This window comes from Rattus norvegicus, chromosome 14, assembly GCF_036323735.1.
Source record: "Rattus norvegicus strain BN/NHsdMcwi chromosome 14, GRCr8, whole genome shotgun sequence".
Classification (NCBI taxonomy): domain Eukaryota; kingdom Metazoa; phylum Chordata; class Mammalia; order Rodentia; family Muridae; genus Rattus; species Rattus norvegicus.
Window position 1 is genome coordinate 35108061 of NC_086032.1, and position 50774 is coordinate 35158834.

At 44.3% G+C, this 50774-nt stretch overlaps 1 protein-coding gene across 1 annotated transcript; it reads right to left on the reverse strand.

Moving 5' to 3' along the window:
• Positions 1 to 267: 267 nt before the first annotated feature.
• On the reverse strand, positions 268 to 46518 carry Cwh43 (cell wall biogenesis 43 C-terminal homolog). The gene is made up of 16 exons (NM_001191677.1): positions 46476 to 46518; positions 44718 to 44909; positions 41290 to 41410; positions 40112 to 40266; positions 38365 to 38566; positions 37180 to 37268; positions 35937 to 36194; positions 33017 to 33142; positions 29864 to 29943; positions 24466 to 24571; positions 22604 to 22739; positions 21095 to 21244; positions 18777 to 18921; positions 14725 to 14786; positions 11336 to 11491; positions 268 to 708 (listed from the first exon to the last, which is right to left on the reverse strand). Exons 1-16 carry the CDS (start codon positions 46516 to 46518, stop codon positions 630 to 632), a joined length of 2100 nt encoding a protein of 699 aa, NP_001178606.1. The 3' UTR covers positions 268 to 629.
• Positions 46519 to 50774: the final 4256 nt, after the last annotated feature.

A 50774-nucleotide genomic window follows, 5' to 3' on the forward strand; every position in this document is an offset into this window, starting at 1 on the left:
CACAGTCCACTTTATTTTTCGAGACAAGTCTGTCACTGAGCTTGGCACTCACTGACTGGTTAGATGAGCTGGTTACTGACCCCCAGGACCTGTTTCTGTCATCTCCCAACACTGGAGTTATGGAGGAATGCTGCCACAACTGGTATTTCACAGAGGTGCTGGTGACCCAAACTCAAGACAAGGTCTTGATGCTTGCACAGCAAGTTACTTACCCGAGGAACCATCTTCCCCAGCCCAAATGTTGTTGAAATAATCACAAGTCAGTGGTTTCTTTTTTCCTGTGTCCTCTCCGCTTTATTTCTGGCAGTGCTGGGAACTGAAACTAGGGCCCCACGCACACGAGGCAACCCCTTTACCACCAAGCTCCAGCTCCAGGCCTGAGCTCAGCTTTCTTATAGAATCGCACTTCTGTTTCTAAACAAAAGTACATCAGAGGGATGCCTTTATTAAGCAGCATAGCTTACAATTTATGGGAGTCTCATTGCATGATGTCATCTTTTTCTTTTTCTTTTGTTTCTTTTTTTTTTAACTCCTGAGATTCTTCACGTGTATTCTCCCATTTTCATTAAACTCTAATTTGGGCTGTTACATATTTCTCCATTCGATGATGACTTCTTGTCTAAAATGGTTCACACGAAGTACTTGGGTGTATTCATGTGAAAATGATGGTTGTTCTCGTGATTGTGTCCTTCTTTGTAGGAGCCAAATCTAAGAAAAGAAAAGAACAGACATGGAAAACTATTCAGAAAGGCGAATAAGGTGTTCTTATGGAACACGTCAATCATAAGCTACCGTACTTTTCAAATCTTATCACACATGAGTATTGGTTAAAGCCATGCATAAAATACCGAGTGAAGAATTTAGTGAAACAGAAATTACAAAGGGTTTATGGGAAAGGTGGGTGGAAATTTTCACTCCCAAGCTCCTTCCTGGTGACAGATCATTTCAAAAGCACAAGTGTTCAGGGATCATTAGTTGATAATCCTGCTGGGAAATGTGTGAGATTTCTCTCTAGGCTTTGAGTACTACCTACCTTACAGGCAAAGGGATCAAGGTGCCTGAAGGCTTATCCATGTTTATTTGCATCTATATAAAATCTGCCTCGGCTCAGAGCTTCCAACTTACCCTAAAGCGCTTATGTGTTGCAAATTCCCTTTGCTTCCCTGAAGATTACTAATCAATATGACTACAGGTCAATATGATGTAATACTCCAAGTACCAAGAGCTAGGAGCACAGCATATGAGACCATGGACTTGCTTTTCTTTATGGGCAGCCATGATGTGGTGTAGATGGCAGGAGTCTGTTTACTTCACTGTGTCAGGGTGATAGTGGAGAAACAGTAAAAATGTACAGGACCTTGATTCTGTTGCTCTTTATCTACAACTAAACCCTCACAAAGGAAGAAGGAACGTGTCCAAGGATGTAAGAAAGCGCTCCTGGGAGATTTTCCGTAATAATGAGAGAATCAATGTGCAAGATCAACTTAAACTGATGATCTAAAATGGAATGCATCCGTCAATGAATGCAATCATGAAAATTTCAAAAAAATTATTGTGGAAGGAAGTTCATGTCATACTAGGTGGATGAGTAACACCAGAGTCACAAATAGGATACGTGTGTGTGTGTGTGTGTGTGTGTGTGTGTGTGTAGAGATAGATCATTTTATACTTTTTTCCTTACATTCACTAGATTGGCATTATTGCATGGTATATAAATGCAATATATATTGTATATATTGTGTGTGAGGTCAGTGAGGTGACAAACTGAGGCTTTCCGTGCTCACACCCTCACAGAAACATCAGTTCACACAACTACCCACGTACAAAAATAACTTGACACAAGTTGAAGAATCCAGGTGCATGATAAAAGTACTAGAAAGACATATACCTCACCCAGTCATTTATTAACAGATGTACGAAACACAACATACAGGAATTGCTTCGTCAATAAAATGGTTGCTTCCATATCATTCACACACTACTGTACAAATGGTCAGACTAGTCATTATCATAGGTCACAGTGGTCACAGGCGTGTAAGATTACTGTGATATAAATAGAACCTCTGGCACAGTGACAGCTTGTCCGTAGAGATGAGGCTCCTAGGTCACTACATATCCCATGACTCGGGTATGTGATGTCTTACATCAGATTATTAACAGTAACCAAGAGCAATGGCAAAAGCCTGTGGCGTTTGGGCTAGGGTGGGCTACAGGACCACCAACTCTACTGACCAACCACTCAAAAGGATAAACCCATACCTGACGCTGGGCTTCTGATGTGATAGCCCATGGTGTCTCGGGGAGGTTTTATCCCATCATGGTCTGTTTAAACTCTATATTAGAAAGCTTCTACAGTAGTATGTTTCTGTGTAGTGTTTTCAAAGGTCTTTGGTGTTAGTTGATGGCTTCCGGGGGAGGGAAAATAAGTTCTCTTCAGGATTCCAATCCCTGAGAGGTTATCTTTCTTCATCTACCTACCCATACACATACAGACACCAAACGGGCTCAGTGAGGAGAGAGAGAGAGAGAACAAATTTGGAAATTTGGCAGGGGGGAGTGATGTAGGATAGAAGGGAGAGGAGGGCAGGGAGGGGGGAAGGGGGAGATATGATCTTCGTAGAGTTATGTAATGTTTTGTATAAGTCTCTTGTAACTACAAAGAAAATCCTCGAAGGATAAATCAAGTCAAAAAGGAAGACATCAGGAAAGGAAGAATACAATAAAAGAAACTCAAAGCCATCAAAAATGATTGTTTAATGGAAATTCTGTAAGGTCTTTTCTTCAACTACTTTAAGTATAAATGGATTAAATTCTCCACCCATGAAACAGGTCAAAGTTAAATGAATTTTGATTGTTTGTTTGTTTGATTGATTGTTTAGATCCAACTTTAGGCTGCCCATACAATTCAATTTAGTGTTAATAGCTTTCACAACCTGAAATCAAATGGCTGCAAAGATACTCCATTCAAATGGCAACTAAGAGAGAACAAGATGGCTATGTTCATAGCAGAGAAAATAGATGATAAGTCAAAAACTGTCACAGGAGACGAAGAAGGTCATTATATAATAATAAAGGACTCAGCTCATCAATGGAATGTAATTGTGATTATATGCACACTTTACATCAAAGCACATAAGTATCTAAGGGGAGACCCCAAAGGACGGCATCAATAGAAGAAGAAGTCAACAACACGTGCAGGATGGAGCTCACACAACTCTGCAAAATGAACTCGACAGATATACAGAATAGTACAGGAGCAGACTAAACACATTCCAATTCACACATGAAACATTCCCCAGAATGGATCCTTTGTTAGGCCACAGAGCAGTCTATCTAAATAAATTTAAGAACACTTGAACCATATCAACTATCTTTTCTAAACATAGTAGCATGAAACTGAAAATCGGTGTCCGGAGAAAAAATTGCATAATACACATAAATATATATATATATACATATATATATGAATTAAAACAACATACTCACAAATAACCAATGACTCAGAAAAGTAATAAAAAAAGAAAAAATAAATATTGATGTGCATTTAAAGAAAAATACAACATACCAAAACTAGTAAGACTGGTTTTAAGAGAGAAGTCTGTGGCAAAACCTGTCTGAATTCAGGAGGAAAGATGTAAAGAGCTAAACTTTATGCTGTAGTAATCAAGAGGAAAAAAAAACCAAAAACAAACAAACAAACAAACCAGAGATGATGTGAGAAATTAAAAAATATGGGAGCAAAATAGTGAAAAGATAGAAAAACAGAAGATCAAAGAGAGTGAGGGTCAGCCTCTTGAAAAAATTTTAAAACTGGTAAACCTTTAGCCACGCTTTATTATTAAATAAAGAGAAACCCCAATAAAACCATGAGTGAAAGGTATCACAGAAATGCAGACCACCAGAGTCTACCATGAGCAATTATACACCAGCAAACTGGATAACCTGGAAATGGATTCATTCACAGAAACATGCAACCACCAGGACTAGATTTTGAAGAAACATAAAGTGTAAACAGCTTAGCGATGAGGCAGAAGACAGAGTCAGTTGTCGACCCTGCCCCCAAAACTTAGTTCAAGACATGGTGGTGTTGGTGGCCTCTATGCAACATGTAAAGAAATGTTAATGCTGGCCTGCTTCAAACTCTACCAAGAACTTGGAAAAAGGAGGAGGAGAAGGAGGAAGGGGAGGAGGAGGGGGAGGAGGAGGAGGAGGAAGGGGAGGAAGAGGAGGAGAAGGAGAACCCTTAACATAAACACATTTTATTAGGTCAGAAATTTGTAGTAAGAAAACCTGACCAAAAAAAAAAAAAAACAAAAACAACAACAACAAAAAAAAAACCACATGAGCTAAGTAGACTTTTCTCAAAAAACAAACAAAAAGTGTTTAATTAACAGCTGACAGTTATATTGGGGAAATGCTACCGGTCATTAACCAAGGAAACACAGGTAGAATCACAAGGAAGAAGATGATCTTGTAAGATGGCCGACTGCTGCTGCCTCTCTATGACCTGGTAAAGGGAAGCGACAGCATAAGAAAGACTGTGCTCAGGCTGGGGCTGGGGCTGTAGCTCCATTGGTAGTGCCTGCCTTGCATACAGGAAGCCTCGAGTTCAGTACCAGCACTGCACACACTTAGCGTGGACCTGTGACTACAGCAATGAGGACGGGTGCAGAACAATCAGGGGGCCAAGGTCATCTTTGTCTATCGAGTGAAGCTGGGATATAGATCCCGAGAGAGGAAGGGAAGAGAATAGGGGAAGGAAAGAAAGAAAGGCTGGAGTGGGGGGTGGTGAGTATAGTTTACCAAAGAGAGGAAGAGCTTTGGAAATTCACAAGGGTACTGACAGAACAGCTAAAATGCAAGGAGAGAAAGATCGGTGGTGGCACCGGCAATAATAGGAAGCTAGCCTTGTGCAACCCAGTTCTGTGTGGCTTCCACTGGAGAGAGGAAAAACAGAAACTCCAAGCAGGAAGGAAGCAGGTGGTCCCAGTAAAAAGAGAATTAGTAATCTTCCCCTCGTGCTCACAAAAACCTCAAAACCAATTGGAGGTTTTGGTGAAACGGTGTCTCCTCTCAACATCTAGACGGTCAGCAGTGGAGAAGACTCCTACCGCCCTACCCTGTATGATCGGGAGGGGTGGAGGTTGGTGTCATCTGGCAAGGAACTTAGAGTTTAAAGTTAAGCCACCCTGACAACGAGGGACGACCACAGACAAAGCAGAAAGCTTGAATTTACCTGGGTGTAGCCTCAAAGTGAGGAGGGGTCTGTGTAGAAAGCGGGGAAGGAAACAGATGTGGGCAAGCCAAAGGTACATGTTACAGGAAGCCCTGTTCAAGCAGGGACATGCACTAAGAAAGGAAACTCCACCCCCAGAGGCTGGGAGCACTTCTACTGAAAAGCTTCTATAAGGCAAAGGACACCATCACTAAGACAAAGTGACAGCCTGCGGATTGGGAAAAGATCTTCAATAGGACAAAATGACAATGAAAAGAGCTTCACCAACCCTACATCTGACAGAGGACTAATATCTAAAACTTACAAAGAACTCAAAAGTTAGACACCCACAACCCAAGTATCCCGATTCTAAAAACGGGGCACAGAGCTAAACAGAGAATTCTCAAGACAGGAATCTCTAATGGCTGAGAAGCACTTAAAGAAATGACCTTAGTCATCAGGGAAATGCAAATCAAGACAACTCCGAGATTCTACCTCATACCCATCAGAATGGCTAAGATCAAGGGACAGCACATACTGGTTGTTGAAAGGTAGTTTCTTTAACGAGTGATTCAGAAAAACTGAATTTCCACATGTGGAAGAATGAGAAACTAGGGCCTCCTTCTGCTCCAGAAGCAATTCAGAACCGGCTGGAGACCAGGATGTAAGTCTGCACCTTTGAAACATAAGTAAAATCTAAGTGAAGCACTTGAAGAGGCAGGCAGGGAGAGGGCTTCCTGACAGGACTCCAGCAGCACAGAAAATAACCAGAACTGGCCAGCAGCACTGTATAAAACTCGACTGTTCTGTGAAGCCAACGAAACCATTGCTGGAATACAGAGGAAACCTCCAGAACTAAAAAAACAAAACAAAACAAAAAACCTTTGCCAGCTGTTCATCAGTCAGGTAATTAGTGTCTTGAATACATGGAAGAACTGCATCAAATAAATATCAAAAATCATCCAACCAATAAATTGAGCTAATTAAATGAATAGACGGTTCTCAAAAGAACACAGAAAGCCAATAAAATATTTGAAAAAAGTACTCAATACCCTTAATCATATGGGAAATGAAAGTTAAAACTGCTGGAGAGTCCAGCTTACTGCAAGCAGGATGATTCCTGTCAGGAAAGTAAATGCCTGTAGCTGCTGGTGAAGACGGGGGAGAGAAGGATACTTCTGCTCTGCGGGCGGTGCACATGTGTAGAGCCACCGTGGAGATCAGCCACCGTGGAGGCTTTCAGAGGCGAAACCTGGAACTGCCATTGACCCATCTACAGCTCTCCTGGGTACATACCCACAAGACTATATGTAAACGGACATGGCACCGCAGTCCCTGCAATGCATGCATGTTACCTCTCTAGTCACCTTAGTTAGGGAATGGAACCTCCCTCAGTGTCTGTCAACCTGTGGTCTATACACGCAATGGAGTTTTCCTCAGTCAGAGAAAAACTGAAATCATGCCTTCAAAAAGTAGACGCAACAGGAAATCGTTACATTAAACACAATAAGCCAGTTGCAGAAAGGACAGATACCCATGCTTTTTTTTTTTTTGCTTTTTTTTCTTTTTTTTTTTCTTTTTTTCGGAGTTGGGGACCGAACCCAGGGCCTTGCGCTTGCTAGGCAAGCGCTCTACCACTGAGCTAAATCCCCAACCCCTTACCCCATGCTTAATATGTGAAATACAGACTGAAATGTGCGTGTGCGAGCAGCGCGTCTATGTATGTGTGTGCATATTTGTGACTGTGCACATGCCGTGAGCACCTGTATGTGTGTGCATGTGTGTGTGTGTCTATATATGTATGTGTGTGTTCATCTGTGTGAGCACGCATGTTCCTGTGCATGCCCATGGCATGTGCATCTGTATGTGTGTGCATGCTTGTGCATGCGTGTGTGTACATGTGTGTGTGCATGTGTGTAATGAAAGTTATAAAGGGGAGCATGAGGGGGGAAGAGACATAAGGAGGGTGAAGAGGTAGGGAAGAGACAGTAATTAATAAGTCCGTGTGACAGAACTCTTATCACACTGTCCAGGGGAAGGAGAGTTGGAAGATGGCAGTGGGGGAAAGAATGAGTAAGAATATAATGATATATATGTTTTTAAATGCCATGATGAAACCTATCACTTTGTATGCTAACTTAAGAGTTGGATTTAAAAGGAGATAGCTTTTAAATGGGGAGATAGCTCAGTCAATAAAACGCTTGCTGAGTACCATGGAGATCTGAGTTTGATTCCTAGGACCCTCATTTTTAAAGTCAGGTGCGGTGGCATGCATGCTCTTGCCATCCGGCGCTGGAGAGACAAAGACAGGCAGATGGGAAAAGCGCTAACCAGGTTAGCCAGGTTAGCCTAGTGAACTCTAGGCTAGTGCAAAAATACCTAAAAAATCAAGGTCAGCTCCTGAGGAATTAGGAACAACATGCCCAAGGCTGACCTGGGTCCACACACTCAGGAATATTATTCAGCCCTCGAAACAAAGGAAAGGCTGTCTTCTGCTGCACCACGGATAAACTAGGACCAGTGAACTAATCAGAACACGTCACCTCACCACCTGGGAAACAGAGACAGGGGACTCGAGCTGTTCAAAACCAGCCTGAATTAGACAGTAAGTTCAAGGTCATTCTGAGCTACACAGTGTGGACCCTATTTCAAAGAAAAATTTCAAAACAAAACAAGGACCTGAGATGTGGCTTGTGACTGAGTGCTGGCTAAGTGCTAAGTCTGGATTGTGCCAAACCATGTTTGATTCTCAGGAGAAAGAAGCCGGGGGAGAGGGAGAGCCTGCAAGCGAGAGTGTGTTCTCTCAGGTAGAGCTTTTTAAACTTACACTTGCAGAAGCAGGGAGCAGAGTAACAGTGGTTGCCTGTGGCTGACTGGCAGGAGACGCCAGCCGAAGGATGCGATTTCAATTGTACGGGGCAAGTAATCTGCTCTTAGGCAGTGACTAAAGTTAATGATGATGCAGAGAATATTCAAGACTTCCGAGAGAGTATGCCTTAATCCTGAGCGGGCCTCCCCCATCACCTTCATCGTTCTTGTAACAGAACAGGAAAATGGACGTAGCTCGGCCTCAGCTGTCTTGCCTCAATCAGCAGTTGTGGTTCACTAAAAATAGCATTTTGGGCTCTTGCCACAGTCTTAGTATATGAAGAGTAAAAAAGGTAGAAAATCTTTTCTGCCCAAAAGTTTGCTTTTCCATTTAAGAAGTCATCCCATTCAGCAAAAAGGTGGTCTCTGTGCTGCCTAGTTTTATATCAACTTGATATGAACTAGAGTCATTTGAGAGAGGGGAGCCTCAATTGAGAAAATGCCTCCACAAGATTGGGTTGCAAGCAAGCCTTTAGGGCATTTTCTTAATTAGTAATTCAAGTGGGAGGACCCAACCCACTGTAGTGGGGGCCACTGCTGGACTGGTGGTCCTGGGTTCTATGAGAAAGCAGGCTTGGCTGTAGTCACCTACAGCAGTTAGGATTGCTGGCCCTGGGGTCACAAGAGCAGGTGAGCTGGCCCTGGCCCTTGGTGGCTGCAGCACAGAGGGGAGTGGACCCTGCATCTCTCCTGGGCAGCACAGCAGTGTTGGCCATGGTAGAGGGGGTGCAGGTGAGCCCTGGGGTGAGAGCATGGGAGAGCTGTCCCCCAGATGGCTTGGGAGCAGAAGAGCTGGCCCTGCCCCTTCACTAACTGTAGTTGGAGAGCAGGCCCTGCACCTCACCTGGGCAACACAGTGGAGCTGGCCCTGATGGCCAAGGCATAGGTGAGCGAGTCTGAGAGTGTGAGAACTGTAAGAATGGTAGAGCTGGTCCTGCCCCTCACAGGCGGCAGCACTTGGGAGAAGCGTGTGACCCAGCAGCTCTGGAGGTGTGTGAGTGAATGAACTGACCCAGAGAGCAGGAGAGCTGACCCTGCCTCCTTCTGATAGCAGCACTGGGTGGCCTAGCCGGATCAGTGCTGAAAACCTCACCCTGGTAGTGCATGTAAGGGACAGACACCACCTAGGCCCAGATCCAGCTCTGCGTTAGCCCACCCCAAAATCCATGTCATCTCTGAACAGTCTGGATGCATGGACGGGTCAGTCCTGCCAATCAAAACTACAGGATCTCCATGACACAGGGTATGGGCAGGATAACAAGGAGGAAGCTGGGTAGGAGGACCCAATATTGATAGCGTCACAGAAGACAGATATCTCTAACCAGACCAATGACTCACTGCAATGGACTTTTGTAAGTGAAGATGTGTGGACAGAGGGGTGCACTGTGGGACACACTGTGACATACTACAGCTTCCACAGTGAGATGTTTTCTTTCTTTTTTTTTTTTTCTTTCTGGAGCTGAGGACCAAACCCAAGTGAGATGTTTTCTATGCTTTGGTTTTTGGTTTTGGTTTTGGTGGTGGTGGTGGTGGTAGTGGTGGTGGGGTGTGTGTGTGTGTGTGTGTGTGTGTGTGTGTGTGTGTGTGTGTGTGTGTGTGTGTGTGTGTGCATGTGTGTTTGCAAAGGCAGGGAGACTGCAAAGGCCAAGAGAAGACATGAGAGGACAGGGAGATGAGCTGGACTGGGATGCATGCTGTGAAACTCACAAAGAATCAATAAAAAGTTAAAGAAAGAAAGAAGGAAAGGAAGGAAGGAAGAAGGAAGGAAGGAAGGAAGAAGGAAGAAGGAAAGGAAGAAAGGAAGCAAGCAAGGGAGGAAGGGAGGGAGGGAGGGAGGGAAGGAGAAAAGGAGGGAGGAAGCTAACTTAACAATGGATGGAGAGCAAGCCTCTGCCTCAGCTCCTGCCTCCCGGCTCCTGTTCTGCTTTGATTCCCTCTGATGATGAACAGTGATGTAGAAGCATAAGTCAGATAAACCCTTTCCTCCCCAACTTGATTTTGATTGTGGGTCTCATAGTAACAATTGAAACTCTAACATAGACTCATGTTCTGAACGTGATACATGTTCATGGGAATGATCAGGCTAATGATGTGCAGTCCCTCTTTTCTCTGGCAAGAATACAGAGGCTGACCCCACCACCCCATGTATACCTAGCAGGTGAGAAACACAGCAACAAAGGCTGGGTTTTCCCTTGTATTAATCACTACACTGTGGTCCAGTTGTCTCCAGGAAATACAAGGAAGTACTTTTATCCCTGACGAAAAGGATTGAAGTGTACTTCTATCCCTGACAAAGTGAAACCTGTTGCAGCTATGAGCTAGTAAAGTAGAAATGGCGAGTGATGGTAATGTCTAGGACTCGCTCAGCATCGGGGTTGACATGGAAGTCCTGTCTCACCAGCCACTGTGGCAGAGAAAAGAGCACAAGCGTCAAATCATATGCTTGGCTACAAACAGATGTCTTAGACAACCACCGTTAAAAACTAAGCAAAATGAAACTCAATAGCTCTTTTCCTGGGAGGACACCTGCGCGTTAGAGAACCGCCCACACTTCACAGTCTCGGTGAGAATTGCCTGGGAAGAACTTTTTTTAAGTCCCCAAACCAAGCATCATCACAGGGAGTCCCAATGAGCGGATTTGGGGCAAGACTTAGCAGTGCCATTTTCAAACGCTCTCGGGCTGAATGGAAGGTTCAGCCAGCGAGAAATCGCAGCATCCCTGTGGTGCTAATGGGCTTCCTTCCTCCTCAGTAGCTCTGTCACTGACTAGTCACTCAGGCCTAATGCAATCATATCCCTCAGCCCGAACTTCCTCCTCAATAAAATATTGGTTACAGCAGTTAACAACCCCGTGAATTAATCTGAGGTAACACATAAAGAGTCTAGCACAGAGCTGAGACAAGAGAGCACTCAAAATGCCGTGGTCGTGTTAATGATGGTGGTGATGATGATGATAGTGGTGATGTTGATGGTGATAGCAGTTGAGGTGATGGTGACAATGATGGTGGTGGTAGTTAGTGGGTGACATTTTTTCCCTGTGGCTAGGGCTATAATACATTTTATTACAGAAAGCCAAAACCATAACTTCAACCCATGGGTTATAGTCTTCACCATGGCTTCCTTCTCTTGAAATGAGCCTCCAGAGTCCACCACAATCTTGAGCACGTATGAGGGGATACCTGGTCTCCATGAGGACATATGGTAGCTTGTATCTGCTGTCTATAGTAAACAGGCACTCACGCACCCACTCACCTCGGGTTGAAATGAATGTTCTTGGGAACTCCTCTGTGGTCTATGACGACTCTCTGGTTGTCTCTGTAATTGAAGGGATCATCTGGAATCCTGAATTTGGCCATCTGAATCTCAGAGTCACTCAGTTCAGCATGAGAAATCCTTGCATAACCCAACCTGCAGTAGAATTAGAAATGGTTTCTAAAATGTCTCATTACAAAAATATTCTAATAAATACAGCAAAGGCCCAACCAAATCCCAGTGAATGCTAATGGCTGGCACCTTCTAAGTTAAGCTAGTTCCCCATTTCTAACTTGACTCCGAGTATTAGGACTAGAATTAACTTGATTTATTACCCTAAATATTAACAGAAATACTATTTTCATAACATGATAAATGAATAAGGAATGTGTACATAGATTTAATTAACTCCACTTAGCAACCTTGCTTTACTTCTGTACTTGGATGAACGTTTCGTCTACACAAACTGCTTCCCATATAATTATGCTTTGAGTTAATAACAGGATCTCTTCAGACTGACAAGTGTGCGTGCTTACATTTTTTTCCCTTCTCCTTTTCAAAATCCAAATACCTCGTGCATATTTCTAGGCACATTTCCTAGTCTAAAATCAAAGACTTTGTATGTCTGCAAAAAAAATTTCCACATCCTGTTTGGCTTACAGTGTCCGGCTCTCTGGAAAAGTCAAAGTACTTTGTAGACACTATCCGAAGAGTTCTTAGTGAAGTTCTCACATGGGAAAATGAATGACCCACTTTTCATTTTCATTCGTTTACATCCTGCCTCTTCCAGAAAGGGCATTTGCATTGTGTTCAATTGCTTATGGATTTGATGAACTTTCCACGGCAGCATTTTAGGTTGTGGGGGTGGCCAGGAGGTAAGATGAAGTCCTTGCTCCCAGTGACCATTTGTTCTGGTTGGAGGGCAAATTAAACAAGTGTGTATGTAGAACATCCATCAGACGGTGATAGATACATCCCGTGGGAAAGGATGGGGAGTAAGGAGTCCAATGTACTGGAAAGGCCAAGAAAGGTAAAGGCTCGGAGGTAGACGTGTGTGGGGTTTGGGGACTCAACCAGGACTGAAGGAAGAAAGGCAATGGACTTGGGATAGAAGGGAAGTGGGTAACAGAACCCTCCCTCCAACACACCTGTGAGGATGGATCCCAGAGGAAGAGGGGGGAATAGAATCCATCAGAGGGGGTGAGGCAGAGATCTGTGGTGGCTGCTGGGTAGAGCACATGCCATGGGAAGGTGGAAGTGGAGAAGCTAGGGAAAAGGTAAAAGAAAGGGGGGCTTCAGCCAGAGTGGGGGGACCTGCGAGAGAGAAACAGAAACAAAGAATCAGGGTGGGTGGAGGTAGCCTACATTACCACTGACAAAGGGACGAAGGGAGGGACAAGAGCTGGGGCCCTGTCAGATGGGGGATCTGAGCTGTCACAGGTTAAGGCTTTGGGCTAAGCTTGGGGCACTGTGGCTCTGGGTCACTCCAAAGCACTATCTCCAGCAAATCTGGGCTGTTTATTTCGCGAATCTCCAAGATCAAAGTGTTAACCTGTTTCACAGATGCGACCTTCAAGGCTATTCCTGAAGCCCTTGAAGATAAGAAATTGCGACTACATAAATTGTTCCCTGAAGAGGAAGGCTCCCATTGTCGTTAAAGTATGAAACCTACTAAGTGCAAGGGTAAGGAGCTGGGTGATTGAGAGCCAACACTCAGAAGGCACATGCCAAGGAATGGCCATGTGAGCCCTGGACAAGAAGTCAGCCATGAGCTCACCCAAAGGGAGAGCCCTCACCAGACCCCAACCCTGCTGGCTTGTTTGTACAGGTTCTAGACCTTTGAGAATATGACTGGCTTTTATTTAAACCACCCACTCACTCTGTATTATCTTGCAGGGCAACCAGGGTAGGACAATGGACACACTGTAACACATGCACACAGGCATGCAAGCATGCCTGTATGCACACAGAGAAGCACCACTTATCATAAACATACTGTGTCCTGATGGCTAGTCACTTTGTGCAACTTGGAACTGTTATATCTAGCTCAGTCTACACCAAAGCTTGTTTTCTAGAATTCTGATATCCTGTGACAAACTAACACTTGAACACAATCTTCTCAATGACAATGTTCTCAATGTTCTCAATCTTAGGTATGAAATGATTTATGAAGCAGTATGATCTTCTACCATAGCTCTTTGGAAACTGAAGCAGTAGTTAGCCTAGCTCTTGGGCAGCTGTCTGAGAGCAATGGCTGGGCCTCTTAGAGTCTTCGAACCAGTGTTGTAACCAGAATGAACTTTATAGCCCCTAAGTGGTTTCCTGAACTTCCTTCAGTAAGTACAGGAGCCAACCAGGTGAGCCATCCAGGGACCAGTAAGGTCCCTAATCAAAGTCCTTAATACAGGTCCATAAATCCTTGCAAGATCTACTCCCTTCGCAGTGTGACAGTGTTCACCTGCTACTCATCCACCTTTCAAGCCCAACACATACTGCAGCATCCCTAGTGTCACCCTCTTCAAACAGAATGCTCTTGTGTTAGGGTCTCTTTCCCTATATCTGGAAGGGTCGTCTCCCAATGGTACCTTTCTTACAGTGCCTGAGTTATACGTCATTGTGTTTAATACTTTACAGGGTGCAGGTGAAGGCAGACAAAATAAAAAGAGGCTGTCATTGGATGAGAAGGAAGGGAGGCAGGAACGGAGATTTTAGAAGGAGAGGGAGAAGCTGGAGAGAAAGAACTGGGAGAACATGGCGGTAGATGTTAAGATACTTCTCTGCACATAGATGAAGGTTCTAAGGGATGGGTGTGTACAGGATTTTGTGCTATCTAGATGGGCACATTATATCTTATCAATTGGATCAGAGGATATTGTGTGGTGCGTTCTTTCATGTGGCGACTTAATTGAGTTCAAAAGAAGGTGTGGTGGTCGGACACACCAAGCCCGCCATGGAATTGGGATGTGTATGCCTGGCGTGGTAACAACCCACTAAGGGAGCTGTGAGTGAAAACAAAGGAGCGTGGCAAAGTGCCACACTGGAACAGCTCATGGACCGCCCAGGTTAGAGAGTACCATGGGGGCCAGCATGGAGCCGCTGAGATTAGTGCTAGTTCCTATGGCCACAGAGCCATAGGAACTAGCAAGAGAGTGACCGCCTGGGTCAGAGGGAGCCCAGGAGAAAAGTCGTGCCTCTCCCCCTCCCCCCAACAGCAAGGCCCTTATGATACCTCTAACTTAGCTTAGCTAGTTCTGTCTTCTTAGACTATTAAGGGCCAACATTGTTAAATCGTGTAACCAACAAAATCAACATCTATAAAGAGCAGTGAAAAATAATTGCATCCATGACACTTTGCCTTCACAGATTTTTTTTTTAATGCCAGTGCTCACCTGATCAGGCCCCGATACATGATATATTCACACCATCTGTCTCGATCTGAGCTGTCAATATCCTATTCAAGGGCAGAGAGGAGAATGCTTAAAAGATAGAAAACAATGCTTGAAATTGAATTGCTCAAAAAAGAGAAGAAAGAAAGAAAAAAAAAAGATGAACCCATGCCCCTCTCCGTCGCTGCACTGGATGCTGGGAACTAGAAAGATGGGTAAATCTGCAGTTGCACCCCAGTCTCACCTCCCGCAGCTCTCCAAATCCATCAGCCCCAGCAGAACTGAGAGCCCTGACATCAGACCCCAGTCCTCACCAGGCTCTGCACCCCAGCTGCACCCCAATGCCTCAGTAGCTTGTTTGGAAAAAGCACAAAGGATGAGAAACGCCCTGACTTCTTTCTTTGCTCTCCCTTGCCTCTCTGTGCAAAGGGAATCCCATCAATAGATCTCCAGCTGCCTGGTACTTAACTTGATGCCTGGTGTTCTGTGGGTGCTTGCTCTGTGTTTGCTAAATCAGAGCATAGACAGAAACTCATCCAGGAGCAATCAAGACTCTTTTGATGTTGAAGGCTTGAAACCAGACTCATTTTTCATCGGAGAAGGAGAAAGGGTTTTTTTTTTTTCTATAATGTACTGGAAAAACTATAAATATGGAGATTTGTGGATGAAAGAAGAAATCGCCACTTTCTTCTCTTTAAATAGCCTATAAATAATATATTTGTATTTGACTTTTTACCACCTCTAAATTTTAACTATTAAAATCTAACTTAAAATACATTTTATATCACTACAAATATGACACACGATTTATGATTTTTGTTCGCTACATGATGTGTACCCGGATGCTAATCTTACGTATTATTTACATTCTATGCTCCATTTGTATACAAAAGAGAGTGTAAATAAATCTCAGAAATTAAACTTAAATGCTTAATAACTGTAAAAGCAAATAAATAAGAGAAGAAGTGTTCAGCTTGCCTTGGGAAAGAGCAATCTAGTCATTTAGCCATAGATACTAAAGCTAATCAGCTATACATCTGTTAAACTGTTACTTTACTTCATTAGAATTTTATACAGTGTTGTAAAATTTTAAGACTAGAGAAGTTAATTACTCATTTCTTAAGGAGAAAAATCTATTCATCCAAGCATATACGATTAAAATTCCTCTACATGTCAATGAACATCCTCAAAGAAAAGTAATATTAGAGTCCATTACCAATCAAAACAGCCTTTAACCATTATACGGGGAAACCAACAGAGGGCAAATGAAAAGCCAACTTGGAGGCTGCGTCTCACAGAGAACTGACAAACCTGTGATTTCAAGCCCTAGGTTGCCCTTTGATTCTCCTGACCCTTCCCTGAGAATTAGTGCATTCTCTTTTCTGTCTGTCTGTCTGTCTGTCTCTGTGTTTCTGTCTCTCTCTGTCTCTCCTTGTCTCTCCCTCTCTTTCACCAACCCATAATAGCTATCAGTCGAATGTGATTTGAACACACACCCCACGCCCCATGGGTTTCACGGAATGGAAGCCTGGACTCCATTATGGCCATGTTAAGGTGTGGAAATTCTGTAGGTCAGCACCTTGTCAAAACTGGCTAAGTCAAGGGGTCACCTCCTTCAGAGGGGTTAATGCTGGTCTCACAGAGCCAGTTGCAGCTAGATGAGCCAGCTGTCATAAAATGAAGCTGCTCCCTGTACTTGCCCCTCTCTTCCTGGGGCCATTTCCAGTACCTTTCATCTGATGCAGTGGGACGGCCTGAATAGATTAGGGCTGCCTAATCTTATAATGCCAGTCTCCAAAACAATAAGGCAGGCAAATGTCTTCTTCACAGACTACCCAGAACCAGGTACGCTGTGGTGATACAACCCAGAGCAACAGAGTGCAGTGTCCTCCCAAACTTCTTAAAGGTCTCTAGCAAGGTTGCCCACACCAGTGGCTTGAAGGACTGCCTGGATACTGATTCCTCTCTGTAATCCTGATTAAGCTCCTGGATTCTAGATCTCTATATCCTGCCCTCTGGATAGACCACACACATGCTTTAAACGCAGCTGAATTCCTCCTCTTTGCAATACTGTTTTTCTTCTCTGCAATAAACGTCACCATCCCAACGAAAACGAGGCCATACTTCTATCTCGTCCATGAATACTGAGCCCAACTCATCTCCCCATGTTTCCCTTTTCCCAGAGATCCATCTCCCTCTGTACATAGCCATCAGATTGGATTGCTCTACCTCCAGTCCTTGTCCACTGAAGCACGAGCACGGCTGAAATCCAGTCAGAGAAATGAAAAGCAAAGATCACTCTTCTGGGGTGTGCGTGCAGAGGTGATCTGCCTTCACCCTTGGCCTCCCTCTAGCTCTTTCTCTATCTTCCCCAATAGAACACAGATGCTGTTTTACATGATCGGACCATAGGACTGGAGACCAGGGGAGAGGAGGCCATGTTGGGGGATAGGGGGAGGCGGGGCAACAACAGAGGCCATGGCAGACGACACAGAGTGAGTGTCATATCAGGACTGATTCTCCACCAAGGCTTCGAGACCGAGAACCATGCTTCTCTTTCTTACTGCTGCCAGCTGAGCGTCTGTCCCCTGCCAAAACCCTCATTATGGCATGCTCTCTGTCAACTTTCCGATGCTGTGCTCTAAGGACAGAGCTCTCTACTGAGCCCTAATCAAACACAACAACTGCGTTCTCGCTATACATTAATCTGTGTCATATTCTGGTGCATGGATCAGTCTCTTGGGGGTTTGGTTTGTATATTATTTCCTAAGAGCTGGATTTCATCGGGTTATCCTGAAGAATTGAAATGTTTTAGACCTAGAGAGGTAAGTGCTAATCTGGGATCATTGGTAAGGCCCTATGTGACTGGACGCCCCTCTTCCTGATTCTCCATTTCAGCTTTTACTCACAGCCATAGAGCTAACTTTCCCCACGTGGCGGTTTCCATTTTCTAAGTACAGTTACAATCACAGCTGAAGGCCCGTGGTGTCCTTCCTAGGTGTCTTTGATGTTTCCCATATCAAGGAGTGAGGTTGATGATCCTTCAGGTGAATGTGACAAGAATTATGATTAAAGCAGAGGTCACACTGTGCCACTTAGAAGGGCAAGTCCTAGAGGACAGTGCAGGCTCTCCCCTTGTTTACTCACTCCAGAACCCAGCCACCATAAGGGAGGAAGTCAAATAGCCCAGGAGTAGGAGTGATGGTCTTGAGCCAAAAGCATCTCCTGTGAGTCCTCCACACAGGAAACCGTGTAGTACCCAAGACACCACTCACTGGCCCTGTATGGAGCACAACTGAGCTGCCCCACTGAGCCCGGCCCACAGCACAGATGGGTGAGCACGCTGATGTGTGTGTCCTGCTGTTTTGAAGCAGTAGGCTGTGTAGTGCTTTTTGTACTCACAAAGCAGAGAATACATGAAGTTGTCCGGGTGCTGGGAGGGTTACTCAGTTGGAAAGGGGCTTGCCACACAGACCTGGGTTCAGATCCCCAGCACACATATAAAAATCTGGGCACAGTTGGTATACACTTGCAATTCTTGCCCTGGGAAAGCAGATGCAAGCAGATCCCAGGGTCTATTCCATGAGCTCCAGGTTCAGTGAGAGACCCGATCTCAAATTAATGTGAAAAAGAATGGAGGTCACATGATGTCAAACTCAAATCTCCAACTACACACACACATAAATACACCCACTCGTGCACACACACACATACACATATATGCATGCACACACATGTGCATGCAAGTACACACAAACACACACATGCATGTGCATACATACATGCACACATACAAACACACATGCACACATACATGTGCGGGTAAGTGCACAAAATACACACATGCACACACAAACATACACATGTATATACACATGCACATACATGTGCTTGCACATGCACAAACACATACATGTGCATACACATGTGCATGGGCAAGATACACACATGTACACAAACACATACAAGGTTTTAGGGTTGGATTTTTTTTAACTGTGTAGGAATAAAGAAGCAGTTAACTTAGTAGATCAGAAGTCATATTAAACTTGTGTTACCTTCACATGGCCATGTTTTGTGAGTTGTGTGTAGTCTCTGGAACCAGGCTCTGAAGTGATGTAGCCCAAAAATATCACTTGATTTGAACAATTTTTCAGCAGTTTTGAAACTGCAATAGCCTGTAGCTTCCTGTCAAGGTCATCTCTAAAAAAAATGCAAAAGGAGTCTCTTCATGACATGTGTAAAACAAAAGAAAGGCAGGTAACCAAATTCCCTCAAAATATCCTCAAACGGTAAAAACCAGAGCTATTTCTATTGGGAAAGGGTCTGAATTTTTACAATGAACAAGACATAGAACCACACTTCAAACTGGGCTTGACAAACGCTTGACTAAGAAGAACCTTTCTCTAGAAACCAGTGAGTCAAGTTCATTCAAAAATCCTTCTTAGGGCCGAAGAGATAGCTTAGCACTTAAGAGGACTTGCTGTTCTTGGAATGGAATTTGGTCATGTCACGCATCCCTGTCGGCTAGCTACAACTACCTGTGACGTCAGCATCAAAGCATTTGTTACATTCTTCTGGCCTCCTCAGGCACCCACACTCATGTGCACATCCCCACTCACAGGGACACACAGGCACATGGTTATAAATAAATCAAACCTTTAAGTTTCTCTTCCAAACACAGAATCTGTTCAACCTTTTTTCAGTATTAAATCATGGCAGGTGCGGAGACGCGGCTCAGTGGCAGAACACTTCCTTCACACACAAAGGCTCTACGTTTACTCTCAACATTGTGAGTGAATTTAATACACAAGTAAATGGAGAAAGTGTGGCAGTGATGTGAGACCGGGTCACCAGGATCACAGCTAAAGAATGGATATCAAAGCAAAAGACCCAGGGACACTCGTAAGAGGGAGAGTTGTAACCTTCATAAAACAGCCCAGGCTTGTGGAACTACATTGTTACTTCAATGGAAGATTTTCTGAATGTCTCCTCTGCTCTCTTGCCCAAATACTGGCTGTGTATCTTGCCTTTAATATACTAATTACTGTAGGCATGAAACAGATAAATAGGCAAGCTTTCTTTCAAGGGACTTCCAGTTCCAGAAAAAAGAACATCATGTTTGATATGACCTAGAGACACCTTGGGAACTTCAAACAACATGAATTTAATATAGGGGATTGGTTACTTGTGTGATGAAAAGCCAATCGGGGAGCAGAGATACAATCTGAGGTTGGCAGCAATGAGACACTAGCACTGTCTCTACCACTGGAAGTAGAACTGACAGAAGTGACCCTACAGGGTCAGTTGGAAGCCAGCACTGGCTAGAGGGGGATGGGCTAATGCAGGGACTTCCATGAAAGTGATCTAGGTACTGCAGCCACAGAAGAGGCTCAACTGCTGCCAGCGATACCAGAAAAAAGCCCAGAGAAGGGATAAGAAATTCTCAGGTGTCTTCCTTTTATTGCCTTCCAACTTTGTGCCTCTTGTTGACTAAATCCATCTAGAAAGCAGAAGGCAAAGGACTCTGGGATATCTCATTCCTTGCACTATATAGACACGAGTGGGTCCAAAGGATAGACCCATGAGTAAATGAGTAGTTGGCAAATAAAGGCATTTTCCTAGAAAGAAGGGTGAGTGTTACAGGGACAAAAGGAGATGGGGAAGATCGATGGGAACTGAGAGCACTGGAGAGATCTTGAAGAAGATTGGAAGACAGGACCTAGCAGAGTGTACGTGTTGGACGGCCAGTGCTACCTATCACTGTGAAAATGTGAGGAAAGAAGGGAATGTCACATAGTGCCCTTGAATCCCAGCAGTACAGCTATTTATGCCAATGGCCCTGTAAGGACAGGGAGTGTGTTGTTGTTGTTGTTGCTGCTGCTGCTGTTGTTTTCTGTAGTCTGGTTTCATGTGTAGATCCAGGCATGTCTGAGCGCCCGTTTTGTTCTGAATTCTTCCTAGTTGTGTGACCTGATGGTGGACATCATCTAACTTCTCTCCACCTAGTGTCTCTACAAAAAGGATGACAATGTGGCACTTTGCCCATACAACATGAAGATTAAACATGGCCGCCACGAATGTATGGAGAGCTACCACTCAAGACACAGTCACGACCTTGTATGGCCATCAAGGCTCAAACGTACAAACCACAAGCAATAGGGACAATAATCTAAAGGGGTTTTTGTTTGTTTTGTTTTGTTGTTTTTGTTTTTTGTTTTTTTGTTTTGTTTTGTTTTTTGTTTTTTTTGTTTTGTTTTGTTTTTTGTTTTTTTGAGATAGGAAGAAAGGTTATTTCATTTTTAAAAAATCAAAGTAATAGGTTACTAGTACTTCTTGGCTTCTGTAAACTATTAAGTAATCCAAAGAAACCCACTCATGATTCCCGAAGTGTGTCACCACAAAATCCACCAGTCTGTCGGAGATGTTAACTGTCATGGTTATGGCTGGTGCGATCTCGCCCTCTGGTGACGGAAGAAGGTGATGTTCCGATCTCACAATCGGGTACCGAGACAGAACCATAATCCTGTAGGAGAAAGAGAAAAAGCAGAGCAGTCTGGTTCTCAGCCTGTCTAGGAGATGAGACGAAGGAAGCGCATTAAAAAGTCAGGTCACATGACAGGTATCCACCGAGGGGCGCTCAGAGCAGGAGTGTGGTGAAGACGTCTATGGAAGTCTGTATGCTAGTCCATTGCCTCTTCCTAGTCAGCCCATCCTGCTGTGTTAATCACAGTACCAGGTGCTTTGCAGCAAATGCCATTGGAGACATAAAAACAGCAGTGTTGATATAATGAAAAGCCCACCTGACTTCTTGTGTTGTTACTGTAACAATATCCCAAGCCACTTCTCTCTCTCTCTCTCCCTCTCCCTCTCCCTCTAGCTTGTTTTCTTCACGCATAGCATACTATCCCACTACCTGTGCGCGCTCTCTCTCTCTCTCTCTCTCTCTCTCTCTCTCTCTCTCTCTCTCTCTCTCTCTCTCTCTCTCTGCAGCTTGTTTTCTTCACCCATAGCACATAACACAGTCTCAGACTGTCTGGTTTATTTCTTTGTGAACATGTTTCTAGTTGTCCTTCAGTCTTTGCAGAGGACAGATTCCAGGATTCCCATAAAAACACACAAGTTCAGATGAGTGTCCTATGCAAAATCATGTTACATTTACATACAATCTTCCTGAGTGTGTTAATTCATCTCTGGGCTATCTTATAGTATCTAAATTAAGGCCCATACATTAGTTCATTTACTTGAACTCAATAGAGTCCATAATCAGTGGCGAATTCAAGTTTTACCTTTTTTTGAAACTTTCTACTTTTTAAAGACTCATTTATTTATTTATTGGGGTGGGGGTGCACCTGTCTGTGCTCACAGAGGTCAAAAAAGGGAGTCAGATCCCTCAGAACTGGAGTTCTGGTATTTACAGAGTTTGCTGTGTATAGTGGGATCTTAACTCTGGTCTTCATGATTGTGTAGCAAGTGCCTGTAGGTGCCTTAGCCATCTCTCTAGCCCTGCTCTTTGAAACACTGTAGACTTTTTCAAATATGTTTAGTTTCAAATTGTTTGAATTCAGGAGTAAAGAAGCTGCTATGGAAGGCCAGCTGTGTTCTTGTCTTTTACACTATACTATAACTTACCTGAAAATATCAGACAGGATCAGCATTGTGACCCCCCCCCCCGCCCCCAGCCTTGAGGAGCTGATCTGGGTGAAGAAGCAGTAATGTCCAGCCCTCAGGATCCACTGTGAAAATTCATGGCTATGCATAATGTTAGCACTTCCCTTCCTCCCTGTCACTGGGTCACTGAGACATAGTCACAGGACAGTGCCAACTTCCCAGCCCAAGCCATAGCTTATCCTCTGCTTAGCATTAATCCCCAAGCTCCACTCACCCCCATGTGTGATCCCTGGTGCTTGGCCCAAAGTCTGTATAGAAACCCAACTTCTCCCCCAGCCACATGGTTAAGTCATTGTTCCCCATATAGGGCTTAGAAGCGTCACTCTCCAAAATGGTAATAAAATCTGCACCTGTTTGGAGGAAAGGGGACCAAAAAGCAGCCGGTAAGGAAGCAACAGTATAAAAAGCAATTAACAGAAACTTTATGGGTTTATTACTGTTTTGTTTGGTTGAGGCAAGGGCTCGTTTGGTAGTCAGGGCTGGCCTCTTAACTCATGATTTTCCTACCTCTACCTCCCAAGTGCTGGGGCTACAGATGTATACCGCCATACTCAGCAGAATGTTATTCTCGACCCTCACCTCATGAACCCCAAAACTAATCATTCTTATGCATCCTAAGAATATGGCTCAGATCTGTGCTGGGTGCTTATAACTTAATTAAAGCGTAAGACATTTTAAGGAAGGAGAAAAGTACGACTTCGCTACACTTTCTACTATTTTATGTTTTTTTTACTTGCTTTTTTGTTTTGTTTTCATTTGTTTGTTTGTTTGTTTGTTTGTTTGAGACAAGGTTTCTCTGTGTATCCCTGGCTGTCCTGGAACTCAGTCTGTAGACCAAGCTGGCTTCGAACTCAGAGATCTACCTACCTCTGCCTCCCAAGTCCTGGGATCAAAGGCGTCTGTCACCACTGCCTGACTTGTTTTTAAAATAGTCTTGACACTTTCCCCAGAAGTTCAAATAATCTTCATGTCATTTACAAATTTGCAGCTTATGTGCAGAAACAGTAGAATACTGTACACTTGGCTTTTTATGTTTTTGAGACAGGCTGTTATGTAGCCCAGGCTGGCCTTGTAATGTAGCCCAGGCTGGCCTCATAACGTAGCCCAGGATGACCTCGAACTTCTGTCTTATCTCTACTCGCAGAGTGCTGGGGTTCACAGGTATGTGTCACTGTGCCTACTTTATTCAGTAGTAGGGGCTGAACCCAGGCTTTGCATATATTAGGCCAGCACTCTACCCACTAAGTCACATCTCCAACCCCACAATGACATTCTAGTCCAAGGCAAAAAGCCCCATGGTACTGGTATAGAAATGAGTTTGTCAGCTTTTCTTAGACTCTGCACTGACGTGTCTGTGAGCCTTCTAAGCAGGACCGAAGCACTTCTCAGAGGCTGTGCTTCACGTGGAGAACAGCCAGAACCTTACTCCTTTACTGTCGTGCTGCATACACCGTGAAGTGTTCAGACCTGGATCCCCACATGCTGCGGGATGCTTCATGAAGAGAAAACTCCTCAAGGGCACAGAGACAAGATTGGCCTTGGGGCTTTAGGAAAACAATTTTCTTTTCCTTTTCTTCTTTTTTATGTGTGTTAGTGTTTTGCCCCCGTGTATCCCTGTGTGCAGATGTCAGATCCCCTGTAAGTGGAGTTACAAACAGATGTAAGTCATGTGAGCGTTGGGAATTGAACCTGGGTCCTCTGGAAAAGCAGTCAGTGCTCCTAACCACTGAGCCATCTCTCTAGCCCCTGAAAACAGTTTTCACCATACATTCAACTCTTTCTGCTTGACAGTCCATTAGGTTCTTAGATCCCCAGGTGACAAGCGCAGGAGCATCTCTGACAGCAAAGGCAGAAGATGAACCTCCTGTAGCCACCCAGTACGATAGGCTGTTCAGGATCAATGAATTGATTGCTCCAAAGGACAGCTGAGGTGCGAGATTATAGACCTGACCACGAAGTGAAGCCTCATTAGGGACTTAGCACATACAAAGCAATCTTAAGACTCGGGGACTTGGGGAGAATAAAAGGAAGCACGGTGGTTTCTCAGAACCTGGAGCCAGTTTCAGCAGGACTCACCCGTCTGCTTGAGCAGCTGAGCAGACCGCTCTAGATTGGACCATCCTTCATTGTCGTATCCAAACCTAAAAGGCCAGATGGCAGCCGAGACCACGTCCGCTGGTGCCTGAGGAATTGTTGAAGTGATAATTTTGTATAACTATGAACAGTGGAAGTTTGGGGTCCCACCCTTCTCTACCTCTCTCCTATTAAAATTCACATTTCAGAAAAGAAAATCCCATAGGCATTTACCCAGATTTAAAATATAAAAATAAGGACCTTACCTTATGGTCCTCTCAAAGCAAATTTGTGAACTTCTAGCTTAAACTTGGCTGCTCAGACAAATGTTTGGAAAGTGTTTCTAATAACCATTGCTTATAGTGTGTGTGTGTGTGTGTGTGTGTGTGTGTGTGTGTGTGTGTGTGTGGTGATGATGATGATGATGGTGATGCATAGAACACTACCTATCCCCATTAAATTAGTCCCACCACAGAAAAATCATAAACAAATGAAGTCACACACTTAACAGAACCCTAGCCTTAACAGATGAAGTTGAGTAACACATTTCCATGGGAATGAATCACATGAAGACGGTTTTAAGTTTTTTAAAAAGTGTTAATGTAAAACAACAGAGTGGCACACTCCTTCAGTCCCAGAACTTGGAAGTCAGAGGCAGGCAGATCTCTGTGAGTTCCAGACCAGTCCCAGTCTACAGTGCAAGTTCCAGGACAGCCAAGGCTACATTAAAAGAACAAACAATCAAACAAACAAACAAACAAAAATCCTGTCTCAAAAACTCAAAAAAAAAAAAGGTGTTAAAGTTGCAAGCAATGTAGCTGGAATTAAAAACACAGACACAACAATATTGACAATATTGTTTGGGCTTCTATAATATGCCTTAACACTGTGGAAAAATGCATGGGGATTGATTTTTAAAAATGCTTTGGGATGGAGAACTGGCTTAATAGTTTAGAATGTACTGGTATTGCTGAGGACCTGAGTTCAGATCCCAGCACCCATGTTCTTTGGTTCACAGCCCCTTGGAACTCCAGCTCCAAGTGGATCCAAGGCCTCTGGCCTGTAAAGGCCCTTGTATTCAATTACATGTGCCTATGCACGTGGGTACATGCACAATCACGTAATTAACAATAAGAGAAATCTCAAATAAACAAGCAAATAAGGAAAAACCACCTTCCTCAATGTTGTGGCTTAATCGTCAAGTTTATCCAATGCTCATTTGCTCAAGCTACTCTCTCGGGAGACCGTAGTGCTGATCTGGGACGTTTCGGAACATTTTGCACATGTAACCACACTGACAGGTGAAGGGCTGTAAGGGCAGGGCTTATGAGTTTATGTCCTTGATGTGCCAGATGCAACAGGGCACCAAGCAAGCTCCCACCACCACAGAGAGTCCCAGCCACTATGCCTCCCTCCCCTGAAACTGAGCTGGAAAATATCCTTCTCCCAGGCTGTTCTAACAGACATTTTGTCCCAGCAAGAACCTTCAATGCCAGCCCTTGGCAGAGGCAGGAGGATCTCTGTAAGTTACAGGGTAGCCAAGGCTACCCAGAAAGACTATTTCTTAAACGTGCGTGTATGTATATATGTACATGCACGTATTTAAATATGTATATGCACGTGTGTGTGTGTATATATATATGTATGCATGTGAGTGAAAGTATTTGCATGAGTGTGTGTGTACATGTTTGTATGATATTTGTGTTCATGCCTGCATGTGAGTGTGTGTGCATGTGTGTATATGTGTGTATCATGTGTGTGTGAGAGCGAAAGTATGTGCATGAGAGTATTGTGTGTGCGCATGTTCATATGATACTTGCGTGCATGTGTGAACATGTATGCATGTGTGTGTGTGTGTGTGTGTGTGTTTGTATGTATGTATTCTAAATCCCTGCACTTCCTCTGTACTGCTCCGCTCAGAAAGCCTCTTTCTTGGAGCACTGAAAGACCCCTACATTTTTTCTTGGCTTTAGCACCCATGTTTACGTCTATTAGTCCTTCATTCTTCACAGGTGTCTCACCTCGGCTAGTGAAACCCTGTGTGATGAGGCCCTCCTCAGCCTTTGCACCTACATCAGCCTCCACTCCATAACAGTTCAGCCCTGCAGGCCACTCGGATGCATCTCAAACACTCTGAGCTGGCTCTCCCTCGATCCTTCATACAAATTTCCTAGCTGAATCACAGCTGGATTACATCTAAATAATTGGATTTTTTAAAAAATCAACTTTCAAGTCTCGTCGCAAATGTCAGAGAAGCCTTCCCTAACTGCCCGACACTAACTTTCCATTCTACAGTTTCCTGAGAAGCCACTGGGCCTACAGCCAGTCTGTCTTCATTTTTTCTCCTGAACACCGTCTTTTTTTTTTTTTTTTCTTTTTTTCGGAGCTGGGAACCAAACCCAGGGCCTTGTGCTTGCTAGGCAAGCGCTCTATCACTGAACTAAATCCCCAGCCCCCTGAACACCAATTTTATCCACTAGAATGCACAGTGGGGGAGCGCAGAGATCTTGTCCCTCCAGCCCTGGGCATAGCAAGAGGCAGTGGGTAAACATTTGCCAAATGAGTAAGTGGACGAATGAACAAGCAAATGAATCAAATCCAAACAATTCCTTCCCTAAGAACTTCTGGCTGACACCAGCATCCTCTTCATCCGGAGAGCATATTGTAACAATAAAAACTAACACGGAAAGGGCAAGCAAAAGTGCCCGTATTGGTGGTTTATTACTCTCTCCTTACTAGGAAATAGTTGCTGGGTGGGCCCTGGGTTTAGTATTGAGCATAACTTGAGGAGAAGGAGCGGGAGGAGAGGGGAGCCAGAGAAACATGGAAACAGTCTCCTTCCTTAGGATCGCTTTCTACTGAATATGAAAGCATTTTTTCCTGGTAGTACAGATTGCTAGGATTCAGCAATAACTCTCAAATTCTATTTTATCTCAAACCGTAACTCTGGCTGCACCGTGAAATACAATTGTCTCTTTACCAGAACAGATGGGAAACATAGCTTCGCAATGGCTTCTTCTTCTTCTGTCTCTCTATAGGAGTGGGCACACGTCTAAATGTTTAAAATGACAAAAAGCGAAGGACAAAATAATGTCCACGCCATGGCAACGTACAAGACATATATCGTTTACAAAACCGAGGATTCTTTCCTCATACTCTCCTTGAATAGAAGATGTTCATATTCACATCCTCAGCAATCTCTATCAAGTACAAAATACTCTGTCTTTTACAGTTTATATTGATTAAATCATGAATGAAAACTAAGTGCAGACGAAAGGCACGAGCAAGTTGCCATTATCATTTCCTTAATTGTTCCGTCCTATGACTACGAGTAAAGGTAATGGGACCCAGTGTCTTAAAGTCACTGTACCCAGGTCTAGCATTGAGTCAAACAGTGATATAGAAATAGCAACAGAAGAGGGCTGGAGAGATGGCTCAGTGGTTAAGAGCACTGACTGCCCTTCCAGAGGTCCTGAGTTCAATTCCCAACAACCACATGGTGGCTCGCAACCATCTGTAATGGGATCCGATGCCCTCTTCCTGTAGGTGTAACAGTGACTCACATATATAAAATAAATAAATAAACTACTTAAACAGCCAAAACCCGAATTGCCCCAGCAATAGATGGGTTAATGAAGCAAACAAATCATTCTCTTCAAATGAATAAATGTAAATGGCTAATAAGTAGAAGGAAAAACATCCCTTCAGGAAAATACAGATTCATGCTATAGTGCGAGATGACTACCGTCCAGAAAACACACGAGAACACACGTGGAGAATGAGGAACCTTTCATCTCTGTGCATTGGAACATGGAGTAGTACACCCACTCCGGAAGTCAGTATAAAGGTTCCTCCAGACGCTGAGACCACCAGGCTGCCGTGATGGCTCAGCAGTTAAGAACACTAACTGTTCATACAGAGGACCTGAGTTTGATTCCCAGTGCCTACATGTAGGCTCACGACCACCTGCAACTCGTTCTGAAGCCCTCTTCTGACCTCTTCAGACCTCTGAGGGCACCAGGTACACACATGGTGTACAGACATACATGCAGGCAAAATATACACACAAAATAAAAGTAAACCATCTACATCAACTAAACCACAAGTACCATATAGTCAGCTTATACAATTCTTGGGTAGACACCTAATGGGGTCTAAGTTAACACAGCACAGAGATGTTTGCACGTCCACATTGGTTGCTGTAGTAGTCACAATAGCCAATACTTGGAACCAACCAAGCTGCCCATGAATAAAGAAAATGTACACAATGGAGTTTTACTGAACCAAAAAGAGTGAAATCGTGTCATTTGCCTGAAAAAGGATACAACTAGAGACCATCATGTTAAGTGAAACAAGCTGGACTCAGAAAAATAAATATTGTAGGATGATGTGTTTGTGCGCTGTGCAAACTTTACCCTTGCGCTATTCAACTGCTGATTTCTTACATCTTCTTCCAACCTGGACACAGCATTGCAATGCTTAGACCAAGACCCTCCTGTCTCACGTTTGTGTAAACACTCCTTACCATTTATTCTCTGCCTTGTCAATAAATGCAGTCACCCAATGACTGAGTAGAATAGAGAATAAGGCGGGACATCTGCCAACCGGAGAAAGGAGAGAGGGAGAGAGAGGGAAGGAGAAGGAGGAAGAGGGAAGGGAAGGAGGGAGAGGGAAGGGAAGGAGGGAGAGAGTGGGGAGGGGGAGGGGGAGGAAAGAGGGGGGAGAGAGGGAAAGAGGGTGATTCGGGTCAGCTGGCAGGATGGAGGAATTGGAGCCATGAAGAAGGGATCCAAAAGGCCAGTTCAACATTAAAATGCAAGCATCATGGGATGGGGTTGGGACGTAGCCAGATTAGAAAGCAATGGTCGATCATTTAATTGCTCAGCTATTGAGGTGGAGATTTAAGTAAATATTGGTTTATCTGTGTACTTTTTGGGGACAAACATAAAGAAATACAGTCATGATCAGTTTATTGTTTACATTTATATTAAGAATAGCTCATTTACAAAATATCACATATTTTCCCTCATATTTGTAATTGAAATAAATACATATATACTATAAAAGTAGAAGGGAGGGCTGTGGACTGTAGGGAGAAAAAGTTATTCATGGAAGAGACAGATAAAAAACTGTTAAAAAACAGATAAAAGAGGCCAGGTGTCAAAACATTGTCAAATAAAAGTTTAAGATCATATATAAATCAGATAGATAGATAGATAGATAGATAGATAGATAGATAGATAGATAGATAGATAGAAAGATAGAGAATAAAACTTCATTTCAAAATGTTAATTACTAGGGTTGGGGATTTAGCTCAGTGGTAGAGCGCTTGCCTAGCAAGCGCAAGGCCCTGGGTTCGGTCCCCAGCTCCGAAAAAAAGAAAAAAAGGTTAATTACTTACCCCGTGGCCTAATTTTCTCTCATAGGTTCTGTGCCGCAGTCCTAATCCCAGTAACCCCACACCAACAAGCAGCCACAAAACTAAACAAAAAGAAGAAAGAATCATTAGAAAGAAACTAAACATTTTAAATAACCTTTTCAAAATTATATCTATTGACCGAGGAGTCTGTGCAGGACATATACACATACCCCACACTTTCAAACCAGGCCTTTAAAGACTATTCCCTGAGAGCACTCCAAGAGCAGTAACATAAAATAAAAATAAATTATAGACCACACAAGAAAAATATTTCTGTAGGCCAAAAGAGCAGGAAAAGATGTCCTTATGAACCAAGCACATAAAAGCCTTAGATGTCAAAAGTTAAAAATTAGAACATAAGGCGAGTGTGTTTACAAAGAAGACAGTGGGCTGGAGAGATGGCTCAGTGGTTAAGAGCACTGACTGCTCTCCCAGAGGTCCTGAGTTCAATTCCCAGCAACCACATGGTGGCTCACAACCATCTGTAATGAGATCTGGTTCCCTCTTCTGGTGTGTCTGAAGACAGCATCAGTGTACTCATATAGACATAACAAATAAATCTTTTTAAAAGAAGGAAGAGGAGGAGGAGGGGAAGGAGGAGGAAGAGAAGGAGGGGAGAGGGGGAGAGAGAGGGGGGTGGAGGGGAGACTGCATGCCAAAGAATGGCTGGATACTGTAAGGCTAAAGACAAAATAATCATGACATTTCATCTGTAACTTACCACCTCATATATTTTAGATTTTTATTTGCAAATTTGCCAAAGAATAGTTTCAGTAAATTAAAAAACAACAGCAGCAGATGGGCTGGAGAGATGGCTCAGTGGTTAAGAGCACTGACTGCTCTTCCAGAGATCCTGAGTTCAAATCCCAGCAACCACATGGTGGCTCACAGCCATCTGTAATGAGATCTGATGCCCTCTTCTGGTGTGTCTGAAGACAACTACAGTGTACTTATATATAATAAATAAATCTTAAAAAAAAAAACCAGCAGCAACAACAACAACAAAGACAAAATAATCGTGGAAGTTTGTAAAGACATAAACCAGACTTTTAGAGATGAAAATATAAAGGTAGAAAGATGGCTCAGTCAAGAGCACTGGACCCAAGTTTAATTCACAGCTTGTGGCAGCTTACAACTGTCTATCACCCTGGTTCCAGAGGATCTGACAGCCTTTTCTGGCCTCCATGGGCACCGGGCATGCCTGTGGTACACAGACATGCATGCTGGTGGACACACACACACACGCATGCACACACATGCACACACACACACGCACACACACACTAAAATAAATTTTTAAAATAGAAATAAAAATATGTAATTTAATGAGTGAGAAAAGGTCAACGGGCAAGATTTAGACCACGTTAGACAAAGCTTACAGGAGAATTAAGACAAAAGGCAGCACAGAGGTCAGGGCCAGCAAGATGGCTCAGCAGGTAAAGGCTGAGCTGCCAAGACAGAAGACCTGAGTTCCGTCCCCAAGACCCACATGGTGGAGGAGAGAACAGACCCTCTTAAGTTGTCCTCTGGCCTCCATACACATGCCCCGCCCTCTCATTGAATAAATAAGTAAATACATATTTTTCAATTTAAAAAAAAAAACAGAGGCAGGAAAAATGAAAGCACTTAAAAAACACAAAGAACAGAAGAAGGTGGGATCCAACTAGTTGACATGAAAAAGGACGGAAGGAAAGAGAACAAGAAAAATAATGGCAAGGGTTTCCCAGATCTAAGCAACTCGGGAATCTTCGGAGTGGAAGAGTCCACAGACTCCCGAGCAGGGTGAGGACAAACTCCATCTGCAGATGTGTCACCGTGAAGCAGCGGTCACCAACACACCGAGAAAAATCCCATTTTAAATGCAATCTTCCCACGCTAGGATAAGACATATTTAGAAATATTTTGAAGACCTATATAGCTTCAATTGCTGCCTATCTCTGTTTACTATAATACTTTGTATCCCTTGGTAAGGTTTCAAACTTTTTTTTAAGATTTATTCATTTATTTTATATAAGTACACTGTAGCTGTCCTCAGACACACCAGAAAAGGGCATCAGATCTCTTTACAGATGGTTGTGAGCCACCATGTGGTTGCTGGGAATTGAACTCAGGACCTCTGGAAGAGCAGTGAGTGCTCTTAACCACTGAGCCATCTCTCCAGCCCATGTTTCAGACTTTTAAGGGCAGAAACCAGTATTCACATGTCCTTGTATCCTACATAATTGGCACATTGCACACATTCACTAAATATTTGTGTGTAATCCAGTTCATTTAAAATGAGTCAGAGATGATTTAATGTCACGTGTGAGTCTATCGTTTATCAACATACTAATGTTAACATGTTTAATCCTCAAGAGAATAAGAATGAAATGCATGGTCTTGACTGCCTAAAGAAAGCATCTTGGAAATTCTGCCTGCTAAACTGTCTATGTTAGAAATGAAATAAAACCATACAGGATATTTAGGGTTGAAATGCCACAGAATTGGGGATTTGCTTAAATGTGTCTCAACAAACCAAAAAAAGGCAAGAAAACATCAAAGATAACCAGCAGGAAAATATGGCTTCGTGGTACTCTTAGATTCCATGATGGAAAATATATACAACCTTTAATCCCAGCACTGGGAAGTCAGAGGTAGAAGGAGCTCTGTGAGTTCATGGCCAGCCTGGGCTACATAGTGAGTTTCAGCACAGCCAAGGCTACATAGCGATCCTGTGTAGCAAAGGAAGAAAAGGGGGTGGGGGGAGCTGGGAGGACGGAAGGAAGGAAGGAAGGAAGGAAGGAAGGAAGGAAGGGGAGGGAGAAGGGGAGGAAGAAAGGAGGAAGAAGGAAGGAGGAAGGAAGGAAGAAGGAAAGAGGAAGGAAGGAGGAAAGAGGAAGGAAGGAGGAAGGAAGGAAAAAGGAAGGAGGAAGGAGGGAGGAAGGAAGGAAGGAGGAAGGAAGGAAGGAAGGAAGGAGAAGGGGAGGAAGAAAGGAGGAAGAAGAAAGGAGGAAGGGAGGAAGAAGGAAAGAGGAAGGAAGGAGGAAAGAAGAAGGAAGGAGGAAGGAAGGAAGGAAGGAAGGAAGGAAGGAAGGAAGGAAGGAAGGGAAAAAGTATATACCAAACTTTCTTAAAAGCAAATAAAACTATACTTACTAAGTTTCATGTATTTTTCAGTGCTTCTTAAAAGCATTTTAGAGCTGTTTTTTGTTTGAAGAAGAAAGTCAAGGTTTTTCTTAGGTCTAAACAGCATGCTCAATCCAATAATTACCATTATGATCCCTGTTAAAAGAGATGAGAGAGAGAATAGAAGGATGGGGCATAGCTCTGTGTGGCAGGGCATTTCCTTAGCATGCATGAGGTCCTACGTTCAATGCTCAGTATCATAAAAATTAATTCTTTAAAAAAATGGGGAGATTGGGGCTGGAAAGACCCAGTGGCTAAGGGCACTTAGTGCTTCTGCAGAGGATAAGGTAGAGAAATGGAGCTGCTATTCAGCTGCAAGGCATGCCCACTGGTCTATAGCGGTGGGGATGGAGTAACCAACCAGAAGAGGGGACAGAAATATTGGAACAGGATGACTGTAAGGAAACAGCCCTCCCCAGACTCAATACAGAGACAGTGACAGCAGGCACAAGACCTGCACAGGTTCAAGTTAGGTGAAATGCCAGCACAGAGACAGGGAAGTGGGCACAAAGTCCCTCCACTAACCAAGAAGTCATTTGCCACTGATGTCTGTTGGGAGAGGGTAAATCAGTTTTTCTCAGTGGAATGACACTGGGATTATCAACCACACCCCAAGGCAGGCCACAGGCTTACAAGTGGTTGGCTAACATAAATCAGACTCGGTGCCTTTGTGAGCACTTTCTGTTGGTCTTTTTTATTATTATGTTTGTTTTCATAAAGAGAAAAATGTGGAGTTGGGTCGGTAGAGAGGTGGGAGATGATCTTGGAGGACTTGGAGAAGGGGAAAGAATACAATCAACATGTATTGTGTGAAATTCTCTGAGAACGAGTAAAGATATTTTGTAGAAACCCACTCAGTAATGTAACCCTATTCCCACGCCACTCTCACTAAAGAAGGTTCTCGTTTGCATGAAGCTGAGATCAAGCATGGTTTCCAGCCCTATGAGTAGGGAGAATGAACTAGCAAAGGTCATCATTCACAGAGCTCCAAAGAAACAAAGGTAGGCACAACACAGCTCTTACTTACTCCCGTCCTCCACCCGGCAGCGCCCTGAGCAAGCTGGAGTAAGAAAAGTGCAGAACGCCAGAGAGAGCAGAGCCTGACAGAGTAGACCCACCTGAAAGAAACCATAAGAATTACAAAGTTTGCAAAGCCAGGCACCTGCCAAGAAAATTCGGGAAATTGGGCATAAAGTTCTACCCCTTACCAAGAAGCTAATTCTAACTGAGATCTACTGGGAGAGGGAGAAATCAATTTTCCTCAACAGTGGCACTGGGTATATCAGCCACACTTGGGGTAGGTCACATGCCAACACACATCAGACCCCATGACTTTTTATGTTGTGTGTGTGTGTCTGTGTGTGTGTGTGTATGTGTCTGTGTGTATGCGTGCGTGCATGTGTGTGTGTGCGTGTGCATGCGTGTGTTTTAATAAAGAGAAATAATGTGAAGTTGGATGGGTTGGGAGGTGCAGAGGGGTCTGGGAAGAATTGAGGTCATGGCTGTGAGTTTTTCTAAAGAGGTGAGAGCTCCAGTCGAGGCTGGAAATAGGGAATTCTCCAAGGCCTTTTCTCAAGGATCCTGTTTCTCTTAACAGTAAGTCTTCCAGAGCAACCTGCCCTGGCAGATGTCTAGGTTGGTTAATGAGAGCTGTAGGGACTGGGAGAACTGTGGTGGAGTGTGTGTGGAAGCCACACCTCTCCCATCAGGTACCCATGCCCTGGAAATGCCCTAAGGATTTGTTTATTGTTTTACCTTTGTATGGTCCCGTCCCCCATCCCAGCAAAGTTCCGGGTAGTGAGGAACACGGTGCTTTTCATCTCCAGCACCTGACACTGTGCCAGGAGCACAGTGCATGCTCAATGAATGATATTGTGAGAATAAATGGACAAGTATAAAACCGGAAGCATGGGCAAGCCAGACCCGAATCCCTATCAGTATGGATGCCTCCCCACTTTCTAAGGTTCTACTGTGGAAGGACTTGCTGTGCTTTCCTTGGATATTAAAGAGCTAGGCAGTGCTAATGGTTCACATCTATAAGCCCAGCACTTTGGAGGCCAAAGCAGAAGAATTTGCATAAGTTCAAGGGTAGCTTGATCAATAGAGTGAACTCCAGGCCAGCCTAGGCTACAAAGTAAGACTCTGTCACAAAAAGAAGAAAGAGAGGGAGATATTGACAGTGTTGGTTTTCTATACACCTGCTATAAATAAGTATCTCCATTTTTTTCAGAAAAATAACTTTTAACATATTGATTACTGTAACATTTATAATAATTAAATAATATAATAAATTATATTTACTATATAGTAAATATGTAATTATATATAAAATAAATTAAATATAATGAATGTATTTATATAAAAATAAATGAAAATAAAACACTAAAATAAGAATCATTGATTAATAATTAATCACTTAGCATATTAATTATGATTAATTATAATTAAATAACATTAATTAGTGTGATCTAAGCTTATGAACATTGAATTTTGGTGAGTTTCTAATACAAGCTCTACTATGACAAGCTCTACTTAGACATTTTTTTCTCAACTAGTTTATTTTATTTGCTTGTTTATTTGAGGCACAGCCTTCCTATGTAGCCCTAACCAAGCTGGAACTTGACATATAAACTGAGCCAGACTAGAACTCACAGAGATCCCCCTGCCTCTGCAGCTGAGTAATAAATATTGTAGAAGTGCACTTAATTGGAGCAACATTCCGATGTTGACATCCTCCTGGGTTTTCTTTACCTAGAGTCTATCTTACCAAGAACATGGACTGTCCTGGTCCTTGTACTTCTTTCCAGCCATCATAGAAGATGCTGAGTCCTGGCCAGTGTTAGAGAACTTGTGTCTGTTTCCTTATTGAGATCTGTAAGCGTGTACTCACCCAAAAGCACATCAGACCTTTCTCTAGCGTAGACACCTCCAGGAACAAACTTAAAAGCTGTGCACCAGGCACAGAAAAACACTTGTAGAACATAAAGGCTCATGCCAGTGGTCATGGCTCCTCCAGGGTTTGTCCCTGAGTTCATAAGATGTCCAAGTACTTGAGGCCACATGGACCCTGTGAAGACTGCCAGTGCGCATCCAGAAACAGCGGCTGCCCAAGTGCGCAGATAAAGGAGACCCATGGCTGAAGTTGCTCCTGTTTGTAAGAAACAAAGCCAAAAATGGGAGAGGATATGTCAGGCAAGAGAAGGGCAAAGTGCCTGGCATGGCCAGTTCATAGCACATGAGAACCCGAAAGGCCTGAGGAGGCCACTGGTTCAGTCTCAGCTCCCCAGCAAGACAAGGTGCAGCAACTTAAGGCAGTCTCCTCTGGGTCACAGCCTGGCGCTGGCCCTCCTAAAAGTCGAACCGTCCAGCAAACCTCAGGCCAATGCTCATTGTTTGGGAAGGGGTAGGAATGGGCATCACAGTAGCTAGCCTTACAGTCTTCGAGGTAGTAGACACTGAAGTTATTTGAAAAATTAGAAATATGTTCATTAAGTACAACCATCCAGATGCAAGAAAGTAGGAAACATGGGGTCTGTGTGGTTTCTAGAGCTTTTCCGCTAAGACACTTTCTAAGTAACTGTTGCCCATTTGTGTGCTGTCTGGCAATATATACACTGGTTCTTCAACCACACAGACCCAAGAGAGGACACCATTAAGACTCCAGAGACATTTGCTGCTGGAGCAAGTCTACACTCTGTCCACTGCTTTCCCAGAGCCTGCCGGGTCAGGACTATGCCTTCTCCCTGGTCCATGACAGGCAACAACTTAACCAATGTTGAGCCAACACTGAAGTCATGTAGCATTCCTCCAATTCCTGTGAAATCAGCTTTAATGTATCCATATTGGGCCTTACATAAAATATTATGTACATATGTATGCATGTATATAGGTTTTTTTGAGACAGAGTTTCTCTGTGTAGCCTTTTCTGTCCTAGAACTCACTATGTAGACCAGTCTAGCCTCCATCTCATAGAGATTCACCTGTCTTTGTTGCCCAAGTACTAGGATTAAAGTCATGTTCTGCACCAGCCCAGCAATAGTATATACATTTCGTTAGTGTTCCTCAAGATATCTATAGCAGACACCTCACTGTTTGGGGCAATAACAATGTATTTGCAGGTCAGTTCCACATACCTGTCATCCACCAGGCTAACCCAGTGTCACAAAGCCATGATGAGCCCGATAGCATCAGTCCACTTGCGAAGCCCAGCAGAACCGCACCTCTGCAAATAAGTGAAAATAAAAAGCAAAATAAATGATCAAGCAAGCATAATCAGAAATAGATCTACTATCCCTAGCTACATTCATTTGCATCCCACCGTGGATATGAAACTGTTGAGGTAATGAGAGCCCTTGTCCACCGAACACACAAGAAGAGCTGATGGCGTCGCTCAGAGGAAGGGCACTTGCTTAGCATGCAGGAGACTCTGGAGTCAGCATCAGTGCCAAAACCGAAATAAAGCAAAACAGAACGTTCGAGTAGCCAAACATCTAACAAATGGCTCCTATAGACTTTCTCGGTCGATGTAGATGCGGCAATTCTTAAGTTATAGCCCGTTGCAGCCCCCTGACACTTCAAACGACTCTGCCAAAGCCTAAAGGAAAAGTCCTTGGCAGAGTTTGTTGTGGCGTTTTCCTCTTCCTCTGTCTCCATTCTATCTCAGTACTGCTTTTCTCTAATGTCTACATTGCTAAAACTAGTGACAGTCTGGTTTATTTTTAGCTACCACAAGCTATTCCATTATTTTATAATTTTCAAAGACTTAACAGGAGGAGAACTTAAAATGGGCTGGAGAGATGCAGTGAACAGCACCTGTTGCTCTTGCAGAGGACCTGGGTTTGGCTCCCAGCACCCACATGGTGGCTCACGAACAGATATGACTGCAGTTCCAAGGGATCAGACACCCTCTTCTGGCCTACACGAGCATTGGGCAAATACACAGTGCACAGACAGACATGGAGGCAAAACACACACTATCTATAAAATTAAACTGCAGTGGAAATCCAATAGCAATGGGAGCTAAAACAAAGCATTGCTTAGGTAACTGAAATCTAATCTCAAACAGCTCTTACGACACACCAGGCACTGTTTTAGGACTGTCACCTGGGTTATTATCCACTAATCCTCTTAAGTTTATGAGGAAAACAATACCCTTCTGCCATCTGCAGAGAGCACAGGAAAGAGTCTAGTGATAATGTAATCGGTCTAATGACCACCCAGTACCAGCACCAGAGGGGCTGAAAGGAATGACCAGCTGGTGTCAGGCCTTCCCCTCCACCCTTCTGATTCCTCCTCTTAGGTAACAGAGCCGAACTCACCCAAAAGGATTCGGATCAGGCCCTGGGTGGGGATGACCGCTCACTGCCCATCTGGAAACAATGGAGACCTCTCCAAAGATCCAGTGCGTGAGGAACACGAGGCTCCCGAAGGCGGCACCTGGCAACAGCCAACTGGATAGAGAGGTCCTGCGCGTGGCGGCCTCATCCGGTTTCTTCCCCTCAGGGTTTCTGTAGTCACCATCTAGAATTTAAAAAACAAACAAAAGGGGAAAGAAAGAGAGAAGGATGAAGGGCTCCCGGTTGTGAGAAATGGACTGAGCCTTCAAGAAGTCTGTTTTAGGAAAGGGGATATTGCGCCGTAAGAAGCTGAGCGCACCTGAGGTATTTGATGGAGGGATCTTTTCTGGCTAGCCCTGGGGTGGTGGTCTAAGGGAAAGCAGGTAAACCTGACAAGTAAACCTGCAGAAAGCTATCGACTTCTTATGAAGCTAACAGAGTGAGAGAAGGACGGGCAGGAAGAAGAGGGCGTGGTCTCGAGAGAACAAGCGTTATCCAACTTGAGTGCCACATCCTCACACAAAAACCTGCTTTCTCATGGAAGAAGAGGATCTCACGGAACACTCCGGGTACCCAGGATCCTAACTGCGTGTTGGTGAGCCTAAGATGTGTGAGCCCCTACCCCTTAACACGACTCCACTCACCTTTACTGCCTTCCGAGGTCTGCTCTGTTTCTAATCCCAGTTTACAGGTTAGAATCCACGCCCACAGAGACCAACTAACTGGTCCAAAATCACACGGCTAATAAAGTGAGGCTGACATTGATGGTGTCCTGCTGGCCTGATCCTGAGCACTGTTTAACTAGAGACTCTCATCAAAGCCACAACTTCACACACTAAGTTGAGGTCCTGGGAGGAAATGTTGGCCAGAGAATTTCTTTGTACCCACATAAGAACCTACTGCAATTCCATGAAGGCTTCTACAGACCGAAGGGAGCCCTGGGGCCTGACTGTGGGACAGGCAGCCCAATTTTTACTTGGAAAAAGAAAATTATTATGACAAGAGCGGGACCAGCGAAAGGAGATAACTGAAAGCCAAGGGAAAGGGAAGGAGCAGGAGTGGGTAGTGAGGACAGAGAAGGGGTCAAGGATCGGAGGATCAAGCTGAGAGTGAGAGAGGAGGGGCCATCTGAGCTGTATTCATTGAGTAAGAGACAATTGGCTGTGACAAGGGTCTCTAGCCCCTAGAACCCAACACATCTTCAAACAGGAAGGCGAAGAACACTGACCGCTGTGTTCACACCACTGTATTCACACACCCAGAGGGTCTGGGTTTGGAGCTCAGGGCACAGGACAGACGGACGCTGGGAATGGAGACTCAAATCCTGTGCTGGGAAGTGGGAAGAGGACAGAGACCACCCAAGCTGAAGAACAGGATCTGGTTGAGTCCACCATGAAAGCATGGACACACCCAGCCATGGTTTCCCCTTCACTTTCCGCCAGTCATGTGTGCACTGGAAAGGAGCCTGAGCCTTCTGTCTCCATAACAGCCCATTGGCTGTGTCTCTTACTGTTCATCAGGAGGGAAAGCTGAAATGAGGTTATATTGCAAGAAAGCTAATTTTACCACTTGTCTTGGGCTGGGGGCTTAAGATAGTCGGCAGTGCTCTCTCTGCACGCTTGCGGTCCTTGTTCGATTCCCAGCACCACCACAGAGGAAAGTTCTTTCTCAGGAAAGAGACAGAAGCCACCAGAGAGAAGCTCCCCGAACAAACTGAGTCTATCCTTACCTGTGCTAATTCGGTCGAACACAGCTATGGCACTCAGTGACAGAATGACTCTGTTGGACATCTGATAGCTCCAAATTGGGTTTAACGATGTGTACCATATTCGGAGGACAAGAAGAAGAATGTGTCCCAGAATGAATCCCCAGATTTTGAGGTACCTGGAAGTGAAAGTCGTTTGTGAAAGACTGTAAGCGTGGATTCAATGCTCCATCCACCGTGGATTTCACAGAGTTTCACAGAGTGTGGATCTACAGTCCTGTTGCCAGTGATCGTCAGTGATGTATGTCCCTGACTTAGCCTTTCTCCAGTCCAGTACAAACCTATGCATAAGTCTAGGCAGCTTACAATAATTTTCCCAGCAAAATATTTTTATTAATTATTTGGGAATTTCATAAATGCACCCTGATCACACTCACTTTGCAATCTTCGCAGGTCTATCCTCACGCCGTTGTGCCCGCCCCCCCCCCCACAAAAAAAAAAAAACCACCAAGTACAATTTGTGTTGCCATGGGACCTGCTACCAAACCTAGCTACCTGAGTTTGATTCCCTGGGATCCACATGGTAAAAGAAGAGAATCCATGGGTCTGGAGAGATGTCTCAGTGGTTAAGAGCACTGACTGCTCTTCCAGAGGTCCTGAGTTCAATTCCCAGCAACCACATGGTGGCTCACAACTATCTGTAATGGGATCTGATGCCCTCTTCTGATGTGTCTGAAGATAGCCACAGTGTACTCAAATACATAAAATAAACCTTTTTTTTTAAAGCTTTAAGGAAAAGAATCCACTACTGAATGCTGTCCTTGAGCTCCACACACATATCTACACTGTACACACACACACACACACACACACACACACACATTAAATATTTTTAAGTAAATAAATCTAAATTTTAAAGTGTGTATACTTTATTAAATCTTTTTTAAGATTTATTGGGGCTGGAAGCATAGCAATACAGCAGGGAGAATACTGAATACATGCAATGCCTGGGTTCAGTCCCTAGTACTGAGAGCAAAATGAGATTGGTAGCAAGTGTTTGAACCTTTGCTCTTTTGAAAAGGAAGGGGGAACTTTTACAAAGCCCCATGAATGGGAAAACTGTCCTGAAACTAATGGCCAGAACTTCCTCCAGGGAACTGGTCACACCAGTTTGTCTGTAGTACAGAAGACTTGAGTCGTACCTTTGCAGTCCACTTCCTGACCACCAGGTCACAGTCTGCACGATCAGGGAAGAAGACACACCAAGGGCAAGGACTATCAGTCGAAGTTTGGCATTCGGAGCCTCAAAGGAGGCTACGCTGCCTACAAACAGGGAGAGGAGGAGAGGTGAGCTGGCAAGTGTGCCCTGACACCTGACAGACTGCATTTGACAAACACTGTGTCTGGTGCAGCCTTTACCCTGAAGAAGATAGAATTCACACGTACCTGTGCATATCTTTAATCTGTACTCATTCAGGTAGGAGTCTCCTCACATAAGGTTCACAGTGTGAGCATTTACAACTTAATAGGTTTGGAGCACATTCAAAGTTGTAAACTGTCACCAATAACTTTAGAACATTCTCTCCACCACCAAAAAGTTCCCCTCTCTTTTCTCCCACCCCGACCCTAGCAATTGCCAACCTTTCTGTCTCCATGGAGCTTTCCTATCTGGGGGATTTTACATTAAGTCGAATCTTACCCTTAGTGGTTGACTTCTTGCCCTCAGAATAATTCTTTCAGGGTCTATCCATATTGTAGTCTAGATTAGTCCTTCACTCTTCTATGACTAAATAATATTCCATTGTATAAATAAACTGTATTTTGTTTACTCATTTATCAGCTGATAGGCGCTTGCTTGCTTCTATGTCTCGACTTTCACGAATATCGCTGCCTTGAACACTTGTACACAATTTCTGTGCAAACATACGCTTGCTTGTCATAGACTACATAACAAGGTTTAGAGCTCTGCTTACTATCCAAGGCTCTGCCGAACAGTTTCCCAGAGCAGCCACACACCACTTTACACTGCTTGCTTTTCCATTAACAATACGTGAAAATTCAGTTGTTCCACACCTTGTCAGCACTTGGTATTGTCTGGTTTTTTTAGCCATCCAAATGAGTCAAAGTATTTATGGTCAAAAAAATAATCCAGGCCAATGCGTGTAAATTAATTTCATAGTTCGTTGCATGGTGATTAATTTAGATATCTGAGATGTCAAAAGTGAGAGTGTATAGAACAGTCAGGGGGTGAATACAGGGGTGGGGACCTCAAAGCAAGTCATGGACCAGTGCATCCTCTGTAGAGCACCTTCTGAGCCCAGCAATCACCAGTGTCATCGTTGGCAGAGATGGCCTCTTCATCCTCCATCCTCATCTCTGACTTCCCTACCTACCCGATTTCATTTCTTTTCTTTTTTAAGATTTTCTAAATCTTATGTGCATTGGTGTTCTGAGTGCATGTCTGTGCAAGGGCGCCAGATCCTCTGGATTTGGAGTTACAGACAGTTGTGGGCTGCCTTGTGGGTGCTGGGAATTGAACTTGGGTCCTCTGGAAGAGCAGCCAGTGGCTATTCACTGCTGAGCCATGTCTCCAGCCCCCTGCCTATCTATTGCTATAGGTCTTCCACTCATAGAGCTGGTTTTCAGGAAGCAACTCAGGGAATGTCCTAACTAGCTGCCACGATGGGCAATACTGGTTGTCAACGTCAGGATGTACCGCCACCTAAGAGACAAACTCCAGAGTGTGCCTTCAAGGGGATTTCTAGGGCGGATTGATTGTGTTGGAAAGACTCGTGTGACCAGGTGTCTCGCCTTCCTATCCAGACGGGTTGAATCCCCACACTGAAAGCCAAAACAACCCTTCCATCCCTTAGGCTGCTTTTGTTAGGGTACTTTGACATCGCAATAAGAAAGGCTATACAAAGGCTATACCCAGACTTACCGTGCCACGCATGATGTCATAGAGAAAACCCTGCCATAGAAGCCAGTTTGGACTATGATAAGAAACCAAGTTGTAAAGCTAAGGCCACATGACTCACACAGAAACCCTAAGCCTGCCTCTGCTCCAACCGAACTGTCACTGCAGTCAGTGTCAGGCAAACGGCTTCACTTCTGTCACCTGCAGATGACCACTTCTGATGGACACTATCTTTGCAAAGGGACATTTCCAGCCATCTCTCCCATGATTCCTTCTGAACCCTGGTTCTAAAAAAAGAAGCTCAACACCTTCGTGGGGGATCTCAGAACTTGCTGCACCATGCTCTGTCTCCTTCAAGGACAGGGAGAGCAAAGGGCTGCCCTGCTTTCCTAGGGACTCCAAACACTGCCCCTGGAACCATGACAGGCCAGCTTCCAGATAGATCTGTCCAGTGCTGCTCACCAACAGACCCCTGAGAAAGGCTCGGAGAAGCCCCCCTGGGGCTGGGCAGGAGGGTGAGAATCCCAACTTCCAGGGACAGCTCCAAGCAGTTTCAAGCTCACATCTTTTTTCTTTTTTAAAAATCTATTAAAAATACTTCCTTTCTGTAGCTGCATAGCATTTCCAAGTTTCATAAGCATTGATTATTTAACTCGTCTCTTAGAGATGGCACTTGGATTGTTTCTGTCCTACCAATATAAATATCCCCACAGTGATTCATGTGTTCAACATATCGTGTATCTGTCTGTGCATCCGTAGGACACATTCTGGGTGGGGTTGCTGACAGAAAGGCTTTGCTCGGTCAGGTTTGCAGTGTGAATAAATGCCGCTAAACCGACCTCCATAGGCTTTGTGCTGATTTATACACCCACCAGCCATGCATGAGCACCTGTCGCCCACCCTTCCAATCCAGGGCTATGCTTTTTTTTTTTTTTGTCATCTGCCAATCCATTTGTGAGGCTATAAATATGTGTGTATCATTATTGCCATGAGTTTTTTTTAATTTGTATTACATTCGTCTACCACGTGTGTGCACGTGAGAGCGTGTGAATGCGTGTCTGTTCACACAGGTGGATACCTCACGTCGAGGTGAAAGGATGACTTTCGGAAATTGGCTCTCTTTCTATTGATTGGAATCAGGGATAGAATTCCCTTTGTTGGGCTTGGGAGCAAACGACTTTACCTACTGAATCATGTCGATGGTCCGATTTTATTGTATTTTTAAGAACTCACTGTATTTCCCTTTCAGGGACTGCATATATCTTCTGCTGATTTTCTGGGGCATTTGGGGGGGGGGCTGTCTTTTAATATTGGCTTGTTGATATTGTCTGGGGAAACAGCATTTCAAATAGTTTTCACCTGCCAGTTGTCCACCTGCTAGGATGTTTCTGTGACATAACTCTCGTTTCTTACATGGTACCATTGCACTATCTTTCTCAGAATTTCTAAGTCTTGACATAGTTGGCCTGTTCTCCAAGGCACCTTTCCCTCCTTATTCCACTGAATTTTAAATGTTTCCCTCTCAGGCATAGACATTAAAAAAAAAAATGCATTGGCTCAGTGTGGTTTTCCAACTTCCGCCAAGATTTTTCTGAGGCAATAGTAAGGAAAAGAAACCGATGACTTTTAAAAGTTAGCCGTCCCTCAGGCAATGAACAGCCCACACCATTTTGCTTTCAACTGACAGAAGAATCCCAGACACCGAGGCCTTACCTACAGTAATGATCCTCAGCAAAGTGAGTGCCCGCTTTTTCTTGACGAGTTTCCAGAATGGGGGGATTGTAAGGAGTATCGGAGAGAGAAAGGCTACGCCAAACACTTCCAGCCCTGTGAGCTCCAGTGTCTGCAGGGGAAAGTAATAGATCATGGGGCCCAGTCCGTGGTAGAGAGACCAGGAGATGTAGCCTAGGACAAACGTTTAAGAGAGAATATGAGTCTGACATAGTTCCTGACACTCCGCTCTGCGCTGAATTTCCTGCCTCTGGCTTCAGCTGGGTGTTGGTAAGAGATCAGTTCCCTCCCCAGCAGGCAGGGCGGAGGACAGGCTGTTGTGAGTCTGTCGTGATCTCTTTGTTCCCATAATCATGTAGTCATAAAACCATGTCTGTGCCTGTAGATGATCTCTTTACGGTGGCATAGGCTGGACCATCTGAGATGAAACCAGCTTCCCGTCAGGATTCTGACTGATAAAATACTCTCGCCTAATTTTTCCCATGCATATGTAATGAGAAATATCATAAAAAGTATCCCTCCACCCTACCCCAACTTACAGCCTGGAGTCCTTTAGTGAAGCAACAGACTTTTACTTATGAGTAGACCTTCATTAAACCTGCCCTCACTGGGCAGGGCTGGGGAGGGAAACAGATCTGAAGTCAGAGGCACCTCTGTGGGCACAGGCTGGGTGATCCTAGACAATAATGATAATTAAGGCAGTGGCGTTCGCCCTGTGCCAGACTGAGCTGGGTTTTAACCAGATAGCTTGTTCCTCATACAATCCACAGCCTAGGAGGTAAATGAATACACCTTATCCCCACTTCTACCAAAACTGAAACAGTTGGGGCAAACCAACAACGCCAACCTCTGAGAACCGGAAAGTTCAGTGAATGCCTGGCCAGACCCACTACTAAATGTCACAGAGAGCTTAGATCCTAGCAGTGCACTTAACTTTCTCCCAAGTCCCTCCCCGGAGTTATTAATCTGGAGGTATCACACCACCTCACAGTTACCAGAATGGGATCAAGTCTCCCGGAAGGAACTCAGTGTGACTTACTTCACACCTCAATTCACTAGGCACCGAGGGAGGCAGAAAAAATTAGTTTCAATCTCTCTGGAGACAGGCTGCCTGCAGAAACTTTCGTTCTCAGGAGAGCGCCCTCCACAGGGCCCAAAGGATGCATGCTTCCAAATGAACCTCACGACTTAGCCTTTTCCCAAAAGTTTCCCTTTCTAAGTATATTAAACTCAAAGTTTAAGTATACATCTCTCACAGAACCAGAGTGCTAAATCCTCGGTACTTCGTGAAAAACTGCTAAGTAAGTCCAGGAGACTAGAAGCAGGCGCGTTGGCAAAACAAACAAACAAACAAACAAACAAACAAAAACTAGTAAACTCGCAGCTACCAAGACCCTTCAAATAAGGAGCTAGAGTCAAAGACAGCTACCCTGGTGCTCACCTACAGCCCCTGGGAAACACAAGTACCCTTTCCTCGGGAGAACTAAGTCCAGTACTAAACGGTATTGGGGTAGACTTGAAGGTCACGGTCCTGAGCTGCACAAGATCAACGCAGTTGCAGGGAGAACTCTCCATGCAATCCCAGGGAGGCGGGGGAGCTGCAGAACCCGGGCCTGGGAACCTTCGCTTCCACCCGGGGAGCGATAAGCATCTCCATTCCTGGCGCCGAGCTTCTCCAAGCTCTGTCACCCCCGCAGGGAACAAGCCCAGCCAGTGTGCGCCAGGGCAGCCTCGACTTACCCAGCAAGGTCTCCAGGGCAATTGCTCTCCACAGGCTTGGCATGACTGCGGCCACCAGAAAAGCTACGAGGACTGTCCCCTCGCCCCTTGTGCGCTCCGCGCTCCCTGTGGGGTCCGCCCGGTCAGTCTGCTCAGTGTCCCGGAGCAGGTCTGAGGCGGTCGCGGGAGTCCTGGCAGGGTGCGTCACCTCCTCCCTGGCACACCTGCGCGCCGCCCTGCCCGACGCCACCCAAGCCTTCAGTGCTGCTGAGGAAATGCCACCCTAGTGCAGCCTGCGCTCTCCAATTCTGCCACCGAGCCCGAACCAAAGTCTGAGAGTCCCTATCCCATCTTCCACCCCCTAAGAGAGAACACGTTGAAGATGGAGCGCCCCCAGCCCCCGGTGGAAGGGAATCACCCAAATAGGTGATGTCATCGTTTTATGTTCATGAAGAGCATTTGTAGTGTGCTTGCCTCAAATGCACCTTAACTTTAGGTTCATCCTGCATAGACAGGCTGTGGTGGTGCATACCTAAAACCCTGGCATGAGAAGATGGAGACCAGAGAATCAGAGTGAGCAGGTTGGATTCCAGATGCTGGGGCTTGAGTCTGAGAAGAGAGCTGGAGACTTGCTCCTAAGCAGGGAATAGTGCAAGCCTTCATCTTCCTCAGGAGGCTCCTTTTTTTTTTTTTTTTTTTTTTTAGTTTTGGTACAGACGAAAGTGGGAGAAGACCTAAGTAACAGAGCAGGTGAACTGTGGTGGATGCCTAAATGTTAGGAAATAGCTTAAAATCCTCACTGTTACAAGTCCACAGTAGCCTTGAACTAAGAGTTCCTGGTCGCTTTTGAACACGGAGAGAGCTGGGTAAATTTACAAAAGAAAACAGAGCTTCCAGAACCCTATCATCTGGCATCAAGTGACTTTTTTGTTTTATAACCTTAACAAGACATACAGACAACACAGAATAAAGAAAACTTTTTCCAGCAAATGACCACAGGAAAATTAACCACCCAAGTCGAAAGGATCAAGTTGAACCTTTACTTCACACATGTACAAAACCCAACTCATACAGGCTCTGTAGTTGTTTGAAAGAAAATGTCCTCACAGGCACAGATAATTGAATACTTGGTCACCAGTGGGTGGCGCTGTTTTGGGAGATGGTATAGCCTTTCTGGAGAAGTGCATCACTGGAGGTGGGCTTTAAGAGCTCACAGCCTCTCTGGAGAGTCCTCTCCGAGGCCTTCTTTGGGATCCACATCATTGAAAGAGAAAACCGACTATTAACAAGTCGACCTCCGCACTCATGATGAGACAATGGTGCTTTCTCAATCCTTCTATCTCTCTCTCTCTCTCTCTCTCTCTCTCTCTCTCTCTCTCTCTTCCCTCTCTTCTCTCTCTCTCTCTCTCTCTCTCTCTCTCTCTCACACACACACACACACACATATACATACACATACACATACACACACACACATAAAATAAATATGATAAAATATCTTTGAAGAGAAGTGAGTACAGCTTAATGATAAACCATGTCCTCGGCAAAGCCCAGGTCAAACCATACCATGTACTCACAGACACACCTGGGCAGGGAGGGATAACCAGGAAGAGAGACAATATTTCTAAGCAATACATGTTTCAGCTGTCAGGTTCCATCTACACTTGCTGAGATGTTTGCCCTGCTTCCTCCTTCTGACTTACTGAAAGCTATCTGTGAATTTTCCTACTCTGGATATTTTGCATAGATAGATTCATACAAATGAACACACAACCTTCCACCTCTGGCCAGAAGGAAGTCCTTGGGCAGTATAGTGAAAATATGATGCAGTTTTAGAAAAGGTGGTGGTGGTATTGGTTGAGTTTTTTGTTTTTGGTTTTGGTTTTTTGTTTTTTTTTTCTGTTTTGTTCTGTTTTGACTAGAAAATACACAGGGAAGATTGAGTGATCTCTTTTCCCTTCCATCAGGGTCTCATGATCCTACACCCAGATGATATCTCATAGAAAACAGGCTATCTAAGCAGTGCAAGTTTTCCTCAAGAGTGTTATCTTGTCGAACTGTAAATGTGTGGAGTACCAGGGCAGTGATTCTGAATGAGCTGACTCTCTGTTACAGCACGAGGAATTTCCATCACACAGCAAGCAAAGGCTGAACTCTCTCCCCGGCAGTTCTGTAGACATCCACAGCCGGAAGTGCTCTCAGAGTTAGCCTCAAGTTCCTCTTCAGTACTGGTTGGATTCATAGCTGGGTGGTGGAGTGTTATTCAGTCATAAAAAAAAAAAAAAAAACGAAGCAGTACAAGCTCTAACAAGGAATCTGGAAAGTATTCCACACAGGACACATGTGATTGTCTGGACTCATTTAATCATTTAATCAAGGGGGGTGGGGGTGGAGACCCGGAAGTAACTGCTCAATAGGTATGGCTTTTCTTTTAAGGAGTGTGGTAGTTTGAATATGCTTGACCCATAGGGAGTGGTACTGTTAGGAGGTGTGGACTTGTTGGAGGAAGTGCGTCACTGTGGGGGTGGGATTAGAAGTCTGCTCCTATGTTCAGGCTCCACCCATTCGGAAGAGATCTTCCTCCTAGCTGTTTGAGGATGCCAGTCTTCTGGTCTTCAAAACAAAACATAGAGCTCTCACCTCCTCCAGCACCATGCCTGCCTGCACTCTTCCATGCCTCCTGCCATGGTGATAATGGACTGAACCTCTGAACCTATAAGCCTGCCCCAATTAAATGTTCCCTTTATAAGAGTTACCTTGGTCATGGTGTCTGTTCACAGCAATGAAAACCTTAACTAAGACAGAAGTGATGAATATATTTTGGTGTTAGGCTGTGTTTCCAGATACTTAACAAATACACAACGCCATTTGACTTTGCCCTTTGAGAAGATAAATTTAATGGCATACAAATTTTACCTCAAATAAAGATGATGAGACTCCTTGCGTACTGCCTGTATTTTAATTGTATTAGCAGGCTGTGGTAGCACACATTTGTTGCTGGGTTTTTTTTTTTTTTTTGAAGATCTATTTTTTCCTTATATCTAAGTGCACTGTAGCTGTCTTCAGACACACCAGAAGAGGACATCAGATCTCATTACGGATGGTTGTGAGCCACCATGTGGTTGCTGGGAATTGAACTCAGGACCTCTGGAAGAGCAGTCAGTGCTCTTAACCGCTGATCCATCTCTCCAGCCCCAGTAGCACACATTTGTAATCCCAGCACTTGGAAGAGGGTGGTAGAAGGGTAAGGAATTCAAGGTCATTCTCAGCTATATCATGAGACCAAAGCCAAACTGAGAAACATGACCCTTTTAGAACACAAAAGTTAAAACAACAACTAATGCTTAAGGTGACCAAAAGAAATGAAAGAAATTTCTCCAAAAAAAAAAAAAAAAGATACAGAGGAGCTTAGTGAGCACCAATGTTAAAGATAATCACATAGGAGAAATCCACCTCACATAGTGATATGATATTCTGGTTTTTAAAAAAAATCAGATGCTAACATGTTGACAAGGATGTGGAGATCATGCTGGAGGGGACAGAAAGTGGTGTAGCTACATTGGGAAACATTCTATCAGTTCCTTAAACAGTTAAAAACAGAGGGACTGTATGACTCAGCCACTGTGCTCCAAGGCACCAGTGAAAAGGGGCAGTGTAAAAAACCATGCACAGATGTTTACAGCAGCACTGCTTCTAACAGCCCCAAAGGGAAGCAGTCCACACACACAGGCTCTGATTAGAGTGACATATACACACAATAGAATACCACTCAGCGATGAGAAAGCATTGCTGTATATGATGGCTTGGTTCAATCTTGACACTGTGTTAAGAGAGAGAAGCCAATCATAAAAAAAGAAATCATACAATCCTGTTTATGAGAAATATTCTGAATAGGCAAAATGAGAGTGACTAAGAGTAGTCTAGAGGTTACTCGGGGATATTCACATAGGTGGAGGAGGAAATGGGTTGGTGAGTCCAGTTTCTCATATAGAAGGAGACACTGTTCTAAAATTAGCTTGTGACCAGTAACTTCACAACTGTCAGTGTGCTGACAGCACTTCCCTGCCCATGTTATGCTAAGATCCTGAATCACATGGGGTGAGTAGAAGTGTTTTAGGCGGGGCTGCAGTCTGAATGCCAGGCTTTCTCAGCAAATGAAGAACTTCAGCAAAGACATCAGACCCTGCACTGTCCTGCCTGCCTCCCCGTTTCCCTCTGTATTGATTACATTTCTCACCGTATCTGGCAAAAGCACGTGAAGAAAGGAAGGGAAGGTTTACCAGGGCTTGTGATTTGAAATTCAGGGTACAGTCCACAACT

What these genes read in the sequence shown, in the direction of transcription:
- Cwh43 (NM_001191677.1), bottom strand. Translation starts at nt 46,518, where the DNA reads ATGCCAAGCCTGTGGAGAGCAATTGCCCTGGAGACCTTGCTGG. An exon ending in GTTAGCCTGGTGGATGACAG is followed by an intron (nt 36,195 to 37,179) that starts GTATGTGGAACT and finishes TCTTACAAACAG; the next exon opens with GAGCAACTTCAGCCATGGGT. An exon ending in ACACACTTCGGGAATCATGA is followed by an intron (nt 18,922 to 21,094) that starts GTGGGTTTCTTT and finishes CATTTTTTTTAG; the next exon opens with AGATGACCTTGACAGGAAGC.